Source organism: Salvelinus fontinalis, chromosome 31 (genome assembly GCF_029448725.1).
Source record: "Salvelinus fontinalis isolate EN_2023a chromosome 31, ASM2944872v1, whole genome shotgun sequence".
Taxonomy (NCBI): domain Eukaryota; kingdom Metazoa; phylum Chordata; class Actinopteri; order Salmoniformes; family Salmonidae; genus Salvelinus; species Salvelinus fontinalis.
Window position 1 is genome coordinate 14,878,619 of NC_074695.1, and position 72,089 is coordinate 14,950,707.

Below are 72,089 nucleotides of genomic sequence, written 5' to 3' on the forward strand. Positions count from 1 at the left end.
CAGATATTCACCACCAGCTAGCAGTGCTACCCTCCAGCTGGCTCCAGTGCTATGGAACAGTTTGAATGCACTTAGGCCTCCGCTGGCCAAGGTGAAATAAAAGCTTGGGTCAGTATCTGACCTCTCGAATATTGATGAGGACTTATTTGTTTTTGATTTGTTTTTGGCAAACTTTGCTACAGATATAGACCTACCCTCACAACTGTTCATTCTCTTTTATTCTAACACCAGTTGTATTTGAACTGCCCTCTCCTTGCTCTCTGTTATTCTGTAACATCAGTTGTAGGGGTAGTGTGGGGACTGTAGGGGTAGTGTGGGGGCTGTAGGGGTAGTGTGGTGCTGTAGGAGTAATGTGGGAACTGTAGGGGTAGTGTGGGGACTGTAGGGGTAGTGTGGGGGCTGTAGGGGTAGTGTGGGGATTGTAGGGGTAGTGTGGGGGCTGCAGGGGTAGTGTGGGGGCTGTAGGGGTAGCGTGAGTGCTGTAGGGGTTGTGTGGGGGCTGTAGGGGTAGTGTGGTGCTGTAGGGATAGTGTGGGGACTGTAGGGGTTGTGTGGGGGCTGTAGGGGCAGGACTGGTTGCTGCTTTGGCCCTGGGAGTCGCTGTATACCTTACTTCAAAATAGACTTGATTGCTTGCAGCTGGCAGCTCTATCTTACCATGTGTCAAGTCTCTCCTCTGATGTCAACCTCTGATGTCAACATTGTCCAGGCTATGCTGTTCTGCATGGCCTGGAAAATGGAAGTGCAAGAAGCAGCACTGAGCTGGAGAAAGGTGGAGAGAGAGAGGGAAGGTGGAAAAGGTTAGGGGTAGAGGTGGACAGGGAGAGGGAAGTGGGGAGAGGTGAAGCGAAAGAAGGAGAGAGAGGGGGGGGGGGGGGCAGGCTACACCTTATTTTCACATACAATGTGAATTAAGAAATGATCCTTTGTTGATGAAATCATGGCGAGGTCTGTACGTTCGTTCGTACGTTAGTCACACTCAATATCAGCACTGGGCCGATTTGGACAAAACTTGGGTGAACGATGTGTCCTGCAATAGAGATCCAGCATTTAAAGAATTACACTGATTGGCCCAAGGCGGGAGCTATAGTAATTAACAGACATGTGTTAGCCACATGCGATATCTCATTTGGGCCAATGGGGGGCGCTGCATCATTCTTGGGGGACGTCATGTTAGCTGGTATCTTGTTTTAGTGTGGTTGTTGTTGTTGTCACAATATGTTTCATGTTTTTGTGAGGCCTCATTGTGTATCTCCTCTCCTCTCCTATCCTGTCAGTATTATGAGTTAATATGATGGTCGATCATTAGCATATTTTATTATCTCATTATAAACTCTACTCGCCTAATTACCTCCAATTAACAACAATTATTGACTTCCTGCTTCCTGAGAACCAATCAGAAGACAACAACAACACTCCATGGGAGGATAGATATTAAGGTCATAGTTCTCCCTCTAACACTCAGACTGACACCGTCACCGTGGCCAGGGACAACAGGCCGTGTGTCTGGACGTTGTCTGCTGTACACATTAGAGATCCATTAACACAACAGATCTCCGCCGATCTTCAAACACATCTCGTTATCCATTACCAGACTTAGGCCTATAGTCTGGTTAGTGAAACAATGGTGAGAGCAGCGGTTAGTCTGGTTAACCAGAGACCAATAGCCTTCATGGATTTATTTACATTTACATTTTACATTTGAGTCATTTAGCAGACGCTCTTATCCAGAGCGACTTACAGTAGAGTGCATACATCTTTATTACATTTTACATACTGAGACAAGGATATCCCTACCGGCCAAACCCTCCCTAACCCGGACGACGCTATGCCAATTGTGCGTCGCCCCACGGACCTCCCGGTTGCGGCCGGCTGCGACAGAGCCTGGGCGCGAACCCAGCCCAGCCTGGGCGCGAACCCAGAGACTCTGGTGGCGCAGCTAGCACTGCGATGCAGTGCGCCACCCGGAAGGTCGACTTATAGTAATAAGTGTAGAAAGGGTGGATTAGTAAATCATGTCTTACAAAGTCTTGGTGTTCTTTGGTATTCTTTGATCAGATGAAGTCAACCACATTGTCATACAAGCTGTAACCAGGCCTATATCCCTCATGGACTAATACAATTAGTTTGTAATGTCTTAGACATTCTTGGTATTCCTTGGTACTCCTGTGTGGTGTTCACGGCACTCAAGGAACACTGTCTGTTGCTGCTTCGCTTTCAAAACAAGGTGCCATCGCTGCCTCGCTCTCCAACCAAGGTGCAGTTGCTGCTTCGCCCTCCAACCAAGGTGCCGTTGCTGCCTCGCTCTCCAACCAAGGTGCCGTTGCATAGAAGGGACAATAGAGAGAACTGAAGAGAAGAGAATATTCATCCACTCTTGAAGAACAACGGGAAGTATAATACAAAAACGATTCTAAATGATTATAATTTAAACTAACAAATGTTTGCATTTAACCTTCAGCACTCTTTCTCCACTCACCAACCTCTACAAGGTTACAATTAGGTCTGTTCTGTGTAAGTGTGTTTATGTTTCTAACAGCTGGGGAAACAATTATCCTTGATGGCGGGCTGAAGGACGGCCACTAACCACAGAGCTGTGGGCAGAACACAGCTATACATCATTATTAGACTATTATTAATCATACAATCAACACCACACACACACTCACACACACACGCACGCACGCACGCACGCACGCACGCACGCACGCACGCACGCACGCACGCACGCACACACACACACACACACACACACACACACACACACACACACACACACACACACACACACACACAGTATTCTACAAGGACTCACACACATCTTATAGCTCAGTTTAGATGTTGATATTACTGCTATTCCTAACCCTATCTTCAACCACAACCTTAACCCTAACTAATAAGTGACTGACCGATTTCAGAGTTAGCTGTTATCGTTACCGATTGCCTTTCAGTTTGGATTGCAGGTTCTTGAAAGATGGCTTACAGAAACTTTAATTCACCATTTTTTTGTCACACTTTTTTGTCACACTATATAGAATTTGTCAGATTCACTTGTATATCAGTCAGTTTTTTTTATTGATTCAGTCAGTGAAGTAATAGAGATGAGGCAGTATGGGAAGCGTTGTTGTTTACATAGTGTGACAGGGATGGATGAGCTCAGTGCTCTGGTTTCTCTGGGGGTATACTCTGTGATCCTGCAGCTGTCTCTGGATCTGCTACTGCTGCTGATGCAGCTGTCTCTGGATCTGCTACTGCTGCTGATGCAGCTGTCTCTGGATCTGCTACTGCTGCTGATGCTGCAGCTGGATCTTTGAGCTAAGGATGTAAAAAAATATCCAGCAACTCTTGGGAGAACAGTGGAAGAAACTGAGATTTATTTGAACAATAAATCATTATTTTATAAACAAGCTTCCATTGACAGTTAGTTGCTGGATAGTTGTTCCATCTTCATCTTCACTGTTCATGTAGCTTGGTTTGAAAGTAGTTTTCTTTTTTTTCTCTTTACTGTCTTTCTGATCCCCAAGAGCACTGAGAGGATGAACACATTCTCAAAACACAAGAACCGATAAAAAACTGTCCAAGACAATATATCTGACTATAATTCTATCCTCTGATTCCTGCTTACAAGCAAAAACTAAAGCAGGAAGTACCAGTGACTCGCTCGATACAGAAGTGGTCAGAACCATCAAACAAGCAAAGCGTCATTACAGGATTAAGATTGAATCCTACTACACCGGCTCTGACCCTCGTTGGATGTGGCAGAGTCTGAAAACTATTACGGATTACAAAGGGAAACCCAAACGCGAGCCTACCAGACGAGCTAAATGCCATTTCTCACTTCGAGGCAAACAACACTGAAGCATGCACGAGAGCACCAGCTGTTCTGGATGACTGTGTGATAACGCTCTCGGTAGCTGATGTGAACAAAACCTTTAAACAGGTCAACATTCACAAAGCCGCTGGGCCAGACGGATTACCAGGACGTGTACTCAAAGCATGCGCGGACCAACTGTCAAGTGTCTTCACTGGCATTTTCAATGTCTCCCTGACCGAGTCTGTAATACCTACATGTTTCAAGGAGGCCACCATAGTCCCTGTGCCCAAGGAAGGGAAGGTAACCTGCCTAAATGATTACGGCCCCGTGGAACACACGTCGGTAGCCATGAAGTGCTGTGAAAGGCTGGTCATGGCTCACATCAACAGCATCCTCCCGGACACCCTAGACCCACTCCAATTCGCATACCGCCCCAACAGATCCACAGATCACGCAATCTCTATCGCACTCCACACTGTTCTTTCTCACCTGAACAAAAGGAACACCTATGTGAGAATGCTGTTCATTGACTACAGCTCAGCATTCAACACCATAGTGCCCACGAAGCTCATCACTAAGCTAAGGACTCTGGGACTAAACACCTCCCTCTGCAACTGGATCCTGGACTTCCTGGCGGGCCACCCCCAGGTGATAAGAGTAGGCAACAACACGTCTGCCACGCTGATCCTTAACACTGGGGCCCATCAGGGGTGTGTACTTAGTCCCCTCCTGTATTCCCTGTTCACCCACAACTGCGTGGCCAAACACGACTCCAACACCATCATTAAGTTTGCTGATGACACAACAGTGGTAGGCCTGATCACCGACAACAATGAGACGGCTTATAGGGAAGAGGACAGAGAACTGTCAGTGTGGTGCCAGGACAACAACCTCTCCCTCAATGGGAGCAAGACAAATTGGCTGATCGTGGACTACAGGAAAAGGCGGGCCGAACAGGCCACAATTAACATCGACAGGGCTGTAGTGTAGCGGGTTGAGAGTTTCAAGTTCCTTGGTGTCCACATCACCAACGAACAATCATGGTCCAAACATACCAAGACAGTCATGAAGAGGGCACGACAAAACCTTTTCCCCATCAGGAGACTGAAAATATTTGGTATGGGACCCCAGATCCTCAAAAGGTTTTACAGCTGCACCATCGAGAGCATCCTGACCCGGTTGTATGACCGCCTGGTATGGCAACTGCTTGGCATCTGACTGTAAGGCGCTACAGAGGGTATTGGGAATGGCCCAGTACATCACTGGGGCCAAGCTTCCTGCCATCCAGGACCTGTACAATAGAAGGTGTCAGAGGAAAGCCCATAAAATTGTCAGAGACTCCAGTCACCCAAGTTATAGACTGTTTCTCTGCTACTGCACAGCAAGCGGTATCGGAGTGCCAAGTATTGGACCAAAAGGCTCAACAGCTTAAGACTACTGAACAATTAAGAAACTCGTCACCGGACAATTTACATTGACCCCCTCCCTTTTTGTACACTGCTGCTACTCGCTGTTTATTATCTATGCATAGTCACTTCACCCCTACCTACACGTACAAATTACCTCAACTAACCTGTATCCCCACACATTGACTCACTACCGGTACCCCCTGTATATAGCCTCATTATTGTTACTTTTTATTATTACTTTTTATTTTAGTCTACATGGTAAGTATTTTCTTATCTTCTTGAACTGCACTGTTGGTTAAGGACTTGTTAGTAAGCATTTCACGGTAAAGTCTACACTTGTTGTATTCGGCGCATGTGACAAATAAAGTTTGATTTGATTGGATTTTGATATCTTGATCTATGCTTTTTTCTGCCAGGTTGGACATGGAGCATGGCGGCAGTAAGTCTACTGCCTAATTACAAATCCATGTTACTGATGTGCCAAAATGTAATTAGTGTTTTGAATCATTAAATGATTTTTTCATCAATTGGAGTGACTTCACTGACCTTAACGTTGGGGTCAGCCCAGGATATGGATGTAGAGTGAGGTAAGAAGGAGCCATGTTGTCATTCCAGCATCTTCTGGAATTGGAACTCTTTAACAATCCAATTGAAATGCGAAATGGGAACACCTGATCCAAAACACTTATGTCATGCAAGGCCATGGTTGAGTGATAAATCTTCCGGCACATCTATGAAGCTCCCGACCGGAGTTCAATCCCTGCATCCACCCTTCCCACTGTTTCTCCCACCGGCCTGTATCCTCTTCTCCTGTTATATCTGTCTGAATAAAGTGTCGTAATGTCCTGAAAAAAATGTATTAAAAAATGACTGACAATGCCACAGTTCAATATTGACACATTTCTGTTTAATAATGTGATACTCTTCTCTTAACATAGTCTTTTCTGAGGTAGACCATTATTACAGTTCAAAAACATTATTACAGTTCAAAAACATTGTTATCAGTTTGAAAACAGACATAAAAAAACAGACATGAAATCAATACTTCATGTACAATATGTTGCAAAATGAGGTAGAAATGGTTACAGAAAATGTACAAGAACCAAAAACAAAGTCACTGTAATAATAGATTAAAAACAGCTAACAAAAGGCTATTTTGTTGGACAAACTGTTTTCGTATTTTTTATTTCCTCATTGGCTTTATAAAGCCAAAACACTGATTACAAAGAGGTGTATTGTAGACGTGAATGGACTTCAGTGATATGAACACAAAATCCTAACATGCTGCTGCATTGCTGAAACAATTTCTCCATAGTAGGAATCGCATTTGAAACTTTGGCATTATAGCGTTATCCCAGATCAATTCAGGACAGGGCTTTCTTTCTCAGTATTTCTGTTCAATCTGAGACTATTTAGTGACTATCCTCTGACTATTTAGTCATATTGGGTGACTATTCTGTGATAATCAGTTTATCACCAAGTCTTTTTCCAAGAAATCAGTCAGACATTGTGAGCTCATTGTACTTTAAAAGGGCTACCTCACCCAATCATCAATACCTTCTAATGATCTGAGCCGTTCCTGCTAATTAACTCGGACTAATAACATCAAGCATATATGTTTAGCGAGGTAATCCATTAACTAAAAACAACTAAACAACTGACAGAAAAATTAACAAAATAACTATGTTCTTCTAAATCTACACGTTTGACAAACATGAACGTTTTGGGGAAACTGAGCCTGGTGAAATGGCTGAAAGATGTTTAACGAATCACATTGACTAATTATAGTATAGATATAGGCTGCTATTCATGAACTAAACTCTCATTACCTCTGTTTTAAACTATGACAGTTGGCCTCAAGCCCCAGGCCCTGCCTGATATGCAACACCTCTGTCTGAAAGCTCATTATAACAGCCTGTAATGATTATTATCATTTATGTATCTTAATGTAGTGGCATATAAATGATTACATATTTAACCCATCTCTCAGTACCGTCCTAAGGCTGAGTTCTCCTGCTTAGTTTAAAAATGTCTTTTTTGTTTATTAGACCTACCATGTGGCCCATGGCACCCTATTCCCTATATAGTGCACTACTTTTGACCAAGGCCCTAGTCAAAAGTTGTGCACCATAAAGGGAATAAGGTGCCATTTGAGACAAAGTGATCAATATGTGCCTGAACCCTGGGGTTAGTGTGTTTGACCCGGCTGTATGGCATGACTGAAGACACCAGCTGTACTGAGGACACTGGGAGGCCAGAGTGGTGATATATCCAATCAGAGCAATGCCACTCCAAAAGAAGGAGGGAGGGAGGGAGGGAGGGGTTGATACTACCATAATGAGATTGCATTGGTGGGGGGGGGGGGGAAATAAGAACATTACATCATTCTCCAGCGCGCCTCCAGTCTACATAACTATGGTAACAGACCAATATTCACGACATCACCGAACTGAACTGAATGACTGTTGTTAAACAGAGTGGTAGAGATAGCACAACCCTGTGAATATGTTAACCTCTGGATCGTCTACATGTTATATCTAGTATATATCTAGCATTCAACTGAAATGTGTCTTGCGCATTTAACCCAACCCCTCTGAATCAGAGAGGTGAGGAGGGCAGCCTTAATCGTCATCCACGTCTTCAGCGCCCGGGGAACAGTGGGTTAACTGCCTTGCTCAGGGGCAGAACAACAGATTTTTACCTTGTTTGTCAGCTCGGGGATTTGATCCAGCAACCTTTCGTTTACTGGCCCAATGGTCTAACAACTAGGCTACTCTCTTTTTATTGTTAGACATCATCTTCAGGTCCATTTTCTATTTTCTTCTGTTATATCTTGTCTGTGTCCAGGTTTGAAATATAATTGTAATTTAAATGTGCGCCTTATCTTTATATCTTTCAATGAAGATTTGCATCTATTACAATAAAATATGTATATAACATTCATTTGTGAATAGTACATGTAAACACAATGCTTTGGGTTGATTTGTAAACAGTTTGTCCAACAAAAAATGTGTATTTTCTGTGTTCAACATAACACTTCATAAACACAACCAGCCTTCCACCAAAAGAATCGACATTCAAATTTAAAAACATGTATTTATATTCATATATAATAATAAAACCATTGATTTTATGGCGTCAAATATCCTGTGAAATACCTGAATTACATTCAATGTTACTCTTTGTAGCATTTTCAAGTTTCTCCCCAAAGGTATATGCACAGACAGCAAATGAATGTATGCAACAGGACTCTGTTAGGGTTCTTCTCTTTTTCTTCCCCCTCTTTCTCTCCTCCTCTACTCTCTCCACCAAGACCTGAAGATTACATACATTCTTTATTTCACATTTCTGAGGTAAAGACATTTTTCCTGAGCATTTCAAACAAGACTTCTGTCATCTTGCCTGGCTGGGCCTGTCTGTCTGTGTTATACGCTGTATTAAAGCAACATCCAAGGAGCTGCCATCTTGCCTTGCTGGGCCTGTCTGTGTTATACGCTGTATTAAAGCAACATCCAAGGAGCTGCCATCTTGCCTTGCTGTGCCTGTCTGTGTTATACGCTGTATTAAAGCAACATCCAAGGAGCTGCCATCTTGCCTTGCTGTGCCTGTCTGTGTTATACGCTGTATTAAAGCAACATCCAAGGAGCTGCCATCTTGCCTGGCTGGGCCTGTCTGTCTGTGTTATACGCTGTATTAAAGCAACATTCTCAGGAATTGGTGAACGAGTAATGTGTGATAAATCAACATTCAAATAAATGTGTGGACATTATGCTTATGTCTTTGAATTATAGTGTTGTATATTTAAGCAATAAGGCCCGAGGAGGTGTGGTATTTGGCCGATATACCACGGCTAAGCGCTGTTCTTAGGAAATACGCAATGCATATTGGCCATACAGTATACCAGAAACCCCCGAGGTGCCTTATTACTATTATAAACTGGTTACTAACGTAATTAGAACAGTAAAATTAAATGTTTGTCACACCCGTGGTATACAGTCTCACGGCTTTCAGCCAATCAATATTCAGGGCTCGAACCCCCCAGTCTATAATCAAATACAGCCCAGTCTCATGACCAATACGTTCCATTTCAACGTTTTGAAGTTTGATTATAGTAATGGTCAGGATGTCATGATTTTAGTGAGAAGCTATATTTTAAGTCAATAACACATAAGAGACGATGAGCTACTATTGATCTTTTTTGGGGGGAAAATAAGTTCTTAAAATAGATCCTAAGCTCTTTTCACACCCAAATGACCAATAATGATGCTAAAAAAAGGTGATAAAATAAGGTAATGAAATCTAAAACCCCACAGGAGAGGACCGTTAATGAATAAGATAATGACATCTGAAACACCACAGGAGTGGACTGGTAATGAATAAGGTAATGACATCTGAAACACCACAGGAGAGGACTGGTAATGAATAAGGTAATGACATCTAAAACACCACAGGAGAGGACTGGTAATGAATAAGGTAATGACATCTAAAACCCCACAGGAGAGGACTGGTAATGAATAAGGTAATGACATCTAAAACCCCACAGGAGAGGACTGGTAATGAATAAGGTAATGACATCTAAAACACCACAGGAGAGGACTGGTAATGAATAAGATAATGACATCTAAAACCCCACAGGAGAGGACTGGTAATGAATAAGGTAATGACATCTAAAACACCACAGGAGAGGACTGGTAATGAATAAGGTAATGACATCTAAAACCCCACAGGAGAGGACTGGTAATGAATAAAGTCCTGAGAGTAGCAGTCAGTCGACTGGGGGTTCTCCCAACCCTGGGTCCTGTTCATTAGGGCAAACGTTTTAAAAAGATTTGCAATGGAAAACAAAAATGTGTGTTCTATGTTGGACGAGTCCAGGTAGTCCTGCCCCTATTCAGTCTGTTTTGCAACGGAAATCGAAAATACGTTTTTGTTATTGGACAAATCCAGGTTGTTCCTTCCCTGTTTCTGTATGTTTTATTTTGTTTGGTGCCTCATGAACAGGACCCTGATTATCCATTTCCTTGGACCATGTCACCTTGACAACACATTACTGATTTATGTCTTGGATAACGAATAACCAGGATCTTTGGATGGAATCCTAACTCACTATCGAGATGCACGTTGCGCTCAACTCGGCTTTGTGTAAAAAGCATCTGTCAGGCCCACGTGGTAGCGCTTGGCGAAGCTCCGATGCACAGCACCCTGGAGCAGGTCCGGCCTACTGGTGGCACACACCATGATCACCAGCCCAGCTCCCGTCGACCCTAACTCCATCTGGGCCTTCTCCAGGGCAGATAGCAACACCTGCCTCAGCCCCTCCTCCTTCTCCATAGCCTCCACCTCACTGAGCAGCACCACGGAGGGCTGCCTCGACCCCGCCACCTGCAGTGTGGCACCCAGGATCCCCTCAGCCTCAGCCTTGCCTTTAGAGGCTAACATGGCCCCGCTGAGCCTATAGAAGGAGGCCCCAAGCTGGGAGGCCATGGAGCGTGCTAGGGTGGTCTTCCCGCCTCCCCGGGGGCCGAATAACAGAACGGTGGCTGGGGGGCGGACAGCGGTGCTGGGCCTAAGACAGGGCCACAGCAGCTCCTCCTCCAGGGCAGCCTTGACGTGGGTCAGCCCAGCCAGTTCCCCCCATAGCAGGGCCGGGCTACAGTCCAGCACCTCCCCGTTGACTAGATCCAGAAGCCTGCGGTCTGGGCTCTTCAGGCTGCCCGACTCCCCTGGTCCAGACCCAGGCTGGCCCTGGCCATGCAGGGAGGGGAGTTTATTGTTGTGGGCCAGGGAGGAGTGGTGCTGCTGTTGGATGAAGCCCTGGTTCTCTGACCCCCCTCCTCCTCCTACGTTCTCCCCAGTCATCCCTGCTGGTGGGCTGTAGTCCCCTGCTAAAGCCACCCTGTACGGAGGGGACACGAGGGGCTGGGAGGAGGGCTTACTGGGCTTGAAGGCCTGGGGATCTGTGCTGCCCGTGGTGAAGCCACTGTTTTCTTTATCTCCCACTCTGTAGGGAGAGAGAGAGTCCCCTCCTCCGGGCTTCACTGGGTCGTAGCCTGTATACTTACTGTATCTAGAGCCATCCTCCTCCTCGTCTAATGACATCTCAAACGCCTTCCTCTTCAACCCACCTCCGGATTCCTGGTAGCCGTAGCTACCCCCGACCACGGTGGGACGGGAGGGGAGGGGAGTGGGGGCGGCCAGCCCCGGGGGTAAGTACCCTGCAGAGGGGTGGCTGTAGTTGGGGCCCAGGCCGGACTGGTGGGGGTAGCTGCTGGGGGGGTAGTTGTAGACCGAGGTGGAGAGGGAGTAGCTGGGCAACAGGGTGGGTGTGGGCTGGAGGGGGTGTTGGAGGGAGGCAGGGGGCAGTGCTGAGGGGGGCTGGGGGCAGTAGCCAGGCGAGACGTAGGTACCGTTGTAGCTGGGGCGGTTGTAGTCACCTGAGTGAGAGCCAGAGGAGGAGCTGCTACCACTATAACAAGACTCTGAGAGGTTACTGTTGACCCCCGACATATTGCTGGCCCCTGGTGGCCCTGCTGATGTGGCCCCGGCCTTCGGGCCCGACAGACCGCCCAGGGACCCGGGATAGAGCCCCTCTGCACTGTGGCTCAGGGGCCAGGGTTCCAGCTCAGTCTTGAGGCCAATAAGGCCCCCGAAAGCCCCTGGCTCTGGGTAGGCCCCTACAGTGGGCCCCGGTGGACGGTCGTATGGCAAGTCTAGAACATCACAGTACTTCTCTGCGTAGCTCTTCAGCAGGTTGGAGGCCGTGAGGGCTGAGATGTCATCATTGGCCCAGGCGTAGCCATGGGCGGAGCCACCTCGGCCGTGGGCGCGGCCAGCGGCATAAAGCTCAGACTTGTGGGCCGGTGAGGAGGTGGTGGAGGACACATCCAGGTGCTGCTCAGGCCACTGGCTGAGGGACTGGCTGAGGGACTGGGCATGCTCCGGGTTCCAGTGCATCTTATACAGGCCTGGAGGAGAGGACACAGACAGAGAGACACCACGTTATATACTGTAAGGCGCTGCTTAAAGACTCAAACGCACCGGTAGAATTGTCAAACGTTTGCCTGCTGGGCCAGACGGTTTATCGGGACGTGTACTCCGAGCATGCGCTGACCAACTGGCAAGTGACTTCACTGACATTTTCAACCTGTAATACCAACATGTTTCAAGCAGACCACCAAAGTCTCTGTGCCCAAGAACACCAAGGTAACCTGCCTAAAATGTACCCGTAGCACTCACATCTGTAGTCATGAATTGCTTTGAAAGGCTAGTCACGGCTCACATCAACACAGTTATCCAGGAAACACTAGAACCAACTCCAATTTGCATACATCTCTAACAGATCCACAGATGACGCAATCTCTATTGCACTAGTGCAGGCTGTGTTAGTAGTAGTGTAGTCTGTGTTAGTAGTGGTGTGGTCTGTGTTAGTATTGGTGTGGTCTGTCTTAGTAGTGGTGTGGACCGTGTCAGTAGTGGTGTGGTCTGTCTTAGTAGTGGTGTGGACCGTGTCAGTAGTGGTGTGGTTGGTTTAGTAGTGGTGTGGTCTGTGTTAGTAGTGGTGTGGGCTGTGTTAGTAGTGGTGTGGTCTGTGTTAGTAGTGGTGTGGTCTGTGTTAGTAGTGGTGTGGTGTGGTCTGTGTTAGCAGTGGTGTGGACCGTGTTAGTAGTGGTGTGGTCTGTCTTAGTAGTGGTGTGGTCTGTCTTAGTAGTGGTGTGGTCTGTGTTAGTAGTGGTGTGGTCTGTGTTAGTAGTGGTGTGGTCTGTGTTAGTAGTGGTGTGGTCTGTGTTAGTAGTGGTGTGGTCTGTGTTAGTAGTGGTATGGGCTGTGTTAGCAGTGGTGTGGTCTGTGTTAGTAGTGGTGTGGTCTGTCTTAGTAGTCGTGTGGTCTGTGTTAGTAGTGGTGTGGTCTGTGTTAGTAGTGGTGTGGTCTGTGTTAGTAGTGGTGTGGTCTGTCTTAGTAGTGGTGTGGTCTGTGTTAGTAGTGGTGTGGTCTGTCTTAGTAGTGGTGTGGTCTGTGTTAGTAGTGGTGTGGTCTGTGTTAGTAGTGGTGTGGTCTGTGTTAGTAGTGGTGTGGTCTGTGTTAGTAGTGGTGTGGTCTGTCTTAGTAGTGGTGTGGTCTGTGTTAGTAGTGGTGTGGTCTGTCTTAGTAGTGGTGTGGTCTGTGTTAGTAGTGGTGTGGTCTGTCTTAGTAGTGGTACAGGCTCTGTTAGTAGTGGTGTGGTCTGTCTTAGTAGTGGTGTGGTCTGTCTTAGTAGTGGTACAGGCTGTGTTAGTAGTGGTGTGGTCTGTCTTAGTAGTGGTGTGGTCTGTGTTAGTAGTGGTGTGGTCTGTCTTAGTAGTGGTACAGGCTCTGTTAGTAGTGGTGTGGTCTGTCTTAGTAGTGGTGTGGTCTGTGTTAGTAGTGGTGTGGTCTGTTTTAGTAGTGGTGTGGTCTGTTTTAGTAGTGGTGTGGTCTGTGTTAGTAGTGGTGTGGACCGTGTTAGTAGTGGTGTGGTCTGTGTTAGTAGTGGTGTGGTCTGTCTTAGTAGTGGTGTGGTCTGTGTTAGTAGTGGTGTGGTCTGTGTTAGTAGTGGTGTGGTCTGTGTTAGTAGTGGTGTGGTCTGTCTTAGTAGTGGTGTGGTCTGTGTTAGTAGTGGTGTGGTCTGTGTTAGTAGTGGTGTGGTCTGTGTTAGTAGTAGTGTGGCCTGTGTTAGTAGTGGTGTGGTCTGTGTTAGTATTGGTGTGGTCTGTGTTAGTAGTGGTGTGGTCTGTCTTAGTAGTGGTGTGGTCTGTGTTAGTAGTGGTGTGGTCTGTGTTAGTAGTGGTGTGGTCTGTCTTAGTAGTGGTGTGGTCTGTGTTAGTAGTGGTGTGGTCTGTGTTAGTAGTGGTGTGGTCTGTGTTAGTAGTAGTGTGGTCTGTGTTAGTAGTGGTGTGGTCTGTGTTAGTAGTGGTGTGGTCTGTGTTAGTAGTGGTGTGGTCTGTGTTAGTAGTGGTGTGGTCTGTGTTAGTAGTGGTGTGGTCTGTGTTAGTAGTGGTGTGGTCTGTGTTAGTAGTGGTGTGGTCTGTGTTAGTAGTGGTGTGGTCTGTGTTAGTAGTGGTGTGGTCTGTGTTAGTAGTGGTGTGGTCTGTGTTAGTAGTGGTGTGGTCTGTGTTAGTAGTGGTGTGGTCTGTGTTAGTAGTGGTGTGGTCTGTCTTAGTAGTGGTGTGGACCGTGTCAGTAGTGGTGTGGTCTGTCTTAGTAGTGGTGTGGACCGTGTCAGTAGTGGTGTGGTTGGTTTAGTAGTGGTGTGGTCTGTGTTAGTAGTGGTGTGGGCTGTGTTAGTAGTGGTGTGGTCTGTGTTAGTAGTGGTGTGGTCTGTGTTAGTAGTGGTGTGGTCTGTGTTAGTGGTGGTGTGGTCTGTCTTAGTAGTGGTGTGGTCTGTCTTAGTAGTGGTGTGGTCTGTCTTAGTAGTGGTGTGGTCTGTGTTAGTAGTGGTGTGGTCTGTGTTAGTAGTGGTGTGGTCTGTGTTAGTAGTGGTGTGGTCTGTGTTAGTAGTGGTGTGGTCTGTCTTAGTGGTGGTGTGGTCTGTCTTAGTAGTGGTGTGGTCTGTGTTAGTAGTGGTGTGGTCTGTGTTAGTAGTGGTGTGGTGTGGTCTGTGTTAGCAGTGGTGTGGACCGTGTTAGTAGTGGTGTGGTCTGTCTTAGTAGTGGTGTGGTCTGTGTTAGTAGTGGTGTGGTCTGTGTTAGTAGTGGTGTGGTCTGTGTTAGTGGTGGTGTGGTCTGTCTTAGTAGTGGTGTGGTCTGTCTTAGTAGTGGTGTGGTCTGTCTTAGTAGTGGTGTGGTCTGTGTTAGTAGTGGTGTGGTCTGTGTTAGTAGTGGTGTGGTCTGTGTTAGTAGTGGTGTGGTCTGTGTTAGTAGTGGTGTGGTCTGTCTTAGTGGTGGTGTGGTCTGTCTTAGTAGTGGTGTGGTCTGTGTTAGTAGTGGTGTGGTCTGTGTTAGTAGTGGTGTGGTGTGGTCTGTGTTAGCAGTGGTGTGGACCGTGTTAGTAGTGGTGTGGTCTGTCTTAGTAGTGGTGTGGTCTGTCTTAGTAGTGGTGTGGTCTGTGTTAGTAGTGGTGTGGTCTGTCTTAGTAGTGGTGTGGTCTGTGTTAGTAGTGGTGTGGTCTGTCTTAGTAGTGGTGTGGTCTGTGTTAGTAGTGGTGTGGTCTGTCTTACTAGTGGTGTGGTGTGTGTTAGTAGTGGTGTGGTCTGTGTTAGTAGTGGTGTGGTCTGTGTTAGTAGTGGTGTGGTCTGTGTTAGTAGTGGTGTGGACCGTGTTAGTAGTGGTGTGGTCTGTCTTAGTAGTGGTGTGGTCTGTGTTATTAGTGGTGTGGTCTGTCTTAGTAGTGGTGTGGTCTGTGTTAGTAGTGGTGTGGTCTGTGTTAGTAGTGGTGTGGTCTGTGTTAGTAGTGGTGTGGTCTGTGTTAGTAGTGGTGTGGTCTGTCTTAGTAGTGGTGTGGTCTGTCTTAGTGGTGGTGTGGTCTGTCTTAGTAGTGGTGTGGTCTGTGTTAGTAGTGGTGTGGTCTGTGTTAGTAGTGGTGTGGTGTGGACCGTGTTAGTAGTGGTGTGGTCTGTCTTAGTAGTGGTGTGGTCTGTGTTAGTAGTGGTGTGGTCTGTGTTAATAGTGGTGTGGTCTGTCTTAGTAGTGGTGTGGTCTGTCTTAGTAGTGGTGTGGTCTGTCTTAGTAGTGGTGTGGTCTGTGTTAGTAGTGGTGTGGTCTGTGTTAGTAGTGGTGTGGTCTGTGTTAGTAGTGGTGTGGTCTGTGTTAGTAGTGGTGTGGTCTGTGTTAGTAGTGGTGTGGTCTGTGTTAGTAGTGGTGTGGTCTGTCTTAGTAGTGGTGTGGTCTGTGTTAGTAGTGGTGTGGTCTGTCTTACTAGTGGTGTGGTCTGTGTTAGTAGTGGTGTGGTCTGTGTTAGTAGTGGTGTGGTCTGTCTTAGTAGTGGTGTGGTCTGTCTTAGTAGTGGTGTGGTCTGTGTTAGTAGTAGTGTGGTCTGTCTTAGTAGTGGTGTGGTCTGTGTTAGTAGTGGTGTGGTCTGTCTTAGTAGTGGTGTGGTCTGTGTTAGTAGTGGTGTGGTCTGTGTTAGTAGTGGTGTGGTCTGTGTTTGTAGTGGTGTGGTCTGTCTTAGTAGTGGTGTGGTCTGTCTTAGTAGTGGTGTGGACCGTGTCAGTAGTGGTGTGGTCTGTCTTAGTAGTGGTGTGGACCGTGTCAGTAGTGGTGTGGTCTGTGTTAGTAGTGGTGTGGACCGTGTTAGTAGTGGTGTGGTCTGTGTTAGTAGTGGTGTGGACCGTGTTAGTAGTGGTGTGGTCTGTGTTAGTAGTGGTGTGGTCTGTGTTAGTAGTGGTGTGGTCTGTGTTAGTAGTGGTGTGGTCTGTGTCAGTAGTGGTGTGGTCTGTCTTAGTAGTGGTGTGGTCTGTGTTAGTAGTGGTGTGGTCTGTGTTAGTAGTTGTGTGGTCTGTGTTAGTAGTGGTGTGGTCTGTGTTAGTAGTGGTACAGGCTGTGTTGGTAGTGGTGTGGTCTGTCTAAGTAGTGGTGTGGTCTGTCTTAGTAGTGGTGTGGTCTGTCTTAGTAGTGGTGTGGTCTGTCTTAGTAGTGGTGTGGTCTGTGTTAGTAGTGGTGTGGTCTGTCTTAGTAGTGGTGTGGTCTGTGTTAGTAGTGGTGTGGTCTGTGTTAGTAGTGGTGTGGTCTGTGTTAGTAGTAGTGTGGTCTGTGTTAGTAGTGGTGTGGTCTGTGTTAGTAGTGGTGTGGTCTGTCTTAGTAGTGGTGTGGTCTGTCTTAGTAGTGGTGTGGTCTGTGTTAGTAGTGGTGTGGTCTATGTTAGTAGTAGTGTGGTCTGTGTTAGTAGTGGTGTGGTCTGTGTTAGTAGTGGTGTGGTCTGTGTTAGTAGTGGTGTGGTCTGTCTTAGTAGTGGTGTGGTCTGTGTTAGTAGTGGTGTGGTCTGTGTTAGTAGTGGTGTGGTCTGTCTTAGTAGTGGTGTGGTCTGTGTTAGTAGTGGTGTGGTCTGTCTTAGTAGTGGTGTGGTCTGTGTTAGTAGTGGTGTGGTCTGTCTTTGTAGTGGTGTGGTCTGTCTTAGTAGTGGTGTGGTCTGTGTTAGTAGTGGTGTGGTCTGTGTTAGTAGTTGTGTGGTCTGTGTTAGTAGTGGTGTGGTCTGTGTTAGTAGTGGTGTGGTCTGTGTTAGTAGTGGTGTGGTCTGTCTTAGTAGTGGTGTGGTCTGTGTTAGTAGTGGTGTGGTCTGTGTTAGTAGTGGTGTGGTCTGTCTTAGTAGTGGTGTGGTCTGTGTTAGTAGTGGTGTGGTCTGTGTTAGTAGTGGTGTGGTCTGTGTTAGTAGTAGTGTGGTCTGTGTTAGTAGTGGTGTGGTCTGTGCTAGTAGTGGTGTGGTCTGTGTTAGTAGTGGTGTGGTCTGTGTTTGTAGTGGTGTGGTCTGTGTTAGTAGTGGTGTGGTCTGTGTTAGTAGTGGTGTGGTCTGTGTTAGTAGTGGTGTGGTCTGTCTTAGTAGTGGTGTGGTCTGTGTTAGTAGTGGTATGGGCTGTGTTAGCAGTGGTGTGGACCGTGTTAGTAGTGGTGTGGTCTGTGTTAGTAGTGGTGTGGTCTGTGTTAGTAGTGGTGTGGTCTGTGTTAGTAGTGGTGTGGTCTGTGTTAGTAGTGGTGTGGTCTGTCTTAGTAGTGGTGTGGTCTGTGTTAGTAGTGGTGTGGTCTGTCTTAGTAGTGGTGTGGTCTGTGTTAGTAGTGGTGTGGTCTGTGTTAGTCAGTGGTGTGGTCTGTGTTAGTAGTGGTGTGGTCTGTGTTCGTAGTGGTGTGGTCTGTCTTAGTAGTCGTGTGGTCTGTGTTAGTAGTGGTGTGGTCTGTGTTAGTAGTGGTGTGGTCTGTGTTAGTAGTGGCGTGGTCTGTCTTAGTAGTGGTGTGGTCTGTGTTAGTAGTGGTGTGGTCTGTCTTAGTAGTGGTGTGGTCTGTGTTAGTAGTGGTGTGGTCTGTGTTAGTAGTGGTGTGGTCTGTGTTAGTAGTGGTGTGGTCTGTCTTAGTAGTGGTGTGGTCTGTCTTAGTAGTGGTGTGGTCTGTCTTAGTAGTGGTGTGGTCTGTGTTAGTAGTGGTGTGGTCTGTGTTAGTAGTGGTGTGATCTGTGTTAGTAGTAGTGTGGACCGTGTTAGTAGTGGTGTGGTCTGTCTTAGTAGTGGTGTGGTCTGTGTTAGTAGTGGTGTGGTCTGTGTTAGTAGTGGTGTGGTCTGTCTTAGTAGTGGTACAGGCTGTGTTAGTAGTGGTACAGGCTGTGTTAGTAGTGGTGTGGTCTGTGTTAGTAGTGGTGTGGTCTGTCTTAGTAGTCGTGTGGTCTGTGTTAGTAGTGGTGTGGTCTGTGTTAGTAGTGGTGTGGTCTGTGTTAGTAGTGGTGTGGTCTGTGTATAGTAGTGGTACAGGCTGTGTTAGTAGTAGTGTGGGAGAAACAGAAAGAGAGAGAGAGGAGGAGAAACACTGAGAAAAATAGAGAGAGAGAGAGAGAGAGAGAGAGAGAGAGAGAGAGAGAGAGAGAGAGAGAGAGAGAGAGAGAGAAGGAGAAATACTGAGAAAAAGAGAGAGAGAGAGAAGGAGAAACACTGAGAAAAAAAGAGAGAGAAGGAGAAACTAAGAAAAAGAGAGAGAGCGAGAGAGAGAGAGAAAAAGAAACAGAGAGATATGAATTTTGGATTTATTAGGATCCCCATTAGCCGACACCAATGGCAACAGCTAGTCTTACTGGGGGCCGACGTATAACGAAAAGACATTACAGAGAAAATACTTCAGAATATAACATACATTTAAAAACATTAACATGTAGTGTGTGTGTGTGTGTGTGTGTGCATCTATCAGTTACACATACTGTACATGGCAATACAAACACACAAAAAGTAGTTCCCATCGGAGAGAGGCGTTGTGCCACGAGGTGTTGCTTTATTTGTTTTTTTAAACCAGGTTTGCTGTTCACTTGCTCTGTGTAAGACGAAGGGAATTCCATGCACCCATGGCTCTGTATAATACAGTACATTTTCTTGAATTTGTTCTAAACCTGGGGCTTGTGAAAAGACCCCTGGAGGCAAGTCTGGTAATTGTTTGTGTCAGTACTGTGTGTAAGTTGACTATGCAAACAATTTGGAATTTCCAACACATTAATGTTGCCAATAAAAACATGAAGTGTCTTTTCTGAACTAGTATTAATATCAGCCTCTGATTACAATGAAGAGCAAGACGTGCCACTCTGTTCTGGACCAGCTGCAGCTTAACTAAGTCTTTCACTGCAGCACTTGGTCATATGACTGGACAATAATCAAGATAAGATAAAACTAGAGCCTGCAGGACTTCCTTTGTGGAGTGTTGTGTCAAAAAAGTATCTTTATTATGCACAGACCTCTACCCATCTTTACAACCATTGAATCAATATTTATTTACAGTTTACAATCTACGCTAACACCAAGCAATTGAGTCTCCTCAACTTGTTCAACAGCCACACCATTCATTACCAGAGTCAGCTGAGTTCTAGAACTTAGGGAATGATTTGTACCAAACACAGTGCTCTTAGTTTTAGAGATATTCAGGACTAGTTCATTTCTGGCCACTCATTCCAAAACAGATTACAACTCTTTGTTAAGGGTTTCAGTGACTTCATTAGCTCTGGTTGCTGATGCGTATATGGTTGAATCATCAGCATACATGGACACACATGCTTTGTTTAATGCCATTGACAGGTCATTGGTAAAAATAGAAAAGAGTAGAGGGCCTAGAGAGCTGCCCTGTGGTACATCACACTTTACATATTTGACATTAGAGAAGCTTCCATTAAAGTAAACCGTTTGAGATCTATTAGATAGATGGCTCTGAATCCACGATATATCAGTTTGAAAAGCCATAACACATATGTTTTCTCAACAACAGGTTATAGTAAAAAATATCATTGGCTGCACTGAAGTCTAACATCACAGGTCCCGCAATCTTATTATTATCACTTTCTTTCAACCAATCATCAGTCATTTGTGTCATTGCAGTACATGTTGAGTGTTCTTCATTATAAGCATGCTGAAAGTCTGTTGTTAATTTGTATTGTTTTTGGTCAGACACTATTTTTTTCAACAGTTTGCTAAGAGCTGTTAGAACCAGTAAAGGCCACTTTACCACTCTTGGGTAGCAGAATGACTTTGGCTTCCTTCCAGGCCTGAAGACAAAGACTTTCCTCTAGGCTCAGATTAAAGATATGACAGATAGGAGTGGCTATGGAGTCAGCTAACATCCTCAGTAGCCCTCCAACTAAGTTGTCAATGCCAGGAGGTATGTCATTAATGATCGATAACAATACTTTCTCCACCTCACCCACACTAACTTTACATAATTCAAACTTTCAATGCTTTTCTTTCAGTTTAATTTTTTTTATACATGAGTACGATGGCTCACTGTTTGTTGTTGGTATTTCTTGCCTAAGTTTGCCCACTTTGCCAATGAAGTAATCATTCAAATAATTGGCAACATCAAATTGTTTTGTGATGAATAAGCCATCTGATTCGATGAAATTCTGCCCATAATTTCATTTATAGTACTCCAAGGTTTTCCCCCATCATTCTTTATATCATTGATATTGTTTTTTTTTGTTGTTGTTTTTTTTCACCTTTATTTAACCAGGTAGGCTAGTTGAGAACACGTTCTCATTTGCAACTGCGACCTGGCCAAGATAAAGCATAGCAGTGTGAACAGACAACAACACAGAGTTACACATGGAGTAGACAATAAACAAGTCAATAACATGGTAGAAAAAAAGAGAATCTATATACAATGTGCGCAAAAGGCATGTGGTAGGCAATAAATCGAATAATTACAATTTAGCAGATTAACACTGGAGTGATAAATCATCAGATGATCATGTGCAAGAAAAGATACTGGTGTGCAAAAGAGCAGAAAAGTAAATAAATAAAAGCAGTATGGGGGTGAGGTAGGTAAATTGGGTGGGTAGTTTACAGATGGACTATGTACAGCTGCAGCGATCGGTTAGCTGCTCGGATAGCAGATTTTTAAAGTTGTGGAGGGAGATAAAAGTCTCCAACTTCAGAGATTTTTGCAATTCGTTCCAGTCGCAGGCAGCAGAGAACTGGAAGGAAAGGCGTCCAAATGAGGTTTTGGCTTTAGGGATGATCAGTGAGATACACCTGCTGGAGCGCGTGCTACGGGTGGGTGTAGCCATCGTGACCAGTGAACTGAGATAAGGCGGCACTTTACCTAGCATAGCCTTGTAGATGACCTGGAGCCAGTGGGTCTGACGACGAACATGTAGCGAGGGCCAGCCGACTAGGGCATACAGGTCGCAGTGGTGGGTCGTATAAGGTGCTTTAGTAACAAAACGGATGGCACTGTGATAAACTGCATCCAGTTTGCTGAGTAGAGTATTGGAAGCTATTTTGTAGATGACATCGCCGAAGTCGAGGATCGGTAGGATAGTCAGTTTTACTAGGGTAAGTTTGGCGGCGTGAGTGAAGGAGGCTTTGTTGCGGAATAGAAAGCCGACTCTAGATTTGATTTTGGATTGGAGATGTTTGATATGAGTCTGGAAGGAGAGTTTGCAGTCTAGCCAGACACCTAGGTACTTATAGATGTCCACATATTCTAGGTCGGAACCGTCCAGGGTGGTGATGCTAGTCGGGCGTGCGGGTGCAGGCAGCGAACGGTTGAAAAGCATGCATTTGGTTTTACTAGCGTTTAAGAGCAGTTGGAGGCCACGGAAGGAGTGTTGTATGGCATTGAAGCTCGTTTGGAGGTTAGATAGCACAGTGTCCAAGGAAGGGCCGGAAGTATACAGAATGGTGTCGTCTGCGTAGATGTGGATCAGGGAATCGCCCGCAGCAAGAGCAACATCATTGATGTATACAGAGAAAAGAGTCGGCCCGAGAATTGAACCCTGTGGTACCCCCATAGAGACTGCCAGAGGACCTGACAACATGCCCTCCGATTTGACACACTGAAATCTGTCTGCAAAGTAGTTGGTGAACCAGGCAAGGCAGTCATTAGAAAAACCGAGGCTATTGAGTCTGCCGATAAGAATATGGTGATTGACAGAGTCGAAAGCCTTGGCCAGGTCGATGAAGACGGCTGCACAGTAATGTCTTTTATCGATGGCGGTTATGATATCGTTTAGTACCTTGAGCGTGGCTGAGGTGCACCCGTGACCGGCTCGGAAACCGGATTGCACAGCGGAGAAGGTACGGTGGGATTCGAGATGGTCAGTGATCTGTTTGTTGACTTGGCTTTCGAAGACCTTAGATAGGCAGGGCAGGATGGATATAGGTCTGTAACAGTTTGGGTCCAGGGTGTCTCCCCCTTTGAAGAGGGGGATGACCGCGGCAGCTTTCCAATCCTTGGGGATCTCAGATGATACGAAGGAGAGGTTGAACAGGCTGGTAATAGGGGGTGCGACAATGGCGGCGGACAGTTTCAGAAATAGGGGGTCCAGATTGTCAAGCCCAGCTGATTTGTATGGGTCCAGGTTTTCCAGTTCTTTCAGAACATCTGCTATCTGGATATGGGTAAAGGAGAAGCTGGGGAGGCTTGGGCGAGTAGCAGCGGGGGGGGGGGGGGGGGCGGGGCGGTTGGCCAAGGTTGGAGTCGCCAGGAGGAAGGCATGGCCAGCCATTGAGAAATGTTTGTTGAAGTTTTCGATTATCACGGACTTATCAGTGGTGACCGTGTTACCTAGCCTCAGTGCAGTGGGCAGCTGGGAGGAGGTGCTCTTGTTTTCCATGGACTTTACATTATCCCAGAACTTTTTAGAGTTAGAGCTACAGGATGCAAATTTCTGCTTGAAAAAGCTGGCCTTTGCTTTCCTGACTGACTGCGTGTATTGGTTCCTGACTTCCCTGAACAGTTGCACATCGCGGGGGCTCTTCGATGCTATTGCAGTTCGCCACAGGATGTTTTTGTGCTGGTCGAGGGCAGTCAGGTCTGGAGTGAACCAAGGGCTATATCTGTTCTTGGTTCTGCATTTTTTGAACGGAGCATGCTTGTCTAATATGGTGAGGAAGTAACTTTTAAAGAATGACCAGGCATCCTCAACTGACGGGATGAGGTCAATATCCTTCCAGGGTACCCGGGCCAGGTCGATTAGAAAGGCCTGCTCGCAGAAGTGTTTTAGGGAGCGTTTGACAGTGATGAGGGGTGGTCGTTTGACCGCGGACCCGTGGCGGATACAGGCAATGAGGCAGTGATCGCTGAGATCTTGATTGAAGACAGCAGAGGTGTATTTGGAGGGCAAGTTGGTCAGGATAATGTCTATTAGGGTGCCCATGTTTACGGATTTAGGGTTGTACCTGGTGGGTTCCTTGATGATTTGTGTGAGATTGAGGGCATCAAGCTTAGATTGTAGGACTGCCGGGGTGTTAAGCATATCCCAGTTTAGGTCACCTAACAGAACAAACTCTGAAGCTAGATGGGGAGCGATCAATTCACAGATGGTGTCCAGGGCACAGCTGGGAGCTGAGGGGGGTCGGTAGCAGGCGGCAACAGTGAGAGACTTATTTCTGGAGAGATTAATTTTTAAAATTAGAAGTTCGAACTGTTTGGGCATAGACCTGGAAAGTATGACAGAACTTTGCAGGCTATCTCTGCAGTAGATTGCAACTCCCCCCCCTTTGGCAGTTCTATCTTGACGGAAAGTGTTATAGTTGGGTATGGAAATCTCAGAATTTTTGGTGGCCTTCCTAAGCCAGGATTCGGATACGGCAAGGACATCAGGGTTGGCAGAGTGTGCTAAAGCGGTGAGTAAGGCAAACTTAGGGAGGAGGCTTCTGATGTTGACATGCATGAGGCCAAGGCTTTTTCGATCACAGAATTCAACAAATGAGGGTGACTGGGGACATGCAGGGCCTGGGTTTACCTCCACATCAGCCGAGGAACAGAGGAGTAGTAGGATGAGGGTGCGGCTAAAGGCTATCAAAACTGGTAGCCTAGAGCTTTGGGGACAAGGAATAAAAGGAGCAGATTTATGGGCGAGGTAGAATAGATTCTGGGCATAATGTGCAGACCGGGGTATGGTGGGGCACGGGTACAGCGGAGGCAAGCCCAGGCACTGGGTGATGATAAGAGAGGTTGTATCTCTGGACATGCTGGTCTCAATGGGTGAGGTCACCGCATGTGTGGGGGGTGGGACAAAGGAGGTATCAGAGGTACGGAGAGTGGAACTACGGGGTCCATTGCAAACCAAAACAATGATAACTAGCCTGAACAACAGTATGCAAGGCATATTGATATTTGAGAGAGACATACAATAAGGCATAAAGTGATTGCAGGTCTTGATTGGGAGAGCTAGCTAAAACAACAGGTGAGATAACAGCAGCTAGTCAGCTAACACAGCAACAGCAGGTAAAAATGGCGATGACTAGGCAGAGAGGGTCGGACCAACTACACACAGATCCTGAGTCAAAGCACAGAGCCCACAGATAAAACACAAATAAACAGAATGGAGCACCGTGAACCAATGGACAGTCAAGCAGGCATCAGCCACGTAGCCAAGTGATCACAGTGTCCAGGGGGCAGCCGTAGATGGAGCAGGGAGCCTGCACCAAGCTAGCACGCGGCGTCCAAAGTTAGTAGCCCGGGGGGTGGTCTGCTCAGACGAAGGGGGTCCGCTCAGACGGAGGCCGGCCGAGGGCACAGCGGATGGGGCACTCGTCTGCAGACCAGACGTGGTCATGTCGACAGAGAATCCAAGCCGGATGGCGATGGCGAAAGAGAGGTTGTGAACTGCAGAACTGTGCTTGCTAACTGGTGCTAGCTTCGTGGCAGTGGCGCTAGCTGCGCTAGCTGCAAGCCAGCCGCGAGGATTAGAAGTAGCGGCTCAGGGACCACGGCAGGAATCCGGCGCTGTTGCCGAGAGACAGTCCGATGCTGGTAAACTGGTGAGTAACATCCAGGCCAACAACAGGGCTGGTGTCCGTGCAGAAGGCAAAAGCTGCTAGCAGCGGCAAAAAAATGGCTAAATTAGCTTGTAGCTGATTAGCTGGTTAGCTACTGGGGGTTCTTGAAAGCGTTCCAAAGCCAAAAAACAATAGCGATTCTGTATCACATTGGGCGAGGTAGGCTACCGGAAGGCACAATCGAATCAAAAATCGAAAAGAGACAGAAAAAAAAAATGTTAAAATATATGCAAGAAATACGAAAAAACACAAACGTACACGAGAGGACCAAAGAAACACGTCTACACTGCTACGCCATCTTGGACAATACGTTTTGAACAATACGTTTCAATACGTTTCATAATAAAGTTTATAATGTTTTGTTGTTGAGTTTAGTAACATAATTTCTCAAGTTGCATTAAGTCAGCCAGTCAGATGTACAGCCAGACCTATTAACCACTCTTTTTTTCCCGTCTCTTTCAACCATACAGTTTTTCAGTTCCTCATCAATCCATGGAGCCTCAACAGTTCTAACAGTCAGTTTCTTACCAGGTGCATGCTTATCAATAATTGGAAGAAGCAATTTCATAAATTCATCAAGTGCAGCGCAGACCAGGAAATATTTTTAACATCATCCACAGAAGAGTCACATCAAAATCTTTTGTATGATCTCTTATACACTATTTTAGGCCCAGCTGTTGGGACTTTGGCTTTCCTGGATATAGCCACTATATTGTTTATCACTGCATCCAATGGGTACAGATACAGCTATAGAACAAAGTTCTACAGTATTAGCAAACATGTGATCAATACATGTGAATGATCTTGTTCCTGTAGTGTTTGTAACCCGCCTGGTAAATTGATTAATAACCTGAACCAGATTACAGGCACTGGTTACATTGAGAAGCTTCCTCTTGAGCAGACAGCTTGATGAAAACTAGTCAATATTCAGGTCCCCAAGAAAGTAGACCTCTCTGTTTACATCACATACATAATCAAGCATTTCAAACATATTATTTAGATACTGACTGTTAGCACTTGGTGACCTATAGCAACACCCCAAAAGAAAAGGCTTTAGATGTGCCAAGTGAACGTGCAACCACAACACTTCAATAACACTTGACATAAGATCTTCTCTAAGCATTACAGGGATATGGCTCTGAATATACTGTATACAGCAATACCTCCCCCATAAGCATTCCTGTCTTTTCTGTAGATGTTATATCCTTGTATTTATACTGCTGTATCATCAAATGAATTATATAAGTGTCAGAAACGACTAATATATTCATGTTATCTGATGCTAATATATGAAGTTATTGATTTCATGAACCTTATTTCTAAGACTACATATATTAATATGGGCTATTATCAGCCCTTTCCTGGGGAGCTTATCTGAGATAGACATAATATGGAAAAGAGCAAACAAAGCAAGAGAAAAAAATATACATTCAGCAGTCCATTAGTCAGTTGGTGTGTGTGTGTGTGTGTGTGTGTGTGTGTGTGTGTGTGTGTGTGTGTGTGTGTGTGTGTGTGTGTGTGTGTGTGTGTGTGTGTGTGTGTGTGTGTGTGTGTGTGTGTGTGTGTGTGTGTGTGTGTGTGTGTGTGTGTGTGTGTGTGTGTGTGAGTGAGTGAGTGAGTGAGTGAGTGAGTGAGTGAGTGAGTGTGTGTGTGTGTGCTACGAGGTTGAAGCTACGAACTCATAGGCTTGGCTCTCATCCCTTCCAGGCTTTTGAGAAGGAGGGTGGACAATGAGCCTGTCATAGCGGATATAAGCAATGTCCCCACAGCTAGCTTGTCCTTGAACCTCAGGAACTTGACCACTATCGGACTGGGCCTTTCACCTAGGCCGGTGGTGGGTTTTCTAGTCCTGTGGGCATGCTTCACCTCAATCTTCCTGTGGTCAATCTTCAGTTTCTCCAGGATACTTTCCCTCACTTTGTCCTCAGACTCCGTCCAGGTCTCATGTGGAGATTCTGCAATTCCGTCCACAACCATGTTGTTCCGCCTTGATTGTCCCTCGAGATTATCTGATTTCTTTGTCATTGTTATCATGAATTCACAGACAGAACTGATGTCCTCTCTCAATGATTTCTGTCACCTTGCCGTTCTGCTGTTTAAACTCACCGAGCTGATCTTGGGAGAACTGCAAACTGGTCTTCAGGAATGGACCTCTCTGGTCAGGTCGTCCATTCTTTTATTAGTTGACTGCACCAGTATTTGGACAAAACACTTGAAGCTATTTTGTTTTTGTTGTAACAACTGCTTGTAGAACTATTTCTGTTCATTTGAAAGATCCTTCACCTGTGATCGAGAGACACCACTGTCCTCAACGGTACTCCCACCGGCTTTGGTGTTTGTCATGGTAACAACAGTAGGTTATGCTGTTACTCCTCACAGTTTCAGACAGGGCAGGTCGCAGGGAATATTGAAAACAATAACAACAACAACAAAATATCAGGGGTCTAGACAGCCACAAGCCCGAGACAATCCTCTGTCCCAGCTACAAAGGCTAACCTCCCGCGGGCTGCGTTCAAGCCCTCAGGAAAACCCTGGTAGCTTGATAGGCAGCTAGCTAGCAGCTAGGCTAGCTGCTATACCAAACAGCTTCTCAGACCCGGCCTTGGTCAGCAGGATCACTGGACAAATAGTAGCGTCCCAGCAACTGATGCCAACCATGTCGCTGCATCCAAACTCAAAAGGGAGCTAGCTATAACCAAACCTTTTCAAACTTTCCAAAACAACAAACCGAGCTCTTCCTCGTCTCGCGTTCAACAGGAAGTGACGACAGGAAGTGAGAGAGAGAAAAAGAAAGAAAGAGAAAGAGTAAGAGAGAGAGAGCGAGAGAAAGAGAGAGAGAGACTAAGAGAGAGAGAAAGACCAAGAGAGAGAAAGAGAGAGCGAGAGAGATTTTTTTTTACTCAGGTCATTCCCATCTGTAGCAGGCAGCAGGACTAAACCAGGCAGCAGGACTAAACCAGGCAGCAGGACTAGACCAGGCAGCAGGACTAAACCAGGCAGCAGGACTAGACCAGGCAGAAGGACTAAACCAGGCTGCAGGACTAAACCAGGCTGCAGGACTAGACCAGGCAGCAGGACTAGACCAGGCAGCAGGACTAAACCAGGCAGCAGGACTAGACCAGGCAGCAGGACTAAACCAGGCAGCAGGACTAGACCAGGCAGAAAGACTAGACCAGGCAGCAGGACTAGACCAGGCAGCAGGACTAGACCAGGCAGCAGGACTAGACCAGGCAGCAGGACTAAACCAGGCAGCAGGACTAGACCAGGCAGCAGGACTAGACCAGGCAGCAGTACTAAACCAGGCAGCAGGACTAGACAAGGCAGCAGGACTAGATCAGGCAGCAGGACTAGACCAGGCAGAAAGACTAGACCAGGCAGCAGGACTAGACCAGGCAGCAGGACTAGACCAGGCAGCAGGACTAGACCAGGCAGCAGGACTAGACCAGGCAGCAGGACTAGACAAGGCAGCAGGACTAGACCAGGCAGCAAGACTAAACCAGGCAGCAGGACTAGACCAGGCAGCAGGACTAGACCAGGCAGCAGTAGGCAGTTTGTTAGCCGCCTAAGGCTCAATAATTTACATTACATTTAAGTCATTTAGCAGACAATATGGAGTCAGTGTGTGACAGAGATGGATGGGAGCCCAGTGGAACTCATAAACCTGCAGTGGACAGAGGGAGGGAGTTGTCCTCTAGTTGCTCTCTCTCTGTCTGATTCTGTAATTAGATTTAGTTCTGTAGAGCAGCAGCGTCTCTATTCCCTCCACAATAACCTGAACAGGTTTTAATCTACATGTCTGCTAGTCCCAGATTAATCCACCGTGGACCCAAGGTAGGCACATGGAGGGAGGATGCTAAGATCAGCAGGAGGAAATCAGGACAATGTAGATGGACTAGTGGGTTTTAGTTATGTAGTATTTCAGGCTGTCACGCCCTGACCTTAGAGATCCTTTTTATGTCTCTATGTTGGTTTGGTCAGAGCGTGAGTTTGGGTGGGCATTCTGTGTTTTGTGTTCTATGTTTTCTATTTCTGTGTGGTTGGCCGGGTGTGGTTCTCAATCAGAGGCAGCTGTCTATCGTGGTCTCTGATTGAGAACCATACTTAGGTATCCTTTTCCCACCTGTGTTTTGTGGGTAGTTGTTTTCTGTTTTGTGTCTCCACCAGACAGAACTGTTTCGGTTTCGTTCGTTCGCTTTGTTGTTTTTTTGTAATTCAGTGTTCAGTTTTATGAATAAATCATGAACACTTACCACGCTGCGCTTTGGTCCACGTCTTCTTCAGACGACCGTTACACAGGCACAGAGACCTCTCAGTGAACTGTTCATAATCACACAAGATTATTGGTAAAAAAAAAAACGTTTAGAAAAGTTCTAGGCAGTAACAACTACAGTATTATGAAACAGAGATTCTCTCAGTCTCAGTTGTTTTGGATGCTTACTGAAAGAAGATATCTGCTTTACTGTGTGAATGGAAGAGTATGCAGCCCAGTCTGGCAGACAAATTACCAATTGGCCTCATGGGTGGAATGTTATTTATATAATTAATAATTCATTTTTAAAAAACTGCAGAAAATCCAGTGTTTCTATGTCAAATAGTTTTGTTATATTTCAGTGTTCTGTGATGTATAAAAGTGTAATATTGGGATGCAAACTCTAAATGTAATACATTACAACTCTATACCTGACATGGTACAGGTGTCTTCTTTTTTTAAAGACATAACCATGTGTGTGAGGAGTATACTTTTGTTTCAAAGTAGATTTGTTTAAGACTACCAAGGAACACTCTGTGTGACTCTGATTTAGCCCACTGCAGTTAAAGGGAAGGTTCACCCATTTTGAATGTTATATTGTTTTTGTGCATCTCTGATTGACGTTCTATCTCTTTTCTGGGTCATTTCACGTTTTGATGTGTATCTGAGTTATTGCCGTTCAAGCAGGCAGAAATCCGTCCGGTGTGACGTAGCACCGTGATAAAGTCTCTCTCACTACACTGGAAGTTGATAGGAATATGACTTTTAGATGGTGAAAACGTCTATCATACATGTCAGATTTCAATACTGACCAATGTCCTAACTCAGGAGGATGTTTTCTCTTGAATTAGCCATTGATCATATTTTTGCGAAATTCCTACCTTGAGAAATGTTTTATTTAACAGAGGGTCTAGGACATGTTTCCTATTTGTCTGCCTCTTTAGTCCAGGGTGCATTGCATGGTACCGTTGCCAGAGATATTATAAAAAGGAGATAGGAATTCAATGAATGAAGGAACGCATAACGCTCCACCCAGCAGACTGTCGACTAATCGCGTTCACGTTGTCATGCTGCGTCACGTGGTTGCTAAGCTAATCATCACGCACTCCCTTCTCAAAGTCAGTGTATATGTCGAGAAACGTGCCTTTTCCCCTCGTATGTACGGTGTCATGATTCCAAAGCAATACGATACTACAGATGGCAAGTTCATTATCTCACATCACGTAAAAGATTTGTAATGTTGTACTTCTTGTTTTTTGAGCTAGCGCCCAATAGACTCCCATTTACTCCTTAAAGGAGAGCTCCCCTTGTCCCAGAATCAGCGAAGATGAAGGGGAGGAAACAGGTTAAAGAAGGATTTTTAAGCCTTGGGACATTTGAGACATGAATTGTGTGCCAGTCACAGGGTGAACGGGCAAGACAAAAGATTTAAGTGCCTTTGAATGGGGTATGATAGTAGGTGTCAAGCGCACTGGTTTGAGGGTGTCAAGAACTGCAACGCTGCTGGGTTTTTCTCGCTCAACAGTTTTTCTCGCTCAACACTCCCATGTGTCAACAATGGTCCACCATCCAAAGGACATCCAGCCAACTTGACACAACTGTGGGAAGCATTGGGGTCAACATGGTCCACCATCCAAAGGACATCCAGCCAACTGGACTCAACTATAGGAAGCATTGGGGTCAACATGGTCCAGCATCCAAAGGACATCCAGCCAACTGGACTCAACTGTGGGAAGCATTGGGGTCAACATGGTCCAGCATCCAAAGAACATCCAGCCAACTGGACTCAACTGTAGGAAGCATTGGGGTCAACATGGTCCAGCATCCAAAGGACATCCAGCCAACTGGACTCAACTGTGGGAAGCATTGGGGTCAACATGGTCCAGCATCCCTGTGGAACGCTTTTGAAAGCAACTCAATAGTAGGAAGGTGTTCTTCATTTCTTGTAAAAAGAAAGTCCTTCCTCAATATCTTTACTACATCTTCACATGGCAGTGCACCCTGTGCAGGATGGCTGATAAGGAACTTCTGGGTGTTTGCATATTTGCCTGTGTGTGTGTGTGTGTGTGTGTGTATATGTCCTCTCTCAGCCCCCTTAGAGAGGGAAGAAACAGATGTTCCTTACTGACCGTTTTAGTAATATTGTCTCTGAGTCTCTCCAGTCATTGTGATAGCTGCTCGTCCACCAGACATCCTCTCTGGTCCCTCGGCCCTGCCGTGTGTGTGTGTGTGTGTGTGTGTGTGTGTCGTCCACCACTCGGACCATCCTGTTGGCTCTGAGACAAAGCCTAGAGGATCCCATTGTCAGCAAGCTGCCTGAGGTCTAATTATGGAAATCTTATTAATCTATTCAGCAGCAGCTAGCCCTCTGACAGCCTTTGTTCCTGCAAAGGATTTATTGAAGGACCTGTGTGTGTGTGTGTGTGTGTGTGTGTGTGTGTGTGTGTGTGTGTGTGTGTGTGTGTGTGTGTGTGTGTGTGTGTGTGTGTGTGTGTGTGTGTGTGTGTGTGTGTGCTGCTGCCTCCTTTTGTAGTGTAGAGGAGCCTCCTCAACTGATATTAGCTTATTTGGGGAGGCAAAGAAGAGAGGGTTTAAAGAGCTGAGGAGTGTCAGGTAGGTGGGTCAGGGTCATATTCACTAGACACCAAATGGAAGAAAACACACCAAAATGAGTTGGGACTACCTGAACTTTATTTTGCAGTTGCAAAATATTTTTCCATGGTTTGTTACATGTGCTCTAATCACAGGGCCATTCATTGATCTGGTATTCCTCATTTCCCCAGGGCACAATGGTGTTTCGGGTTGACTGAGTGAAACTGGGAGCTTTAAAGTCGTGATGGTGGACTGGAGCGGAACTCTCAGTCAGTGTGTTGTGGTTTTCTGTTTCAGAGATTGAAACTTGAGCTTGGCAGGGAACCTAGTGCTGGAGTGTCCCAATGCTGTTACACTGCTCCCCTGGGGCTCTCCCTCCTCTCCTCTTCTCCCTCCTCTTCTCCCCCCTCTCCTCTTCTCCCTCCTCTCCTCTTCTCCCTCCTCTCCTCTTCTCCCTCCTCTCCTCTCCTCCCTCCTCTCATCTTCTCCCCCCTCTCCTCTTCTCCCCCCTCTCCTCTTCTCCCCCCTCTCCTCTTCTCCCTCCTTTCCTCTCCTCCCTCCTCTCCTCTCCTCCCTCCTCTCATCTTCTCCCCCCTCTCCCCTTCTCCCCCCTCTCCCCTTCTCCCCCCTCTCCTCTTCTCCCTCCTCTCCACCTCCGCTGGCCGCAGAGGAAAGGAGGGGAGAGAAGAGGATGGACAGGAGAGGAGAGAGGAGAAGCAGTTTCTAAACAATAGCTCTCCCTGGATCAATCCAGTCAGCCTGTATTCAGGGAGAGAGAGACACAGTCTACCTCCACCCCCACCTTACCTACCAAACCCTGTAAACTAGCTACTTCCTTTACCACCCCCACCCAACCCATTAAAACCCTGTAAACTAGCTATGTCCTGAACCAACCCCACCTAACCCACCAAACCCTGTAAACTAGCTATGCCCTCCTCCACCTCCACCTAACCCACCAAACCCTGTAAACTAGCTATGCCCTCCTCCACCCACACCTAACCTACCAAACCCTGTAAACTAGCTATGCCCTCCTCCACCTCCACCTCCACCTCCACCTAACCTACCAAACCCTGTAAACTAGCTATGCCCTCCTCCACCTCCACCTAACCTACCAAACCCTGTAAACTAGCTATGCCCTCCTCCACCTCCACCTCCACCTCCACCTAACCTACCAAACCCTGTAAACTAGCTATGCCCTCCTCCACCTCCACCTCCACCTAACCTACCAAACCCTGTAAACTAGCTATGCCCTCCTCCACCTCCACCTCCACCTCCACCTAACCTACCAAACCCTGTAAACTAGCTTTGCCCTCCTCCACCTCCACCTCCACCTCCACCTAACCTACCAAACACTCGTAATCAAATGTTTGCAGAGTGCATGAAGCCTCTCTCCCTACAAACTCAGATGTGGGTTGAAGAGCTGTTTATTAAATCAGGGGCGCAACTTTGGTTTATCAAGTCGGAGTCTCACTCCAAACAGCATACCCGACCGCTCGGAGATGTCCACATGGTCCTAAAGCACACCGTTGACTTGTTTTGTATCACATTCCAATGAGTCAACATTACAATGATCACATTCCAATGATAAAACTGGTGGGGACAAAAATGCAATTTCAGACATGTCCCTCCGTGCCCTGTGGAAGTTGCGCCCCGGTATTAAATGGACAGTATCTTTCTTTGATGTACCAACTAACTTATTCCTCTCAATTCTGCCGGGGCGGCAGGTAGCCTAGTGGTTAGAGCGGTGGGCCAATAACCAAAAGGTTGCAAGATTGAATCCCTGCGCTGACAAGGTAAAAATCTGTCATTTTGCTCCTAAACAAGGCAGTTAACACACTGTTCCTAGGCCGTCATTGTAAATAAGAATTTGTTCTTAACTGACTTGCCTAGTTAAAAATAAAAAAAATCCTTGGTGCACCAGGAAGGGATTTGAATCCCCAAAAATGTGTTTACGTATGTTTTCACAACTGAATACAATGCATCCATGTTTACCTGGCAACCTAATAGCTGTTTGACCATGACTACTCTCCTTACCGCTTACCACACGGACATGGTTGACAGATCACATCTCAGACCTCAACTAAAACACACAGTGCATGTGTGTAGTAATGAAGCACATTCTAGGTTAACTAAGTGCCTCCGCCTACTATAAATCTCACTCTGTCTGTGTGTCTGTCAAGCAGATGACAGACATTCCCTGGGAGAATTTACAGCTCAAACATATTCTGAGACGGTCTGAATGATCCTAATGGTTTGTTCCCCGCAGCCCCAAACAGAACACTACAGGGAGTAGTGGGAGAAGAGGGACAGGGAGAAGAGTCCAGTCCAGTTCTTTATAGATTGTAACTCACTGTGGACTAGAGGTATTTATGGAATTCAAATTGGACAAGCTGTTTCTGAAACAGTCACATTTAAACCATCTGAAGCACAATGCTCTGAGCTCAAACTGTGTGCTGGAAATGTAAATCACTTGCACAGAGATACACAGATGAGAGAGAGCCATTGTAAGTGAGCGTGAGCGATAGCGAGAGAGAGAGAGAGAAAGGGTAAGAGAAAGAGAGAGAAAGGGTAAGAGAAAGAGAGAGAGAGAAAGGGTAAGAGAAAGAGAGAGAGAGAAAAGGGTAAGAGAGAGAGAGAGAGAGAGAAAGAGAGAGAGAGAGAGAGAGAGAGAGAGAGAGAGAGAGAGAGAGAGAGAAAGAAAGGTTAAGAGAGCGCGAGAGAGAGAAAGAGAGAGAGAGAGAGAATGAGAGAGTGAGTGTGTGACAGAGGCTGTATTTGCCCTGACAAATTACAAATGTGTGGCTTAGATACAGCAGTTTGGCCACCCAGTGTGTTGGTCATTTAACTACTGTAATGTCCTGTCAACACCCAGTGTGTTGGTCATTTAACTACGGTAATGTCCTCAGTCAACACCCAGTGTTTTGGTCATTTAACTACTGTAATGTCTTCAGTCAACACCCAGTGTGTTGGTCATTTAACTACGGTAATGTCTTCAGTCAACACCCAGTGTGTTGGTCATTTAACTACTGTAATGTCTCAGTCAACACCCAGTGTGTTGGTCATTTAACTACTGTAATGTCTTCAGTCAACACCCAGTGTTTTGGTCATTTAACTACTGTAATGTCTTCAGTCAACACCCAGTGTGTTGGGCATTTAACTACTGTAATGTCGTCAGTCAACACCCAGTGTGTTGGTCATTTAACTACTGTAATGTCTTCAGTCAACACCCAGTGTGTTGGTCATTTAACTACTGTAATGTCCTCAGTCAACACCCAGTGTGTTGGTCATTTAACTACTGTAATGTCTTCAGTCAACACCCAGTGTGTTGGTCATTTAACTACTGTAATGTCTTCAGTCAACACACGGTGTGTTGGTCATTTAACTACTGTAATGTCCTCAGTCAACACACAGTGTGTTGGTCATTTAACTACTGTAATGTCTTCAGTCAACACCCAGTGTGTTGGTCATTTAACTACTGTAATGTCCTCAGTCAACACCCAGTGTGTTGGTCATTTAACTACTGTAATGTCCTCAGTCAACACATGGTGTGTTGGTCATTTAACTACTGTAATGTCCTCAGTCAACACCCAGTGTGTTGGTCATTTAACTACTGTAATGTCTTCAGTCAACACACGGTGTGTTGGTCATTTAACTACTGTAATGTCTTCAGTCAACACCCAGTGTGTTGATCATTTAACTACTGTAATGTCCTCAGTCAACACTCGGTGTGTTAAAGTGTACTTCAAAACAGTGTGCCAATGTCTGTATGACTTTATCTGAAGTATGTGACCAATGACGTCCAAAGCTTTTTTTCGTCAAAAAAACACCTGATTGGTTTGGTATTTGATTGGTTCTCCACACCTTGTTATTGGATTGGTTCTCCATACCTTGTTATTTGATTGGTTCTCCACACCTTGTTAATGGATTGGTTCTCCACACCTTGATAATGGATTGGTTCTCCACACCTTGTTATTGGATTGGTTCTCCACACCTTGTTATTGGATTGGTTCTCCACACCTTGTTAATGGATTGGTTCTCCACACCTTGTTATTGGATTGGTTCTCCACACCTTGTTATTGGATTGGTTCTCCACACCTTGTTATTGGATTGGTTCTCCACACCTTGTTATTGGATTGGTTCTCCACACCTTGTTATTGGATTGGTTCTCCACACCTTGTTATTGGATTGGTTCTCCACACCTTGTTAATGGATTGGTTCTCCACACCTTGTTAATGGATTGGTTCTCCACACCTTGTTATTGGATTGGTTCTCCACACCTTGTTATTGGATTGGTTCTCCACACCTTGTTATTGGATTTTCAATATTGCAGAACCAATTACATTTTTTAAAACATAAGTTGACCATTTTATTTGAGAAAATAAAGACAAATGTCAAGGTCAAAATGATTGACACTCTGGATCTAGTACTTGGTTGAAAAAAACAGCAATCTCACAACCAAACCACAACTGTGCTTCACCATAGAAACGCCAGTCTTCCAACCAAACCACAACTGTGCTTCACCATAGAAACGCCAGTCTTCCAACCAAACCACAACTGTGCTTCACAATAGAAACGCCAGTCTTCCAACCAAACCACAACTGTGCTTCACCATAGAAACGCCAGTCTTCCAACCAAACCACAACTGTGCTTCACCGGACAGCAGTGTCACAGAGAAAAACAGACGGACTGCATAGAATCATTGATCTAAAAATCACCTAGCATCCCAATGAACTACTCTAACACAATGAAGTACTCTAACACAATGAAGTACTCTAACACGAGGAAGTACTCTAACACGAGGAAGTACTCTAACACGAGGAAGTACTCTAACACGAGGAAGTACTCTAACACGAGGAAGTACTCTAACACAATGAAGTACTCTAACACAATGAAGTACTCTAACACGATGAAGTACTCTAACACGATGAAGTACTCTAACACGATGAAGTACTCTAACACGATGAAGTACTCTAACACGATGAAGTACTCTAACACAAGGAAGTACTCTAACACAATGAAGTACTCTAACACAATGAAGTACTCTAACACAATCAACTACTCTAACACAGTGATTGTGTTGCAGTTTTAAAGCTTCTCTGCTCCTCTGTAGTTTGTCAGACAGTAGTAGAAAACCTTTAATTTATTGGTAAGATCTACTACCGTAGGTTCATATCGAAGTCCATGTGTCAGACAACACTGCATTGCATAGTAAGAACCTCATACCAACGGTCAAGCATGATGGTGGTAGTGTGATGGTTGGGGGTTGCTTTTCTGCCTCAGGACCTGGACGACTTGCCTCCATAGAAGGAACCATGAATTCTACTCTGTATCAGAGGATTCTACAAGAGAATGTCTGTCACGATCGCGTTGACATGAACGAGAGGACCAAGGCGCAACATGATTTGAATACATCTTCTTTTAATAACAACGACGAAGATGAACACGACACACTTATACAACACTAACAAAAACAACAAACGATCGTGAAAACTTCAAACGTAAGTGCACACACAAACTACTTACGTCGACATAATACATATACACAAACAATGACCCACAAACAGCTAAAGCCTATGGCAGCCTTAAATATGGCTCCCAATCAGAGACAACCGAAATCAGTTGTCTCTAATTGAGAACCCATTCCGGCCACCATAGACTTTCCTAGAACTACACCCAACATAGACACAGCTAGACACATACACTCAACACAAAACCATAAACTACAACAAACACCCCCTCTACCATATAATACCCCAAAATACACACATACCCCATGTCACACCCTGACCTAACTAAAATAATGAATAAAACAAATAATACTAAGGCCAGGGCGTGACAATGTCAGGCCATCCTGCCATCCGTCTGTAAGCTGAAGCTGAAGCGCAGCTGGGTCATGCAGCAAGACAATGATCCAAAACACACAATCAAGTCTACATGAATATTTGAAGTTTTGGAATGGCCTAGTCAAAGTCCAGACCTAATACTAATTGAGATGTTGTGGCAGGACTTTCAAGCAGTTCAAACCCCAAATGTCTCTGAGTTACTGCAGCTCTATATATGGAAGAGTGGGACAAAATCCCTCCACGGCGACGTGAGAAACTGATCAAATGTCTCTGAGTTACAGCAGCTCTATATATGGAAGAGTGGGACAAAATCCCTCCACGGCGACGTGAGAGACTGATCAACAACTACAGGAAGTGTTTGGTTGCAGTCATTACAGCTAAATGTGGCATCACCAGTTATTGAGTGTCAGGGGACAATTACTTTTTCACCCAGGGGCATTGGGTGTTGCATAACTTTGTTTATGAAATAAATGAAAAAGTATGTAATTGTTGTGTTATTTGTTATTTGTAGGTGACAGACAGTGTGACGACTCATGTGGTTTTCTTTCAGCTTCCCAGAAGGTTGCTGCTTAAGCTGATGCTGCTGCAGATGAACAGAAACATCTCAACACTGAGACCTAAAAATACACACTGTGCAGAAGGGTTGGTCGATTCCATTTCCTGTCAATTCCTCAATTCCAATTCAGCTCAATGCTTTTCAATGAGGAAAATCTGGATATGGAATTTGGTTTACTTTTTTTATTTACTGGAATTGAAATGGAATTGACCAAAACCCTGCTGTGCAGCTACTATTCAATATGAAATGGATAAACAAAATAAAATGAAAGTTGACAAGATTAAAAATGACAGTATTTGATCTTAATGAATGTTCCTACAGCAGTTTGTTTTGAAAGGAAAAGCACTTAACTACTTCCTGGTTTTTGTTTAAACGTTGATTAAAACACGGAGAAATACTGCTGATATTGTGTGTGCAGCAAAAGTGAATCCCATGTATGATCGTCAGTCTGTATTTCACAGTCTCCTTTTCTACGCTCTCTAAAAAACTCGAACTCCTCTGAAGTAAATATGTTAGATATGTCACTGTGCTTCGTGCTCGTAGTTTAGGAAACAACTGTTCCCATCCCCCGTGCCTGCTGCCCTGCTACACTAACCTAACGCACGTCCACAAATGGTCAGCCACTTATCCCCCCTCCCCTTTAACAAAAACAGGGTCCCTATATATATATATGTGTGTGTGTGTGTGTGTGTCCACTAATATATCAAAGAACAGCTGCCTGAAGGCTCTGTGATGACAACTCACCCCTTCCATCTGTCTCCCTCCTCCTCCTCCCTTATTCTCAACCCTCTCTTCCCCCTACAGTCTTTACCTCTCCCTCTCCTCTACAGCTCTGCTCTATCTTTTCCTTCCAATCTCCTCTCTCCCCCTCCTTACAAGCTATCTCTTTCTTTCTCTCCCCCATATAATCTATCCCTCTCTCCCCCTCTTTATAATCTCTCTCTCCCCTCTTTATAATCTTGCTCTTTCTCTCCCTTCTTTATAATCTATCTATATATATCTTTCTTTCTCTCTCTCCCCCTCTATAATCTGTCTCTCTCCCCCTCTTTATAATCTCTCTCTCGCTCTCTCTCTTTCTCTCCTCTCTTTATAATCTATCTATATATCTCTTTCTTTCTCTCTCTCCCCCTCTTTATAATCTGTCTCTCTGTTCTCCTTTTCTCTCTCCCCTTCTTTATAATCTCTCTCTCTTTCTCTCTCTCCCACTCTTTATAATTTATCTATCTCTCTCTTTTTCTCTCTCCCCCTCTTTATAATTTATATCTCTCTCTCTTTCTCTTTCTCCCCCTCTTTATAATTTATATCTCTCTCTCTTTCTCTCTCTCTTTATAATCTCTCTCTCTCTCTTTCTTTCTCTCTCTCTCCCTCTTTATAATCTATCCTCTCTCTGTCCCTTCCCTTTGGTCTGACCACATGGACACCAGGTCTAGGATGTGTTGTTGCTCTGACCACATGGACACCAGCTCTAGGATGTGTTGTTGCTCTGACCACATGGACACCAGCTCTAGGATGTGTTGTTGCTCTGACCACATGGACACCAGCTCTAGGATGTGTTGTTGCTCTGACGACATGGACACCAGCTCTAGGATGTGTTGTTGCTCTGACCACATGGACACCAGCTCTAGGATGTGTTGTTGCTCTGACCACATGGACACCAGCTCTAGGATGTGTTGTTGCTCTGACCACATGGACACCAGCTCTAGGTTGTGTTGTTGCTCTAACCACATGGACACCAGCTCTAGGATGTGTTGTTGCTCTGACTACATGGACACCAGCTCTAGGATGTGTTGTTGCTCTGACCACATGGACACCAGCTCTAGGATGTGTTGTTGCTCTGACTACATGGACACCAGCTCTAGGATGTGTTGTTGCTCTGACCACATGGACACCAGCTCTAGGATGTGGTGTTGCTCTGACCACATGGACACCAGCTCTAGGATGTGTTGTTGCTCTGACTACATGGACACCAGCTCTAGGATGTGTTGTTGCTCTGACCACATGGACACCAGCTCTAGGATGTGTTGTTGCTCTGACTACATGGACACCAGCTCTAGGATGTGGTGTTGCTCTGACTACATGGACACCAGCTCTAGGATGTGTTGTTGCTCTGACTACATTGACACCTGCTCTAGGATGTGGTGTTGCTCTGACTACATGGACACCAGCTCTAGGATGTGTTGTTGCTCTGACTACATTGACACCTGCTCTAGGATGTGGTGTTGCTCTGACTACATGGACACCAGCTCTGGGATGTGTTGTTTTGGGTTAGCACACAACACAAAAAAGCAAAAAAGCTCACTTTAACTGATTGTTGTGTAACAACAAAAAAAAGAATATAACGTTGTTACCAGTGTAGTTACAATGTTACTACACAGATATCAGAGCAACTCAATGATGTTGTGATGTGTTTTACCAAACCTATTGCTTTTACATTACAAATGGTCAGCTAACTGCATAACTGATGAAGGTAGGTGTGTGGTAATTGACTAATTAGTCACCATAGCGTGAACTGTTCTGGCTGAATTCTGCTGCCTCAGGACCCTTGTGAACTCTGAGTGTATCTTAATTGGGCCCTTAATGGTAGTGGAGATGTCCTTAATGAGCTGATGAACCTAGGGAGAGGGAAGCCTGGTTGTGCTGACATAGACCTAGGTGCCCTAACCCCTACCTGATCTCTGGACATAAAGACACCCATACACATGCAAAACCACACAAAATGCAAGAACAGACACATTAACATATATGCATGTAAGCACTCACGCACGCACGCACGCGCGCGCACACACACACACACACACACACACACACACACACACACACACACACACACACACACACACACACACACACACACACACACACACACACACACACACACACACACACACTGTACCCCTAGAACAAATGCTCCATACTAACTACCCACTAGAACCATGCCCCATACAAACTACCCGCAGTACCACTAGAACCATGCTCCATACAAACCACCCGCTGTACCCCTAGAACCATGCTCCATACAAACCACCCACTGTACCCCTAGAACCATGCTCCATACAAACCACCCGCAGTACCCCTAAAACCATGCTCCATACAAACCACCCACTAGAACCATGCCCCATACAAACTACCCGCAGTACCACTAGAACCATGCTCCATACAAACCACCCGCTGTACCCCTAGAACCATGCTCCATACAAACCACCCACTGTACCCCTAGAACCATGCTCCATACAAACCACCCGCAGTACCCCTAAAACCATGCTCCATACAAACCACCCGCAGTACCCCTAGAACCATGCTCCATACAAACCACCCGCAGTACCCCTAGAACCATGCTCCATACAAACCACCCGCAGTACCCCTAGAACCATGCTCCATACAAACCACCCGCTGTACCCCTAGAACCATGCTCCATACAAACCACCCACTGTACCCCTAGAACCATGCTCCATACAAACCACCCGCAGTACCCCTAGAACCATGCTCCATACAAACCACCCGCTGTACCCCTAGAACCATGCTCCATACAAACTACCCGCAGTACCCCTAGAACCATGCTCCATACAAACCACCCGCTGTACCTCTAGAACCATGCTCCATACAAACCACCCGCTGTACCTCTAGAACCATGCTCCATACAAACCACCCGCTGTACCCCTAGAACCATGCTCCATACAAACCACCCGCTGTACCTCTAGAACCATGCTCCATACAAACCACCCGCAGTACCCCTAGAACCATGCTCCATACAAACCACCCGCTGTACCTCTAGAACCATGCTCCATACAAACTACCCGCAGTACCCCTAGAACCATGCTCCATACAAACCACCCGCTGTACCCCTAGAACCATGCTCCATACAAACCACCCGCTGTACCCCTAGAACCATGCTCCATACAAACCACCCACTGTACCCCTAGAACCATGCTCCATACAAACCACCCGCTGTACCCCTAGAACCATGCTCCATACAAACCACCCGCTGTACCCCTAGAACCATGCTCCATACAAACCACCCGCTGTACCCCTAGAACCATGCTCCATACAAACCACCCGCTGTACCCCTAGAACCATGCTCCATACAAACCACCCGCTGTACCCCTAGAACCATGCTCCATACAAACCACCCGCTGTACCCCTAGAACCATGCTCCATACAAACCACCCGCTGTACCCCTAGAACCATGCTCCATACAAACCACCCGCTGTACCCCTAGAACCATGCTCCATACAAACCACCCACTGTAACCCCTCACCATCTCTATCTCCATGCTGCCACAGCTGTACCCCTCACCATCTCTATCTCCATGCTGCCACAGCTGTACCCCTCACCATCTCTATCTCCATGCTGCCACAGCTGTACCCCTCACCATCTCTATCTCCATGCTGCCACAGCTGTACCCCTCACCATCTCTATCTCCATGCTGCCACAGCTGTACCCCTCACCATCTCTATCTCCATGCTGCCACAGCTGTACCCCTCACCATCTCTATCTCCATGCTGCCACAGCTGTACCCCTCACCATCTCTATCTCCATGCTGCCACAGCTGTACCCCTCACCATCTCTATCTCCATGCTGCCACAGCTGTACCCCTCATACCCCTCCTCTCCAACCGGGTCCTCTCACTATAGAAGAAAACACTTGCTCTGAAAATCCAGGACACACAGAACACACGAGTGCTTTCCTTTTTCAATATGCCTAAACTGTCGACCAGTTTGACACTCTCGCTTTATAGAGAGACCAACCTATGGCACAATGAGAAACAGAGATTCTTGGCAGATATACGTGGGAGCAATGCTGTAACCTAGTCCCATGGGGGGCCTTGTAAAAGTCAGCTCGGCCCTCATGAGTCAAGTCAGCCCGGCCCTCATGAGTCAGTAATTTACAGAGAGGATAGAAAACAAGAAAACAAGAGTGAAGGAGAATGAGAGAGAGAGAACGAGACAGAGAGAACGAGAGAATAACGAAACGAGAAAACGAGAGAGGAAAGACAGACAGAGAGTGGGTTCACAGAAAGGAGAGTTACAAAATCTGCTGGAGCTGAAGGCTTGAAGCTGAAGGCTTAAAGCTGAAGGCTTGGAGCTGAAGGCTTGGAGCTGAAGGCTTGGAGCTGCCCGACTCTACTCTAAGTCAGGCCAGGCAGGCACATGTGTGTCGGTGTGTTGAAAAGAAAAGGTATCCCTCCACCAGCAGTGGGGGCCCCCAGCAACAAGGGTTAGGGCACTCCTGGGCTACCGGCCTGGGACTGATTTAGGAGCCTGTTTGAAGTGCAGATTACAGATTCTTTGCACCAAATCCCTCCAGGAGTATCCATGGCCCCTGGAATCTCTCTCAGGTTTCATTCAGGTCCGGCCCTAGCTGGCAGGCCCAACTTGGGGTCTTCTGGATGAGAGATAGAGAGCCAGGAGCCAGGGGGTAGGAACAACGGCCGGACGGACACACAGAGGGGACATGAGGGAACAGATGAGGTGAATAGAAGGTAAGCTCTCTATGAGGAAAGAGTGTATCTCAGCTCTGTGTGTATGTGTGTATGTGTGTGTGTGTGTGTGTGTGTGTGTGTGTGTGTGTGTGTGTGTGTGTGTGTGTGTGTGTGTGTGTGTGTGTGTGTGTGTGTGTGTGTGTGTGTGTGTGTGTGTGTGTGTGTGTGTGTGTGTGTGTGTGTGACTAAGCAGTGCTGGGAGTCAGAAGTAACATAAGAAAGTAGAAATATTTATCTTCCCCACAAAGAAAATTCTGACATGTAGGTGAGATTGTTCACATGTACATTAACCCTCCCTTTCACATGATTTGTGTCCAGAAGAATTGTGAAGAAAGGGTTAATAAAATAACAAAAGCAGGAGTGTCACAATGAACGCTGAGAGAGAGAGACTAAAATACTATAAAGAATGCAGTGTTTTAGTAACAGGGGGAGAGGTAGGGAGAGAGAGAGAGAGAGAGGGAGAGAGAGGGGGAGAGGTAGGGAGAGGGGGAGAGAGAGAGGGGGAGAGGTAGGGAGAGAGAGGGGGAGAAAGAGAGAGAGAGAGAGAGAGGGGGAGAAAGAGAGAGAGAGGGGGGGTGAGGTTGGGAGAGAGAGAGAGGGAGAGAGAGAGAGGGGGGGAGAGGTAGAGAGAGAGAGGGGGAGAGGTAGAGAGAGAGAGGGGGAGAGGTAGGGAGAGAGAGAGAGAGGGGGAGAGAGAGCGGGGGAGAGGTAGGGAGAAAGAGAGGGGGAGAGAGAGGGGGAGAGGTAGGGAGAGAGATAGAGAGAGAGGGAGAGAGAGGGAGAGAGAGGGGGAGAGGTAGGGAGAGAGAGAGGGGGAGAGGTAGAGAGAGAGGGGGAGAGAGAGGGGGAGAGGTAGAGAGAGAGGGGGAGAGAGGGGGGAGCGGTAGAGAGAGGGGGAGAGAGAGAGGGGGGGGGGAGAGGGGGAGAGAGGGGGAGAGGTAGGGAGAGAGAGGGGGAGAGGTAGGGAGAGAGAGGGAGAGGTAGGGAGAGAGAGAGAGAGAGGTAGGGAGAGAGAGAGACACCTCTCGCTCTGTGTCAGTGGTCTCAGATACCATAAGCACGGTGACTAACTCCACTGTGTGTGCTCTCCTACGATCTCACTGTCCAGAAAGAGACACACTAGCAACCTGTTACCAACCCTTCACACTCACAACCACAGCAGTACACAACACAACAGTTATTCTAACGAAACAACCTCAAGCTATAGCTACAGTACAAGAAAACCTGTAGTGTGTGTGTACAGGCAGAGCCAGCCGAGACCATTTCAGACAAAGCCCAGGATCTGGTGCGTTGAAGGAGTCCAGTAAAGGAAAGCAGTGTTCCGGAGTCCACAGGCATTCAAAGGTATTCTAAACATCCCACCAGTAGTTTGTGACATTCTTGGATCTACGTGTTCTGAAGAGAGCAGAGTCTGTCTGATGGAAGTCAGTTCACAACAGTTCCATCAGTTCACAACAGTTCCATCAGGATCTACCGATTTAATTACCACATAATAAATAATATGTTCTATTAAATCAGCTAGGGAGGGCCATTGCAAAAATAAAATAAATGAAGTTTGATATAATGATAAATAAGGTCAGACATTTCTTAGGGATCTGGATGTTTCTTCTGATAGCGTCATGAATGGTGTATTTTGAACATCAAGAAAACAAATCAACTAGGAGAAAAAACAAGAAATTCACAAATGCGTCACTGGCTCTAATTGCAAGGTTTGTCCAGTTTAAATTATGATTACCTCGCTCCCACGTACATCCCACCAACACCATATACATCACACCAACACCATATACATCACACCAACACCACATACATCCCACCAACACCACATACATCCCACCAACACCAACACCACATACATCCCACCAACACCACATACATCCCACCAACACCAACACCACATACATCCCACCAACACCACATACATCCCACCAACACCACAAACTTCCTACCAACAACACATACATCCCACCAACACCAACACCACATACATCCCACCAACACCACATACATCCCACCAACACCACATACGTCCCACCAACACCACATACATCCCACCAACACCACATACATCCCACCAACACCACATACATCCCACCAACACCACAAACATCCCACCAACACCACATACATCCCACCAACACCACATACATCCCACCAACACCACGTACATCCCACCAACACCACGTACATCCCACCATTCCATATACATCCCACCAACACCACATACATCCCACCAACACCAACACCACATACATCCCACCAACACCACATACATCCCATCAACACCACATACATCCCACCAACACCAACACCACATACATCCCACCAACACCACGTACATCCCACCATTCCATATACATCCCACCAACACCACATACATCCCACCAACACCAACACCACATACATCCCACCAACACCACATACATCCCATCAACACCACATACATCCCACCAACACCACATACATCCCACCAACACCACGTACATCCCACCAACACCACGTACATCCCACCAACACCACATACATCCCACCAACACCACATACATCCCACCAACACCACATACATCCCACCAACACCACATACGTCCCACCAACACCACATACATCCCACCAACACCACATACATCCCACCAACACCACATACATCCCACCAACACCACAAACATCCCACCAACACCACATACATCCCACCAACACCACATACATCCCACCAACACCACATACATCCCACCAACACCACATACATCCCACCAACACCAACACCACATACATCCCATCAACACCACATACATCCCACCAACACCACATACATCCCACCAACACCACGTACATCCCACCAACACCACGTACATCCCACCAACACCACATACATCCCACCAACACCACATACATCCCACCAACACCACATACATCCCACCAACACCACAAACATCCCACCAACACCACAAACATCCCACCAACACCACATACATCCCACCAACACCACATACATCCCACCAACACCAACACCACATACATCCCACCAGCACCACAAACATCCCACCAACACCACATACATCCCATCAACACCACATACATCCCACCAACACCACATACATCCCACCAACACCACGTACATCCCACCAACACCACGTACATCCCACCAACACCACATACATCCCACCAACACCACATACATCCCACCAACACCACATACATCCCACCAACACCACAAACATCCCACCAACACCACAAACATCCCACCAACACCACATACATCCCACCAACACCACATACATCCCACCAACACCACATACATCCCACCAACACCACATACATCCCACCAACACCACAAACATCCCACCAACACCACAAACATCCCACCAACACCACATACATCCCACCAACACCACATACATCCCACCAACACCACATACATCCCACCAACACCACATACATCCCACCAACACCAACACCACATACATCCCCCCAACACCACATACATCCCACCAACACCAACACCACATACATCCCACCAACACCACGTACATCCCACCATTCCATATACATCCCACCAACACCACATACATCCCACCAACACCAACACCACATACATCCCACCAACACCACAAACATCCCACCAACACCACATACATCCCACCAACACCACATACATCCCACCAACACCACATACATCCCACCAACACCACATACATCCCACCAACACCACATACATCCCACCAACACCACATACATCCCACCAACACCACAAACATCCCACCAACACCACAAACATCCCACCAACACCACATACATCCCACCAACACCACATACATCCCACCAACACCACATACATCCCACCAACACCACATACATCCCACCAACACCAACACCACATACATCCCCCCAACACCACATACATCCCACCAACACCAACACCACATACATCCCACCAACACCACGTACATCCCACCATTCCATATACATCCCACCAACACCACATACATCCCACCAACACCAACACCACATACATCCCACCAACACCACAAACATCCCACCAACACCACATACATCCCACCAACACCACATACATCCCACCAACACCAACACCACATACATCCCACCAACACCACATACATCCCACCAACACCACATACATCCCACCAACACCACATACATCCCATCAACACCACATGCATCCCACCAACACCACATACATCCCACCAACACCACATACATCCCACCAACACCACATACATCCCACCAACACCACATACATCCCACCAACACCACATACATCCCACCAACACCACATACATCCCACCATTCCACAACATTCTCCAGAGGAATAGAAAAGGATTTATATTCCAAACCATTATGAAGTTATACTTTGTAAATGACTCATTCTGTTAAATGTGTCCCTTTTGTCTTGTAACTATCAGGCCAATAAAGCTCCTTTCAGAAGAGATAAAGAGAAAAGGGCTCTTGAGACGCAGACAGACGGAGCAGCCCCATGCTGCCTGCTAGACAATGCTGTTGTGGAGAGGAGAGATGTAGAGAGGTAGAGAGGAGGAGAGGGAGAGAGGTAGAGAGGAGGAGAGGGAGAGAGGTAGAGAGATAGAGAGATAGAGAGGAGGAGAGGGAGAGAGGGAGAGATGTAGAGAGATATAGGGAGAGAGGGAGAGAGATAGAGAGATAGAGACGAGGAGAGGTAGAGAGGAGGAGAGGGAGAGAGGGAGAGAGGTAGAGAGATAGAGATGAGGTGGGAGAGCTAGAGGGGGAGAGGGGGAGAGAGAGGAGGGGTGAGGGGGAGATGGGGGAGAGAAAAAAGAGCTGAGGGGGAGAGAACCAGAACAGTGGTAGCCTGAACTCTGAACCAGAACAGTGGTAGCCTGAACTCTGAACCAGAGCAGTGGTATCCTGAACTCTGAACCAGAGCAGTGGTATCCTGAACTCTGAACCAGAACAGTGGTATCCTGAACTCTGAACCAGGGCAGTGGTATCCTGAACTCTGAACCAGGGCAGTGGTATCCTGAACTCTGAACCAGGGCAGTGGTATCCTGAACTCTGAACCAGGGCAGTGGTATCCTGAACACTGAACCAGAGCAGTGGTATCCTGAACTCTGAACCAGGGCAGTGGTATCCTGAACTCTGAACCAGGGCAGTGGTATCCTGAACTCTGAACCAGGGCAGTGGTATCCTGAACACTGAACCAGGGCAGTGGTATCCTGAACTCTGAACCAGGGCAGTGGTATCCTGAACTCTGAACCAGGGCAGTGGTATCCTGAACTCTGAACCAGGGCAGTGGTATCCTGAACTCTGAACCAGAGCAGTGGTATCCTGAACTCTGAACCAGAGCAGTGGTATCCTGAACTCTAAACCAGAGCAGTGGTATCCTGAACTCTGAACCAGAGCAGTGGTATCCTGAACTCTGAACCAGAGCAGTGGTATCCTGAACTCTGAACCCAACGCAGTGGTATCCTGAACTCTGAACCAGAGCAGTGGTATCCTGAACTCTGAACCAGGGCAGTGGTATCCTGAACTCTGAACCAGGGCAGTGGTATCCTGAACACTGAACCAGGGCAGTGGTATCCTGAACTCTGAACCAGGGCAGTGGTATCCTGAACTCTGAACCAGGGCAGTGGTATCCTGAACTCTGAACCAGGGCAGTGGTATCCTGAACTCTGAACCAGAGCAGTGGTATCCTGAACTCTGAACCAGAGCAGTGGTATCCTGAACTCTAAACCAGAGCAGTGGTATCCTGAACTCTGAACCAGAGCAGTGGTATCCTGAACTCTGAACCAGAGCAGTGGTATCCTGAACTCTGAACCAGAGCAGTGGTATCCTGAACTCTGAACCAGAACAGTGGTAGCCTGAACTCTGAACCAGAGCAGTGGTATCCTGAACTCTGAACCAGGGCAGTGGTATCCTGAACACTGAACCAGAGCAGTGGTATCCTGAACTCTAAACCAGAGCAGTGGTATCCTGAACTCTGAACCAGAGCAGTGGTATCCTGAACTCTGAACCAGAGCAGTGGTAGCCTGAACACTACAGGGTCTAGTGTCTGCGAGTTTGAGTTTTTTTCCTTTCAATTAGGACATAGACAACCAGTTGAGGGGAGTTCCCTACTAATTAGTGACCGTCATTTATCAATCAGGCACAAAGGAGGAGTGAAAACTTGCACACTAAGATCTCCGTGGACTGAGTTTGACACCTGTGATATAGTGTATGGTACTTACTATATATTACTATAGGGGGCAATGGGGCTCAGCATTCTGTGATAAAGGTGTGAGTGTATGGTACTTACTATATATTACTATAGGGGGCAATTGGGCTCAGCATTCTGTGATAAAGGTGTGAGTGTACGGTACTTACTATATATTACTATAGGGGGCAATGGGGCTCAGCATTCTGTGATAAAGGTGTGAGTGTATGGTACTTACTATATATTACTATAGGGGGCAATGGGGCTCAGCATTCTGTGATAAAGGTGTGAGTGTATGGTACTTACTATATATTACTATAGGGGGCAATGGGGCTCGGCATTCTGTGATAAAGGTGTGAGTGTACGGTACTTACTATATATTACTATAGGGGGCAATGGGGCTCAGCATTCTGTGATAAAGGTGTGAGTGTATGGTACTTACTATATATTACTATAGGGGGCAATGGGGCTCGGCATTCTGTGATAAAGGTGTGAGTGTATGGTACTTACTATAGGGGGCAATGGGGCTCAGCATTCTGTGATAAAGGTGTGAGTGTATGGTACTTACTATATATTACTATAGGGGGCAATGGGGCTCAGCATTCTGTGATAAAGGTGTGAGTGTACGGTACTTACTATATATTACTATAGGGGGCAATGGGGCTCAGCATTCTGTGATAAAGGTGTGAGTGTATGGTACTTACTATATATTACTATAGGGGGCAATGGGGCTCGGCATTCGGTGATAAAGGTGTGAGTGTACGGTACTTACTATATATTACTATAGGGGGCAATGGGGCTCAGCATTCTGTGATAAAGGTGTGAGTGTACGGTACTTACTATAGGGGGCAATGGGGCTCAGCATTCTGTGATAAAGGTGTGAGTGTATGGTACTTACTATAGGGGGCAATGGGGCTCAGCATTCTGTGGAGCTGGTCTCAGTTAGACGGAGAGTAGTTCTGTCAGAGGAGAGCAGTAATCAGCCAGGTCCAGGTTAACATCTGTCTGCCTGTTGTCCATCACTGTTAGGGGTGGACAACACTCTAACCCTGTAGAAGGAGATGAGAGACAGTTACAGATCCACAATGTCTTTGGACAAAATGTTTTTATCGAGGAGGACTGTGGATCTGTGTACGTCCGACCATCTTTTAGTTTGAATGTTAGTCACACACGATATCTCAAACAGCACTGGGCCAAGAGAGGGGGGAGGGGGGGGGGGGGGGGGTCTCATTCATGGGGATGACACGTTGACTGTCGCCTTGTTTTGTTTAAAGCCATTTAAACAGGGAAATCCTATTGGGAGCCCTGCACACAATCATACAAATTCACAACATTTACAAATCCAACTCGATATTAAACACCTACAATACTTACAAGCAATTTAAGAAATGTATCTCACTAAACACGATTATGAAAAATATACCCATTCCTCAGTAAAAAGGTAATAACCAGCCGTCCAAACTGCCCTAGCAGCCACGGAACATTCCACTTCAGAGAGTTTTGGAGATCATTCCACACGCACTCACACACATGTATAAAAGCAAGTACGAGTGTAAGTACACACTAACACACACCAATACACAGGCATCAACTAACCACACACACACCAATACACAGGCATAAACTAACCACACACACACCAATACACAGGCATCAACTAACCACACACACACACACACACACCAATACACAGGCATCTACTAACCACACACACACACCAATACACAGGCATCAACTAACCACACACACACACACACACACCAATACACAGGCATCTACTAACCACACACACACCAATACACAGGCATCAACTAACCCCACACACACACACACACACCAATACACAGACATCAACTAACCACACACACACCAATACACAGGCATCAACTAACCACACACACCAATACACAGGCATCAACTAACCACACACACACACACACACCAATACACAGGCATCAACTAACCACACACACACCAATACACAGGCATCAACTAACCACACACACACCAATACACAGGCATCTACTAACCACACACACACACCAATACACAGGCATCAACTAACCACACACACACACACACACACACCAATACACAGGCATCTACTAACCACACACACACCAATACACAGGCATCAACTAACCACACACACACACTCCAATACACAGGCATCAACTAACCACACACACCAATACACAGGCATCAACTAACCACACACACACACACCAATACACAGGCATCTACTAACCACACACACACACACCAATACACAGGCATCTACTAACCACACACACACACACCAATACACAGGCATCAACCTTACATTTCACACACACTAATCTAAACACACAACATAAAATAAACACCAGCAGCCTACAAGTTTAACACACACACACGTTCACATTAACACCCACTGTCTCCCAGACTGAGTCACACACACGTCCACATTAACACCAACTTTCTCCCAGACTGAGTCACACACACACGTCCACATAAACACCCACTGTCTCCCAGACTGAGTCACACACACGTCTACATTAACACCAAATGTCTCCCAGACTGAGTCACACACACGTCCACATTAACACCAAATGTCTCCCAGACTGAGTCACACACGTCCACATTAACACCCACTGTCTCCCAGACTGAGTCACACACACGTCCACATTAACATCCACTGTCTCCCAGACTGAGTCACACACACGTCCACATTAACACCAACTGTCTCCCAGACTGAGTCACACACAGATGCTGTCAGAATATATCGGCACCGTTGCACAAATGACTACTTCCTCTAAAATAAGTTGAAATTGTTTTTTAATAAGTTGAAATGTGTATTTGTTTGATTTTACATGTGTATTTGTTTGATTTTACATGTGTTTTTGTGTGATTTTACGTGTGTATTTGTGTGATTTTACGTGTGTAGTTGTGTGATTTTACGTGTGTATTTGTTTGATTTTACGTGTGTATTTGTTTGATTTTACATGTGTAGTTGTGTGATTTTACATGTGTAGTTGTTTGATTTTACATGTGTATTTGTTTGATTTTACATGTGTATTTGTTTGATTTTACATGTGTAGTTGTGTGATTTCACATGTGTATTTGTTTGATTTTACATGTGTATTTGTGTGATTTTACATGTGTATTTGTTTGATTTTACGTGTGTATTTGTTTGATTTTACGTGTGTATTTGTTTGATTTTACATGTGTATTTGTGTGATTTTACATGTGTATTTGTTTGATTTTACATGTGTAGTTGTGTGATTTTACATGTGTATTTGTGTGATTTTACATGTGTATTTGTTTGATTTTACATGTGTATTTGTGTGATTTTACATGTGTATTTGTTTGATTTGCAACTTCACAGGACAAAGAAGAAGAAGAAGAAGAAGAAGAAGAAGAATCTAAACCAAAATGTTGAGTTTTCACTTCCGAGTCACGTGTCCTGGACCAAGTAATTCACAATTCAAATACATTTTGTAGGACACAATGATTCTCATTTACTGTGTCGTTTACATCACCTGTCAAAGTTGCAGGTGGCCACGGGGTAAAAATTGGCATTCACCCATTGTTTTTAATAGGAAAAAGAGCATTCTGCTCCATTGCACTCAATTGTAAAGTGCTACGGGTGCCAATATATTTGACCACATCAATATTCATTAGCCTGAGGCCGACAGGAATGGACACAGTGAGGCTGTGGTCAGAGAGCAGGGCTTTAAAGAGAGCCTTCTAAATCTGACTCCCTCACAAAAACAACCAGAAGACAACTGCTTTCTGTGCGTTGGCTGAGACCAGTGCTTTCAGTGCGTTAGCTAAGACAACTGCTTTCTGTGTGTTAGCTGAGACCACTGCTGTCTGTGTGTTAGCTGAGACCAGTGCTTTCTGTGCATTAGCTGAGACCACTGCTGTCTGTCTGTTAGCTGAGACCAGTGCTTTCTGTGTGTTAGCTGAGACCACTGCTGTCTGTGTGTTAGCTGAGACCAGTGCTTTCTGTGCGTTAGCTGAGACCAGTGCTTTCTGTGTGTTAGCTGAGACCACTGCTGTCTGTGTGTTAGCTGAGACCAGTGCTTTCTGTGCGTTAGCTGAGACCACTGCTTTCTGTGCGTTAGCTGAGACCAGTGCTTTCTGTGTGTTAGCTGAGACAACTGCTTTCTGTGTGTTAGCTGAGACCAGTGCTTTCTGTGCGTTAGCTGAGACCACTGCTTTCTGTGCGTTAGCTGAGACCAGTGCTTTCTGTGCGTTAGCTAAGACAACTGCTTTCTGTGTGTTAGCTGAGACCACTGCTGTCTGTGTGTTAGCTGAGACCAGTGCTTTCTGTGCATTAGCTGAGACCACTGCTGTCTGTGTGTTAGCTGAGACCAGTGCTTTCTGTGTGTTAGCTGAGACCACTGCTGTCTGTGTGTTAGCTGAGACCAGTGCTTTCTGTGCGTTAGCTGAGACCAGTGCTTTCTGTGTGTTAGCTGAGACCACTGCTGTCTGTGTGTTAGCTGAGACCAGTGCTTTCTGTGCGTTAGCTGAGACCACTGCTTTCTGTGCGTTAGCTGAGACCAGTGCTTTCTGTGCGTTAGCTGAGACCAGTGCTCTCTGTGCGTTAGCTGAGACCAGTGCTTTTTGTGTGTTAGCTGAGACCAGTGCTCTCTGTGCGTTAGCTGAGACCAGTGCTTTTTGTGCGTTAGCTGAGACCAGTGCTTTTTGTGCGTTAGCTGAGACCAGTGCTTTCTGTGCGTTAGCTGAGACCACTGCTGTCTGTGCGTTAGCTGAGACCAGTGCTCTCTGTGCGTTGGCTGAGACCACTGCTCTGTGCGTTGGCTGAGACCAGTGCTTTCTGTGCGTTAGCTGAGACCATTGCTCTGTGCGTTAGCTGAGACCACTGCTTTCTGTGCGTTAGCTGAGACCACTGCTTTCTGTGCGTTAGCTGAGACCAGTGCTTTCTGTGCGTTGGCTGAGACCACTGCTTTCTGTGCGTTAGCTGAGACCACTGCTCTGTGCGTTAGCTGAGACCAGTGCTTTCTGTGCGTTGGCTGAGACCACTGCTTTCTGTGCGTTAGCTGAGACCACTGCTCTGTGTGTTAGCTGAGACCACTGCTTTCTGTGCGTTGGCTGAGACCACTGCTTTCTGTGTGTTAGCTGAGACTACTGCTTTCTGTGCGTTAGCTGAGACCAGTGCTCTGTGCGTTAGCTGAGACCACTGCTTTCTGTGTGTTAGCTGAGACCACTGCTTTCTGTGCGTTAGCTGAGACCAGTGCTCTGTGCATTAGCTGAGACCACTGCTTTCTGTGCGTTGGCTGAGACCACTGCTTTCTGTGCGTTAGCTGAGACCACTGCTCTGTGTGTTAGCTGAGACCAGTGCTCTGTGCTTTAGCTGAGACCACTGCTCTGTGCGTTAGCTGAGACCACTGCTCTGTGTGTTAGCTGAGACCAGTGCTCTGTGCGTTGGCTGAGACCACTGCTTTCTGTGCGTTAGCTGAGACCACTGCTTTCTGTGCGTTAGCTGAGACCACTGCTTTCTGTGCGTTAGCTGAGACCACTGCTCTGTGCGTTAGCTGAGACCAGTGCTTTCTGTGCGTTGGCTGAGACCACTGCTTTCTGTGCGTTAGCTGAGACCACTGCTTTCTGTGCGTTAGCTGAGACCATTGCTCTGTGCGTTAGCTGAGACCACTGCTTTCTGTGCGTTAGCTGAGACCACTGCTCTGTGCGTTGGCTGAGACCAGTGCTTTCTGTGCGTTAGCTGAGACCAGTGCTTTCTGTGCGTTAGCTGAGACCAGTGCTTTCTGTGCGTTAGCTGAGACCACTGCTTTCTGTGCGTTAGCTGAGACCAGTGCTTTCTGTGCGTTGGCTGAGACCACTGCTTTCTGTGCGTTAGCTGAGACCACTGCTCTGTGCGTTAGCTGAGACCAGTGCTTTCTGTGCGTTGGCTGAGACCACTGCTTTCTGTGCGTTAGCTGAGACCACTGCTCTGTGTGTTAGCTGAGACCACTGCTTTCTGTGCGTTGGCTGAGACCACTGCTTTCTGTGTGTTAGCTGAGACCACTGCTTTCTGTGCGTTAGCTGAGACCAGTGCTCTGTGCGTTAGCTGAGACCACTGCTTTCTGTGTGTTAGCTGAGACCACTGCTTTCTGTGCGTTAGCTGAGACCAGTGCTCTGTGCATTAGCTGAGACCACTGCTTTCTGTGCGTTGGCTGAGACCACTGCTTTCTGTGCGTTAGCTGAGACCACTGCTCTGTGTGTTAGCTGAGACCAGTGCTCTGTGCGTTAGCTGAGACCACTGCTTTCTGTGTGTTAGCTGAGACCACTGCTTTCTGTGCGTTAGCTGAGACCAGTGCTCTGTGCATTAGCTGAGACCACTGCTTTCCGTGCGTTGGCTGAGACCACTGCTTTCTGTGCGTTAGCTGAGACCACTGCTCTGTGTGTTAGCTGAGACCAGTGCTCTGTGCGTTAGCTGAGACCACTGCTCTGTGCGTTAGCTGAGACCACTGCTCTGTGTGTTAGCTGAGACCAGTGCTCTGTGCGTTGGCTGAGACCACTGCTTTCTGTGCGTTAGCTGAGACCACTGCTTTCTGTGCGTTAGCTGAGACCACTGCTTTCTGTGCGTTAGCTGAGACCAGTGCTCTGTGCGTTAGCTGAGACCAGTGCTCTGTGCGTTAGCTGAGACCAGTGCTCTGTGCGTTAGCTGAGACCAGTGCTCTGTGCGTTAGCTGAGACCAGTGCTCTGTGCGTTAGCTGAGACCAGTGCTTTCTGTGCGTTAGCTGAGACCACTGCTTTCTGTGCGTTAGCTGAGACCAGTGCTCTGTGCGTTAGCTGAGACCAGTGCTCTGTGCGTTAGCTGAGACCAGTGCTCTGTGCGTTAGCTGAGACCACTGCTCTGTGCGTTAGCTGAGACCAGTGCTCTGTGCGTTAGCTGAGACCAGTGCTCTGTGCGTTAGCTGAGACCAGTGCTCTGTGCGTTAGCTGAGACCACTGCTCTGTGTGTTAGCTGAGACCACTGCTCTGTGTGTTAGCTGAGACCACTGCTTTCTGTGCGTTAGCTGAGACCAGTGCTCTGTGCGTTAGCTGAGACCAGTGCTCTGTGCATTAGCTGAGACCAGTGCTCTGTGCGTTAGCTGAGACCACTGCTCTGTGTGTTAGCTGAGACCACTGCTCTGTGTGTTAGCTGAGACCAGTGCTCTGTGCGTTGGCTGAGACCAGTGCTCTGTGTGTTAGCTGAGACCACTGCTCTGTGTGTTAGCTGAGACCAGTGCTCTGTGCGTTGGCTGAGACCAGTGCTCTGTGCGTTAGCTGAGACCACTGCTCTGTGCGTTAGCTGAGACCAGTGCTCTGTGCGTTAGCTGAGACCACTGCTTTCTGTGCGTTAGCTGAGACCAGTGCTCTGTGCGTTAGCTGAAACCAGTGCTCTGTGCGTTAGCTGAGACCAGTGCTCTGTGCGTTAGCTGAGACCACTGCTCTGTGCGTTAGCTGAGACCACTGCTCTGTGTGTTAGCTCAGACCAGTGCTCTGTGCGTTGGCTGAGACCACTGCTTTCTGTGCGTTAGCTGAGACCACTGCTCTGTGCGTTAGCTGAGACCAGTGCTCTGTGCGTTAGCTAGGGCTGTAAAAACTGCTCTGTTGCTCTGTGCGTTAGCTAGGGCTGTAAAGACTGCATTCTCATGAGACTTACTGTAACACAATAAGGCAATAGAAGTAGTCAAAATAATGAGAAACGATGTTTCCTACAACAACATTTGACCCACAGCATTCTGACTGACTTCTTTTCCAGTTTTCAGATATACTCTTTATACAAATGAAAGGACATTTCAAAACAAGGACCTTACATTTTTGCTCTACTGTCCAGGATAAATAAGCCAAGCATTTCTAGGAAATCATGTACTCAGATGAAATGTCTTCTAATCCCTGCTGCAATTTCTATATTTGTTGATCTAACGGGACTTTAGCCTCTCCAACAGGACTGTCAGCTCACAGAGCATTGAACATATCCTACTTAGAAATGGCAAACATTCATGTTTCAAAAGATGCACATATTCAAAATACTTGGTCCTCAAAACATAATGGATAAATTCCACATGCTGTTTCAGACCAGCTAGATGAGTCTTGAAAAAGGTATGTTGAAAGTCAGAATGAACATGTGCAATTTTCCGTTACATACAGGACTAGAAGACAATGATAATATATATATTTTTAAAGGTAACCAATTTTTTTAACAACTTCATTCCATAAATATCCGAAATCTGTAATGTGGATTTTTAGCATGTTTCATCAATGCGATAAAAAGCGTGAAACTCTTCGTAAAGCGGTCCAACCATTACCATCCAATCGTATGGAAGGGAATATTATGCAGTGAACCCATCGCACGGCTGTCCCTGAACAATGGACTGCACAAGGCTGTCTGGAGTGGGTTGAACTGATTTACCTTCTCCAGACACACACACACATCTCTAAATTAACTTTTATAAGTAAACTCATTTCTAAATTGCTTTGAAATTAACAGATCTATTTATACACTTCTAGAAATATTAAATAGTGCAGACGATGAGAAAGAATTATAGAAAGAGAGATTGTCAGAAAACCCTACAGGGACTAAACAGATGGACGGATAGACAGAAGAACAGGAGATGTTGAGCTTGGGAATGTACATAGTGGCCAGCGGCCAAAGACAAGTCCACGCTTCCTGCACTTCCTTCACACCCACAGAGATAGAGCCAAGTCAAACAGACACAGACAGCAGCCAGCTCCTACCACACTACAGTAGAAACACAGCACAGTGCTGCGGTCACAACACTCCAACACTGAAGACAGAGGAGAGAGAAGCTGTTCTTACCTATTCATGCCTGCAGATTCTCTTTCTGTCTGAACGCAGCAGTTAGATAATCCTGTGGGGCAGAGAGCAGACCTTGTGTTCACCGCTGCCCTTTTTTCTTCTCCATGTATGGGACACAACTCAACTATCCCTCTCCCTCCCTCCCTCTCTCCCTCCTCTCTCTCTCTCTTTCTAGCTCGGCCTGCCAGTGACAACAGAGTGCACACACACAATTCCCCTCCCCCATCCCTCCCTCCCTCCCTCCCTCCCTCTTTATGTTAAAAGTATTTAAGCAGGGAGAGAGAATGAGAGAGGGGGGAGTTGACCAATCATGCTTTGAGAGAGAGAGAGAAGGAGAGAAGAGAAGAGGAGAGGAAAGAGGGTTGGAGGGAATTGAGTTTTGCCCAGGATAATTAGCTAGGGGCAGGGGGGTCAGGGGGTACAGAGAAGGGTAATGAGGTAAGGGGAAGAGTGCTTACAGATTTGGGTGGGAACACTCTCATTTAACTCCCCTCAGTGTTGTGTCCCGAGATAAAATACTTATAGTCCAGATTGTTATTTTCTTTAATCCACAGGAAATGACACTTCATGGAATTCATTCACAAATATGATTTTGGTCATAGACCAAAACAACAACTATAAAATAAAACGGATTGCAAATCTCTTCAAATCAATATCCTAATTTGTTATACTGTAATAACAGCTCAATCCACAACCCAACTCAACTGAACACTTTAAGCTCAACAGTTGTTTCTTGAATGTTTGTGTCTCTATTTGTAGTTTGGACATTACGGTAAAGGGAGGACAGAAGGAAAATCATGTTCAATGGATGTGATATTCTCATAGCACACACTATGTTCTGGGTTCCATGGTCACTGACCTCTCTGTCTCGATGTCTCTCTGTCTCTCCCTCCCCCAGCTGTGTGTCTGGTTTAAGAGTCACACCAAGGGCCACATGTCCAGAAGAACTCCTCCTGTTACACACAGACGCTAAACTCCTCTCATACACACATCCATCCCCACCACATTACCACACACACATCTATCCATCCCCACCGCATTACCACACATCCATCCATCCCCACTACGTTACACACGCACACACACACGCACACACACACACACACACACACACACACACACACACACACACACACACACACACACACACACACACACACACACACACACACACACACACACACACACACACACACACACACACACACACACACACACACACACACACACACACACACACACACACACTCTCTACTCCTCTCTCCTCCTCTATCACTTTCTCCTCCTCTATCACTCTCTCCTCTTCTCACTCTCTCCTCTTCTATCACTCTCTCCTCCTCTCACTCTCTCCTCTTCTATCACTCTCTCCTCCTCTATCACGCTCTCCTCCTCTATCACTCTCTCCTCCTCTCTCCTCCTCTATTGCTCTCTCCACTTCTATCACACTCTCCTCCTCAATCACTCTCTCCTATTCTATCACTTTCTCCTCCTCTATCACTCTCTCCTCTTCTATCACTCTCTCATTATCTATCACTCTCTCCTCTTCTATCACTCTCTCCTCTATCACTGTCTCCTCTTCTATCACTCTCTCCTCCTCGCTCCTCCTCCATCACTCTCGTCTCCTCTATCACTCTCCTCTTCTATCACTGTCTCCTCTTCTATCACTGTCTCCTCTTCTATCACTCTCTCCTCTTCTATCACTCTCTCCTCTTCTATCACTCTCTCCTTTTCTATCACTCTCTCCTTCTCTATCACTCTCTCCTCTATCACTGTCTCCTCTTCAATCACTCTATCCTCCTCGTTCCTCCTCCATCACTCTCTCCTCCTCTATCACTCTCCTCTTCTATCTCTCTCATCTTCTATCACTCTCTCCTCCTCTATCACTCTCTCCTCTTCTATCACTCTCCTCTTCTATCACTCTCTCCTCCTCTATCACTTTCCTCTTCTATCTCTCTCATCTTCTGTCACTCTCTCCTCTTCTATCACTCTCTCCTCTATCACTGTCTCCTCTTCTATCACTCTCTCCTACTCGCTCCTCCTCTATCACTCTACTCTTCTATCACTCTCTCCTCTTCTATCACTGTCTCCTCTTCTATCACTGTCTCCTCTTCTATCACTCTCTCCTCTTCTCTCACTCTCATCTCTTCTATCACTCTCTCCTTTTCTATCACTCTCTCCTCTTCTATCACTCTCTCCTCCTCACTCCTCCTCCATCACTCTCTCCTCCTCTATCACTCTCCTCTTCTATCACTGTCTTCTCTTCTATCACACTCTCCTCTTCTATCACTGTCTCCTCTTCTATCACTCTCTCCTCCTCGCTCCTCCTCCATCACTCTCTCCTCCTCTATCACTCTCCTCTTCTATCTCTCTCATCTTCTATCACTCTCTCCTCCTCTATCACTCTCTCCTCTTCTATCACTCTCTCCTCTTCTACCACTCTCTCCTCTTCTATCACTCTCTCCTCCTCTATCACTCTCTCCTCCTCTATCACTCTCTCCTCATCTATCACTCTCTCCTCCTCTATCACTCTCTCCTCTTCTATCACTCTCTCCTCTTCTATCACTGTCTCCTCTTCTATCACTCTCTCCTCCTCACTCCTCCTCCATCACTCCCGTCTCCTCTATCACTCTCCTCTTCTATCACTGTCTCCTCTTCTATCACTGTCTTCTCTTCTATCACTCTCCTCTTCTATCACTCTCCTCTTCTATCACTGTCTTCTCTTCTATCACTGTCTCATCTTCTATCACTGTCTTCTCTTCTATCACACTCTCCTCTTCTATCACTCTCTCCTCCTCTATCACTCTCTCCTCTTCTATCACTCTCTCCTCTTCTACCACTCTCTCCTCTTCTATCACTCTCTCCTCCTCTATCACGCTCTCCTCCTCTATCACTCTCTCCTCCTCTCTCCTCCTCTATTGCTCTCTCCACTTCTATCACACTCTCCTCCTCAATCACTCTCTCCTATTCTATCACTTTCTCCTCCTCTATCACTCTCTCCTCTTCTATCACTCTCTCATTATCTATCACTCTCTCCTCTTCTATCACTCTCTCCTCTATCACTGTCTCCTCTTCTATCACTCTCTCCTCCTCGCTCCTCCTCCATCACTCTCGTCTCCTCTATCACTCTCCTCTTCTATCACTGTCTCCTCTTCTATCACTGTCTCCTCTTCTATCACTCTCTCCTCTTCTATCACTCTCTCCTCTTCTATCACTCTCTCCTTTTCTATCACTCTCTCCTTCTCTATCACTCTCTCCTCTATCACTGTCTCCTCTTCAATCACTCTATCCTCCTCGTTCCTCCTCCATCACTCTCTCCTCCTCTATCACTCTCCTCTTCTATCTCTCTCATCTTCTATCACTCTCTCCTCCTCTATCACTCTCTCCTCTTCTATCACTCTCCTCTTCTATCACTCTCTCCTCCTCTATCACTTTCCTCTTCTATCTCTCTCATCTTCTGTCACTCTCTCCTCTTCTATCACTCTCTCCTCTATCACTGTCTCCTCTTCTATCACTCTCTCCTACTCGCTCCTCCTCTATCACTCTACTCTTCTATCACTCTCTCCTCTTCTATCACTGTCTCCTCTTCTATCACTGTCTCCTCTTCTATCACTCTCTCCTCTTCTCTCACTCTCATCTCTTCTATCACTCTCTCCTTTTCTATCACTCTCTCCTCTTCTATCACTCTCTCCTCCTCACTCCTCCTCCATCACTCTCTCCTCCTCTATCACTCTCCTCTTCTATCACTGTCTTCTCTTCTATCACACTCTCCTCTTCTATCACTGTCTCCTCTTCTATCACTCTCTCCTCCTCGCTCCTCCTCCATCACTCTCTCCTCCTCTATCACTCTCCTCTTCTATCTCTCTCATCTTCTATCACTCTCTCCTCCTCTATCACTCTCTCCTCTTCTATCACTCTCTCCTCTTCTACCACTCTCTCCTCTTCTATCACTCTCTCCTCCTCTATCACTCTCTCCTCCTCTATCACTCTCTCCTCATCTATCACTCTCTCCTCCTCTATCACTCTCTCCTCTTCTATCACTCTCTCCTCTTCTATCACTCTCTCCTCTATCACTGTCTCCTCTTCTATCACTCTCTCCTCCTCACTCCTCCTCCATCACTCCCGTCTCCTCTATCACTCTCCTCTTCTATCACTGTCTCCTCTTCTATCACTGTCTTCTCTTCTATCACTCTCCTCTTCTATCACTCTCCTCTTCTATCACTGTCTTCTCTTCTATCACTGTCTCATCTTCTATCACTGTCTTCTCTTCTATCACACTCTCCTCTTCTATCACTCTCTCCTCCTCTATCACTCTCTCCTCTTCTATCACTCTCTCCTCTTCTACCACTCTCTCCTCTTCTATCACTCTCTCCTCCTCTATCACTCTCTCCTCCTCTATCACTCTCTCCTCATCTATCACTCTCTCCTCCTCTATCACTCTCTCCTCTTCTATCACTCTCTCCTCCTCACTCCTCCTCCATCACTCTCGTCTCCTCTATCACTCTCCTCATCTATCACTCATTCCTCCTCTATCACTCTCTCCTCTTCTATCACTCTCTCCTCTTCTATCACTCTCTCCTCTATCACTGTCTCCTCTTCTATCACTCTCTCCTCCTCACTCCTCCTCCATCACTCTCGTCTCCTCTATCACTCTCCTCTTCTATCACTGTCTGCTCTTCTATCACTGTCTTCTCTTCTATCACACTCTCCTCTTCTATCACTGTCTTCTCTTCTATCACTCTCTCCTCTTCTATCACTCTCTCCTCTATCACTGTCTCCTCTTCTATCACTCTCTTCTCCTCACTCCTCCTCCATCACTCTCGTCTCCTCTATCACTCTCCTCTTCTATCACTCTCCTCTTCTATCACTGTCTTCTCTTCTATCACACTCTCCTCTTCTATCACTCTCCTCTTCTATCACTCTCTCCTCTTCTATCACTGTCTCATCTTCTATCACACTCTCCTCTTCTATCAAAGTCTTCTCTTCTATCACTGTCTCCTCTTCTATCACTCTCTCCTCCTCACTCCTCCTCCATCACTCCCGTCTCCTCTATCACTCTCCTCTTCTATCACTGTCTCTTCTTCTATCACTGTCTTCTCTTCTATCACTCTCCTCTTCTATCACTCTCCTCTTCTATCACTGTCTTCTCTTCTATCACTGTCTCATCTTCTATCACTGTCTTCTCTTCTATCACACTCTCCTCTTCTATCACTCTCTCCTCTATCACTCTCTCCTCTTCTATCACTCTCTCCTCTTCTACCACTCTCTCCTCTTCTATCACTCTCTCCTCCTCTATCACTCTCTCCTCCTCTATCACTCTCTCCTCTTCTATCACTCTCTCCTCTATCACTGTCTCCTCTTCTATCACTCTCTCCTCCTCACTCCTCCTCCATCACTCTCGTCTCCTCTATCACTCTCCTCTTCTATCACTGTCTGCTCTTCTATCACTGTCTTCTCTTCTATCACACTCTCCTCTTCTATCACTCTCTCCTCTTCTATCACTCTCTCCTCTATCACTGTCTCCTCTTCTATCACTCTCTTCTCCTCACTCCTCCTCCATCACTCTCGTCTCCTCTATCACTCTCCTCTTCTATCAATCTCCTTTTCTATCACTGTCTTCTCTTCTATCACACTCTCCTCTTCTATCACTCTCCTCTTCTATCACTCTCTCCTCTTCTATCACTGTCTCATCTTCTATCACACTCTCCTCTTCTATCACTGTCTTCTCTTCTATCACACTCTCCTCTTCTATCACTCTCCTCTTTTATCACTGTCTTCTCTTCTATCACTGTCTCATCTTCCATCACTTTCTCCTCTTCTATCACTCTCTCCTCTTCTATCACTCTCTCCTTTTCTATCACTCTCTCCTTCTCTATCACTCTCTCTTCTATCACTCTCTCCTCTTCTATCACTCTCTCCTCCTCGCTCCTCCTCCATCACTCTCTCCTCCTCTATCACTCTCCTCTTCTATCTCTCTCTTCTTCTATCACTCTCCTCTTCTATCACTCTCTCCTCTTCTATCACTCTCTCCTCCTCTATCACTCTCATCCTCTATCACTCTCTCCTCCTCTATCACTCTCTCCTCTTCTATCATTCTCTCCTCTTCTATCACTCTCTCCTCTATCACTGTCTCCTCTTCTATCACTCTCTCCTCCTCGCTCCTCCTCCATCACTCTCGTCTCCTCTATCACTCTTCTCTTCTATCACTGTCTCCTCTTCTATCACTCTCTCCTCTTCTATCACTCTCTCCTCTTCTATCACTCTCTCCTCTTCTATCACTCTCTCCTTTTCTATCACTCTCTCCTCTTCTATCACTCTCTCCTCCTCGCTCCTCCTCCATCACTCTGTCCTCATCTATCACTCTCCTCTTCTATCACTGTCTCCTCTTCTATCACTCTCTCCTCTTCTATCACTCTCTCATTTTCCATCACTCTCTCCTTCTCTATCACTCTCTCCTCTTCTATCACTCTCTCCTTTTCTATCACTCTCTCCTTCTCTACCACTCTCTCCTCTTCTATCACTCTCTCCTTCTCTATCACTCTCTCCTCTTCTATCACTCTCTCCTTCTCTATCACTCTCTCCTTCTCTATCACTGTCTCCTCTTTTATCACTCTCTCCTCTTCTATCACTCTCTCCTCTATCACTGTCTCCTCTTCTATCACTTTCTCCTCCTCGCTCCTCCTCCATCACTCTCTCCTCCTCTATCACTCTCCTCTTCTATCTCTCTCATCTTCTATCACTCTCTCCTCCTATATCACTCTCTCCTCTTCTATCACTCTCTCCTCTTCTATCACTCTCTCCTCTTCCATCACTCTCTCCTCTTCTATCACTCTCCTCTTCTATCACTCTCCTCTTCTATCACTCTCTCCTCCTCTATCACTCTCTCCTCCTCTATCACTCTCTCCTCCTCTATCACTCTCTCCTCCTCTATCACTCTCTGCTCTTCTATCACTCTCTCCTCTTTATCACTCTCTCCTCTATCACTGTCTCCTCTATCACTGTCTCCTCTTCTATCACTCTCTCCTCCTCGCTCCTCCTCCATCACTCTCGTCTCCTCTATCACTCTCCTCTTCTATCACTGTCTCCTCTTCTATCACTGTCTCCTCTTCTATCACTCTCTCCTCTTCTATCACTCTCTCCTCTTCTATCACTCTCTCCTTTTCTATCACTCTCTCCTTCTCTATCACTCTCTCCTCTATCACTGTCTCCTCTTCTATCACTCTCTCCTCTTCGCTCCTCCTCCATCACTCTCTCCTCCTCTATCACTCTCCTCTTCTATCTCTCTCCTCTTCTATCACTCTCTCCTCTTCTACCACTCTCTCCTCTTCTATCACTCTCTCCTCCTCTATCACTCTCTCCTCCTCTATCACTCTCTCCTCATCTATCACTCTCTCCTCCTCTATCACTCTCTCCTCTTCTATCACTCTCTCCTCTTCTATCACTCTCTCCTCTATCACTGTCTCCTCTTCTATCACTCTCTCCTCCTCACTCCTCCTCCATCACTCCCGTCTCCTCTATCACTCTCCTCTTCTATCACTGTCTCCTCTTCTATCACTGTCTTCTCTTCTATCACTCTCCTCTTCTATCACTCTCCTCTTCTATCACTGTCTTCTCTTCTATCACTGTCTCATCTTCTATCACTGTCTTCTCTTCTATCACACTCTCCTCTTCTATCACTCTCTCCTCCTCTATCACTCTCTCCTCTTCTATCACTCTCTCCTCTTCTACCACTCTCTCCTCTTCTATCACTCTCTCCTCCTCTATCACTCTCTCCTCCTCTATCACTCTCTCCTCATCTATCACTCTCTCCTCCTCTATCACTCTCTCCTCTTCTATCACTCTCTCCTCCTCACTCCTCCTCCATCACTCTCGTCTCCTCTATCACTCTCCTCATCTATCACTCATTCCTCCTCTATCACTCTCTCCTCTTCTATCACTCTCTCCTCTTCTATCACTCTCTCCTCTATCACTGTCTCCTCTTCTATCACTCTCTCCTCCTCACTCCTCCTCCATCACTCTCGTCTCCTCTATCACTCTCCTCTTCTATCACTGTCTGCTCTTCTATCACTGTCTTCTCTTCTATCACACTCTCCTCTTCTATCACTGTCTTCTCTTCTATCACTCTCTCCTCTTCTATCACTCTCTCCTCTATCACTGTCTCCTCTTCTATCACTCTCTTCTCCTCACTCCTCCTCCATCACTCTCGTCTCCTCTATCACTCTCCTCTTCTATCACTCTCCTCTTCTATCACTGTCTTCTCTTCTATCACACTCTCCTCTTCTATCACTCTCCTCTTCTATCACTCTCTCCTCTTCTATCACTGTCTCATCTTCTATCACACTCTCCTCTTCTATCAAAGTCTTCTCTTCTATCACTGTCTCCTCTTCTATCACTCTCTCCTCCTCACTCCTCCTCCATCACTCCCGTCTCCTCTATCACTCTCCTCTTCTATCACTGTCTCTTCTTCTATCACTGTCTTCTCTTCTATCACTCTCCTCTTCTATCACTCTCCTCTTCTATCACTGTCTTCTCTTCTATCACTGTCTCATCTTCTATCACTGTCTTCTCTTCTATCACACTCTCCTCTTCTATCACTCTCTCCTCCTCTATCACTCTCTCCTCTTCTATCACTCTCTCCTCTTCTACCACTCTCTCCTCTTCTATCACTCTCTCCTCCTCTATCACTCTCTCCTCCTCTATCACTCTCTCCTCTTCTATCACTCTCTCCTCTATCACTGTCTCCTCTTCTATCACTCTCTCCTCCTCACTCCTCCTCCATCACTCTCGTCTCCTCTATCACTCTCCTCTTCTATCACTGTCTGCTCTTCTATCACTGTCTTCTCTTCTATCACACTCTCCTCTTCTATCACTCTCTCCTCTTCTATCACTCTCTCCTCTATCACTGTCTCCTCTTCTATCACTCTCTTCTCCTCACTCCTCCTCCATCACTCTCGTCTCCTCTATCACTCTCCTCTTCTATCAATCTCCTTTTCTATCACTGTCTTCTCTTCTATCACACTCTCCTCTTCTATCACTCTCCTCTTCTATCACTCTCTCCTCTTCTATCACTGTCTCATCTTCTATCACACTCTCCTCTTCTATCACTGTCTTCTCTTCTATCACACTCTCCTCTTCTATCACTCTCCTCTTCTATCACTGTCTTCTCTTCTATCACTGTCTCATCTTCCATCACTTTCTCCTCTTCTATCACTCTCTCCTCTTCTATCACTCTCTCCTTTTCTATCACTCTCTCCTTCTCTATCACTCTCTCTTCTATCACTCTCTCCTCTTCTATCACTCTCTCCTCCTCGCTCCTCCTCCATCACTCTCTCCTCCTCTATCACTCTCCTCTTCTATCTCTCTCTTCTTCTATCACTCTCCTCTTCTATCACTCTCTCCTCTTCTATCACTCTCTCCTCCTCTATCACTCTCATCCTCTATCACTCTCTCCTCCTCTATCACTCTCTCCTCTTCTATCATTCTCTCCTCTTCTATCACTCTCTCCTCTATCACTGTCTCCTCTTCTATCACTCTCTCCTCCTCGCTCCTCCTCCATCACTCTCGTCTCCTCTATCACTCTTCTCTTCTATCACTGTCTCCTCTTCTATCACTCTCTCCTCTTCTATCACTCTCTCCTCTTCTATCACTCTCTCCTCTTCTATCACTCTCTCCTTTTCTATCACTCTCTCCTCTTCTATCACTCTCTCCTCCTCGCTCCTCCTCCATCACTCTGTCCTCATCTATCACTCTCCTCTTCTATCACTGTCTCCTCTTCTATCACTCTCTCCTCTTCTATCACTCTCTCATTTTCCATCACTCTCTCCTTCTCTATCACTCTCTCCTCTTCTATCACTCTCTCCTTTTCTATCACTCTCTCCTTCTCTACCACTCTCTCCTCTTCTATCACTCTCTCCTTCTCTATCACTCTCTCCTCTTCTATCACTCTCTCCTTCTCTATCACTCTCTCCTTCTCTATCACTGTCTCCTCTTTTATCACTCTCTCCTCTTCTATCACTCTCTCCTCTATCACTGTCTCCTCTTCTATCACTTTCTCCTCCTCGCTCCTCCTCCATCACTCTCTCCTCCTCTATCACTCTCCTCTTCTATCTCTCTCATCTTCTATCACTCTCTCCTCCTATATCACTCTCTCCTCTTCTATCACTCTCTCCTCTTCTATCACTCTCTCCTCTTCCATCACTCTCTCCTCTTCTATCACTCTCCTCTTCTATCACTCTCCTCTTCTATCACTCTCTCCTCCTCTATCACTCTCTCCTCCTCTATCACTCTCTCCTCCTCTATCACTCTCTCCTCCTCTATCACTCTCTGCTCTTCTATCACTCTCTCCTCTTTATCACTCTCTCCTCTATCACTGTCTCCTCTATCACTGTCTCCTCTTCTATCACTCTCTCCTCCTCGCTCCTCCTCCATCACTCTCGTCTCCTCTATCACTCTCCTCTTCTATCACTGTCTCCTCTTCTATCACTGTCTCCTCTTCTATCACTCTCTCCTCTTCTATCACTCTCTCCTCTTCTATCACTCTCTCCTTTTCTATCACTCTCTCCTTCTCTATCACTCTCTCCTCTATCACTGTCTCCTCTTCTATCACTCTCTCCTCTTCGCTCCTCCTCCATCACTCTCTCCTCCTCTATCACTCTCCTCTTCTATCTCTCTCCTCTTCTATCACTCTCTCGTCTTCTAGCATGCTCTCTTCCTCTATCACTCTCTCCTCCTCTATCACTCTCTCCTCCTCTATCACTCTCTCCTCTTCTATCACTATCTCCTCATCTATCACTCTCTCCTCCTCTATCACCCTCTCCTCTTCTATCACTCTCTCCTCTTCTATCACTCTCTCCTCTTTTATCACTCTCTCCTCGTCTATCACTCTCTCCTCCTCTATCACTCTCTCCTCTTCTATCACTCTCTCCTTCTCTATCACTCTCTCCTTCTCTATCACTGTCTCCTCTTCTATCACTCTCTCCTCTTCTATCACTCTCTCCTCTATCACTGTCTCCTCTTCTATCACTTTCTCCTCCTCGCTCCTCCTCCATCACTCTCTCCTCCTCTATCACTCTCCTCTTCTATCTCTCTCATCTTCTATCACTCTCTCCTCCTATATCACTCTCTCCTCTTCTATCACTCTCTCCTCTTCTATCACTCTCTCCTCTTCTATCACTCTCCTCTTCTATCACTCTCCTCTTCTATCACTCTCTCCTCCTCTATCACTCTCTCCTCCTCTATCACTCTCTCCTCCTCTATCACTCTCTCCTCCTCTATCACTCTCTGCTCTTCTATCACTCTCTCCTCTTTATCACTCTCTCCTCTATCACTGTCTCCTCTTCTATCACTGTCTCCTCTTCTATCACTGTCTCCTCTTCTATCACTCTCTCCTCTTCTATCACTCTCTCCTTTTCTATCACTCTCTCCTTCTCTATCACTCTCTCCTCTATCACTGTCTCCTCTTCTATCAATCTCTCCTCCTCGCTCCTCCTCTATCACTCTCCTCTTCTATCTCTCTCTTCTTCTATCACTCTCCTCTTCTATCACTCTCTCCTCTTCTAGCATGCTCTCCTCCTCTATCACTCTCTCCTCTTCTATCACTCTCTCCTCTTCTATCACTATCTCCTCATCTATCACTCTCTCCTCCTCTATCACCCTCGCCTCTTCTATCACTCTCTCCTATTCTATCACTCTCTCCTCTTTTATCACTCTCTCCTCGTCTATCACTCTCTCCTCCTCTATCACTCTCTCCTCCTCCATCACTCTCTCATCCTCTCTCCTCCTCTTTTGCTCTCTCCTCTTCTATCACTCTCTCCTCCTCGCTCCTCCTCCTCCTAGAGGAGGAGAGAGTGATAGAAAGGGAGAGAGTGATAGAGGAGGAGAGAGTGATAGAAGAGGAGAGAGTGATAGAGGAGGAGAGCGTGATAGAAAAGGAGAGAGTGATAGAAAAGGAGAGATTGATAGAGGGGGAGAGAGTGATAGAAGAGGAGAGAGTGATAGAGGTGGAGAAAGTGATAGAATAGGAGAGTGATAGAAAAGGAGAGAGTGATAGAGGGGGAGAGAGTGATAGATGAGGAGAGAGTGATAGAGGAGGAGACAGTGATATTGCATTCATAATGCTGAGGCTGCAGTGTGGACACAACCAGCATACTGAGCTCAGCACTACTGGGGCACCAAATGAAGACTATAGGCTACTTCACAACCCAGAGACAAAAGAGAGGGCTGTGAGACGGAGAGAGGGAGACAGAAAGAGAGAGAGAGAGAGAGAGAGAGAGAGAGAGAGAGAGAGAGAGAGAGAGAGAGAGAGAGAGAGAGAGAGAGAGAGAGAGAGAGAGAGAGAGAGAGAGAGAGAGAGAGAGATGAGAGAGAGAGAGATGAGAGAGAGATGAGAGAGAGAGAGAGAGAGAGAGAGAGATGAGAGAGAGATGAGAGAGAGATGAGAGAGAGATGAGAGAGAGAGATATAGTGATGAGAGAGAGATAGTGATGAGAGTGACGGGGAAAGAGAGACAGGGAACGGGCCTTCTATGCCATCAAAAGAAACATCAATTTGACATCACAATTAGAATCTTGCTTAAAATACTTGAATCAGTTATAGAATCCATTGCCCTTTATGATTGTGAGGTCCGGGGTCCGTTCACCAACCAAGAAATCACAAAATGGGACAAATACCAAATATCCTCCGTGAACAACGTAAATCCCCAAATAATGCATGTAGAGCAGAATTTGTCCAATACCCACTAATGATCCAGAAAATTCTACAACCAGCTAACAAAGTGATTCCCAAACCTTCCATAACAAAGCTGCATCATAGCCCGGCCGTGATTGGGAGTCCCATAGGGCGGAGCATTATTAGCCCAGCGTCGTCCGGGTTTGGCCGGGGTAGGCCGTCATTCTAAATAAGAATTTTTTCCTAACTGACTTGCCTAGTTAAATTAATTTTAAATAATAAAAAAAAAAAGCCATCACCTACAGTGATGAACCTTGAGAGTAGTCCCCTATTCTCAATACAATTAGACCCAACCAAATCATGAGAAAACAAAAATATAATTTCTTGACACATTGAAAAGAATTAACAAAAAAACTAAGTCAAGTAGAATTCTATTTGGCCCTAAACAGAGAGTACACAGTGGCAGATTACCTGACCACCGTGACTGACCCAAAATTAAGAAAATCCTTGGCTATGTACAGACTCAGTGAGCATTGCCTTGCTATTGAGAGAGGCCGCAATTGGCAGACCTGGCTCTCAAG

General features: G+C 46.3%; 1 protein-coding gene across 1 annotated transcript; it reads right to left on the reverse strand.

Moving 5' to 3' along the window:
- Positions 1 to 6,135: 6,135 nt before the first annotated feature.
- On the reverse strand, positions 6,136 to 58,954 carry LOC129829623 (fidgetin-like protein 2). Its single transcript, XM_055891423.1, has 3 exons — positions 58,846 to 58,954; positions 50,931 to 51,081; positions 6,136 to 12,188 (listed from the first exon to the last, which is right to left on the reverse strand). The coding sequence occupies exons 2-3, from the start codon at positions 50,953 to 50,955 to the stop codon at positions 10,351 to 10,353; spliced, it is 1,863 nt and encodes a 620-aa protein (XP_055747398.1). The 5' UTR covers positions 50,956 to 51,081; positions 58,846 to 58,954; the 3' UTR covers positions 6,136 to 10,350.
- Positions 58,955 to 72,089: the final 13,135 nt, after the last annotated feature.

Excerpts from the sequence above, each read along its gene's own strand:
- LOC129829623 (XM_055891423.1), bottom strand. The coding sequence starts at position 50,955 with ATGCTGAGCCCCATTGCCCCCTATA. Across the intron at positions 12,189-50,930 it reads GAGCCCCATTGCCCCCTATA|GCCTGTATAAGATGCACTGG; the intron begins GTAAGTACCATA and ends CCTCTCCTCCAG.